This window comes from Platalea leucorodia, assembly GCF_965183815.1.
Source record: "Platalea leucorodia genome assembly, chromosome: 5".
NCBI classification, from domain to species: domain Eukaryota; kingdom Metazoa; phylum Chordata; class Aves; order Pelecaniformes; family Threskiornithidae; genus Platalea; species Platalea leucorodia.
Window position 1 is genome coordinate 25,918,096 of NC_138827.1, and position 71,160 is coordinate 25,989,255.

At 46.0% G+C, this 71,160-nt stretch overlaps 1 protein-coding gene across 1 annotated transcript; it reads left to right on the forward strand.

Moving 5' to 3' along the window:
* Positions 1 to 8,646: 8,646 nt before the first annotated feature.
* On the forward strand, positions 8,647 to 53,944 carry PLPP3 (phospholipid phosphatase 3). Its single transcript, XM_082313636.1, has 6 exons — positions 8,647 to 9,273; positions 33,352 to 33,509; positions 38,244 to 38,527; positions 39,297 to 39,354; positions 47,348 to 47,524; positions 52,653 to 53,944. Exons 1-6 carry the CDS (start codon positions 9,135 to 9,137, stop codon positions 52,776 to 52,778), a joined length of 942 nt encoding a protein of 313 aa, XP_082169762.1. The 5' UTR covers positions 8,647 to 9,134; the 3' UTR covers positions 52,779 to 53,944.
* The last annotated feature ends 17,216 nt before the right edge of the window (positions 53,945 to 71,160 follow it).

The following is a 71,160-nucleotide window of genomic DNA, read 5'->3' on the forward strand; positions in this document are numbered from 1 at the left end:
GCAGTCAAGTTGTGCTCGCTCTCCTCAGCTGGCATCAGCAAAAGGGTCTCTTGTTACAGCCTGGTGCCAAGCTATTTTAGGAAGCAAGATTCCACTTTTATAGAGTTATTTTTCATGTGAGTTTAAGTACTGCGCTCATTTGCACTTCTCTTTTTCTGTTTTGGTCTGTTCTGTCTCTTGCCTTCAGGTAGGGTGTGTAATACAGAGAACAACAGCTTCTCAACTTGTGACAGCAAGGTGCTACCTGAGTATGGAAAACATGACCAAGAATGGGTCAAGAAATAGGAAAAGACCATGTTTTCTCTTTGAGGACCATTATCAGAAGCTTTTCATCAAAGTCCAGTAGGAAGGAGTAAAATCAGGGCTGGGTTCCTCAATGCACATCGTGACCTACCAGTATTTTTTGGGCTGTTTATCAGGTGCTCATGCCCATGTGGACACAAGCACATGTGGTCGCAGAGCCACCCAGGCTGGCAGTTTCTGAAAAGAAGACGAAAACAAAACCAAATTGAAACGGTGCCTTGTCAGACTTGTGCTTTTGGTGTTGAGTTTGTTACCCCAAAAGTCACCTCACAGTTGGTATTTTGCTCCACTTTGCGAGTAGCTGGTGATACGAGGCTTCACTAAAAGCAAGAGGGCCGTAAACGTGGGTGCGTGCCTGGAGAAAGGCAGGCAGCTGAGGACAGATAAAATTAGAGCTCAAATACATCACTTTAGGGGGTCTTTTTCTTCCATTTTTGAATCTCAGCATTTCAAAACAGTCTCAGGGTTTGGAAACAGAAGGATTTTGACATTCAGTGTTTGGTGTTGGCAGTACTGGATAAAGGAGATAAAGGGGCCTGTGACGGAGCACAGGAGCTATTTGCAATCTGTTGTGCAACAACTGTCAGTGAACCTGTGTCTTTGTGTGTTTAAAGTGTATTTCCTGACATTTACTGGCAATTTTAAAGGGATTTACTCTTTGCTATTTCAAAATCCCTGGTTCAGAGCAAATTTGCAGATTTTGAAGATCAGAAGAGACCATTAATGCCATAGCCTGAGTCTCTGGATAGCTCAAGCCACCTAACTTCATCCTCTCCTGTACTGAGCCCAATACTTTGTGTTCAGCTACAGCATGTCTTCTAAAAAGGCACGATACGAAGGTGGAAAGATCAACCACTAACCCAATGGTTTGTTCCAAGATCCAATCATTATCACTATTTAAAATAAAATGGGTAACTTACTTCTCATTTTCTTTGTCTGCCTTTGGCTAGAAGAAGAATTTATACCCAAACATTCATATAAAAGCAAATATTTCTTCAGCCCTTTCAAAATAAAGCAAAAGATAGGCTACATATATATTGCAGTGAGCCTGTGTACAGAGAAAATAGAATAGCATCCTTCCAGTGGTTTGATGCTGTGGTCTGCAGGTAGCTTGCATGCATTTGTAAAGTCATTTGAGCTGTATTAAGGTCAATATCATAACTTGAACATAATTTCTTTTAGTGGCTTTTCTTCTTTATAGACATTTCTTCAGCCTTTTGAAATCCAATGTCCCAAGCAAAATTAAACTGGCACAGAAAAGTGAAGTGGGAAGGGAGGGTTGTGCACTTAAGGGAAAAAAAAAAAGGCATTTAACTGGAAATGTGTGTGACAAATGGGAGTGGGCCTGGCTTGACCCCTTCTGGCTATTAAAAGGCTATATTGCAAGATAATTTGGGAAAATATTGTAGCTAGAGAGAGGGTGTGAAGCAAATGGTTCATACCGAGTCAGTAATTTGAGTGCTGTAGTTTTGTAATGTGCTGCTGACCAAAACCATGGATCCCACCACTCCTGAATTTTTGGGCCTGGCTTTTATCACAATATCAGACAGCCTATGTGAAAATATTCAGAAGACAAACAGGGGAGAAAATCCTTTTCAGAGCTATAAAACCATCTTCTGTTGTAAGGAGCTTGATCGGTTTTGGCAAGGCTTTCAAAGAAAACAGTGTCAAGATCCTCTCGATGAATAGGGACATTAATGTATTAGGTATGTATTATGTAAATCCATACTTCAGTGGGGTGCTAGATAAGATAAATGGGAGCAAAGAGCAGGCTTTGAAGACTGTTGGTGAGATTTTTTTGTGTATGCTGTTCCCCTTGAAGGCTCAGTGTAGCGCTCATAGCCCACGGGGACGTTGAGATCCTGCAGCCCCCTCCTGCTCCTGGGCCGCTTCAGGGGCTGCTGCAGCATCACCAACTAAATTTTGTCAGCTTGTGGTACAGCCTTGCTTAGGTCACAGTACTGCAGCCTTATCACTGAAAAACCTCTTTTCACCCTCTTTTGTTGTGCGGGGTTCCTTCGCGGTTTCAGTGCAGATGGAGGAAAGCTCCTCCATGGCAGAACCAGCCCCTTTGCACCTCCTTGGACATTGCGTAGCACAGAGGGATCAAGGCATGGATGGCCAGGGTTACAGCAAACCAAATTTGTATGCTGAAGCAAATATTTGGGGAGGGTCCTGCTTGGCCCCTGCAAACACATTCAAATACTTGAGGATCACTGACAATGAATTATAAAGATAGAGACTTGAGAGCAGATAACCCCAGGGACTTGTGCATTGTATACAAATACATGGCCTAACCCTCACATCTCACATGAGGTAGCAGTGAGAGGGATGTTGGAGCTCTTCCCTGGCGTATCTCCATTTTCATGTTGTATAGTTGTGCAAGACAGGATTGATACAGGGACCCTCACACATGGGGCCATGTGCTTCACTTTTTCTTGCACTGCTTCATCTCTTGACAAGCCCCACCATTGCTCCATATATATTCTGCTTAAGTTGCCTTTCAAAAGCCTCTCCCTGCTTCCCCACTTAGGTGCCCAGACCCCTCCAGTATCAACCCATCAGAGCAGCGTCTTGGCTTGTGTTCAGAAGGTGCAAGCCCATGCACGCCACCTTCAAGGCTGCTCCTCAGCTCAGCATTGCCTTTCCTGCTGCCCCATGGTGCTGGTGACACACCTGCCCTGTCAGCACCCATGTTCATCATCAGGGGCTTCACAGTCTGAAGGTGATGCCAAAAGCTATCTGGTGGCCCATAAAATGGTTTGGTCTAGATGTGGAAAAAGATTTTTTTTTCTTTCACTTTTCATTTAGATGCTGAGCACTTTCAAACAGGTTATTGAGATAGTTTGTGACCAGAAATCAGTCCAGGCTGAAAAAATGTAGGTGTACCTGTTTACATTATAAACCACAAATGTTTGTATCCTGCAACAAACATCTGGGAAGTGTCCAGACCAGACATTACAAACGTGTTAACTACCCCGAGTTAACCGGTAATCAATTCGGGGCTAAAAACTCGAGTGTGGACCTCTCCTCTGAGACTGCTGTTTATAACGGGGCTTTCATTTAGATCCTGACCTAGCAGCATAATTAAACCATGGCACATTCTTGACTTTCAAACAAACTTCTGGGACCTTGCCAGCACAGAGCACAGACCCAGATTTTACCAGGGTTGAAATGGGGTGGCGATGTACCACCTCTTTCATTAACTGTTGTTGACAGTGAAAATGCCTGCCCGGTAGAAATTGTAAATTATACAGACAGCCCTTTAAGGCTCTGCTAATAAACACATGAAAGGATTTGAGGGAACTATATGAAAATACTGGTCTATTGAAATAATTTTTAATGCCACCAGTTGGGGAGAAAGTGTATTATTCAGGGCTGGAATTTCTAATAATTAACATGCGTCTTTTGTAATTAAGACGCTGCTTTTGATTTTTGAAGTCCAAGTTTGCTCCAATTTCTCCATCAATACTGGGCTGTATCACCAGGCAGTGGGAAACCATAGCCATGACCTGCTGGAGATGCTTTGATGAAGCTGACGGGTTTGGGTTTTCCAAGCAAATGCTAAGGAAGGGCAGTAGATGGTGCTGTTATTCTCTTTTTTGAGGGCAGAGATGGCCGACTGAAGACAGAGGCACGACTACGGTTGTACACAAGGTGCTACCAGTCCCCAGTGCCCCCAAATCATAAATCAGGCTCCTTTGAATCGTGGGATTTGGCCTTCAGAAAATCTTCAGATTAAATCAAAAGGCGTCCTTTTCTACAGCTTGTGCATTTTCATTTTTCAGATAGATTTGGAGGTCACCTTTTCAAGCTTTTTGTCGTAATCATGTCATTTGAAATTTATCTTTTTTTTTTCCTTTGTATTAATGCAAAGTGGAATCCTCTAATCATTTCAGGAGTCAGCAAGATTTAGGGGAACTAAATTAAATTAAGGAGAAACACCAGGATTGTGAAACTTGGCAGTAGTACAGAAGCTGGTTTCAAAACAGACTGGACTTGAAGGTTGTTGGCAAATCGAATGCATCTGACCCCGAGTCATTTGGGATGCCAGGAATGGGTTTGTGACCACAGAGCTTCCTACCCTGTGGGTCACCGAGGCACGTGCTTGAGGGATGACCCTCCTGGCCCACATCAATCTGGATACCCAATTTCCTGAGCAGCAGCAAATGCTGTATCAGGATGACATTTATCAGCTAATTTTTTTAAATGACCTGAAGATTGTAAGTCTTATAATAAGTCTTGATTCTCCCCAGTGGCATTGGAGAGGGCAGAATTTGCCCCGCTTTGAATTTCACTTTTATTTACCTCTCTCTGCAACGACAGGTCTAAGTCCAACCTTAACAAACATTTCTTAACAGGGCAGCGATTATTGCGCAGGTTGGACAACCCAGTGCCGGTGAAGGTGGCTGGTGTGTGAAAGCAGGCAGGGGATGTGGCAGCTCTCCTGCCCTTAAGCTCCTCCTGCCTTAGGGTGGGCTTGGCAATGCCCCCAGCTCCCTCCCCGCAACTTGCAGCCCCTCTCATGGTGTTTTCTCCAGCAGCAGCTGGTGCTAAAAATAGTATTGAACAGGGTAGTGGTGGTTCAACTTTGGACTTTCCAGAAGTTTACTGGTATTCTTGCCTCGTGACTCCAGTTGAGGCCACTTGATGTGCAGCACGTAACTTTGCTCCAATTTCCCCGTTCAGTGAGGAACAATCTCAGATAACGTACGGATAACAATCAGCAGACTGAACACAGCTCACTTTCTTATTTTAGGATTGCTATGACATGGTCATTAATGGCTCTAAGAAATACAGTAGGCAGGGCCTGGTCCTTCCCTGCTGCATGTCCCCTCTCCAGAAGAGCTGCTGCCAAATCCTGCCCATGATGGAAAAGCAAAGTTGTTCTTATATAAAACCCCGCTGTAGGTCTGAGGGAGCAGCGGTGGTTTGACGCTGGGCTGTGCATCAAAATGATGCGACCATGCACACTTCAGACATCAAACTGCTCTGCAACATCTTTCTTGTTTGCAGCACATCAGGAAGAGCAGGAGAGATTCTCTACGCTTGCAAGTGGGGCAGCCCGGAGTGCCGGGGCCGCATCCTGCGCAGCCGAGGAGCAGCTCTGGGAAAACGGGGTCCATGCCGGCGAAGGGCAGTGCTGCTTGCCAGGCTGTCACTGCACCTCAGCAGTAATGCCGGACTAATGAAACACGTCGTAGAGACTAATTAAAGTTGTACTGGGCCAAGGGGAGTGGGATGGGCTAAGTGGTGCTGTAAGGGCAGGCTACCGATCCACTCCCTGCTCTAGCAAATAGTTATTTTACATTAAATAATGTGTGGGATAAACTAATTCCATCAGCCTCAGAGCAGAAACCGGGGCTGCCTCCCTTCCCTTCTCCCTCCCCAAACCCACCCTGTGTACCAGGTAGAAACACGAGCTCTCAAAAGACTCCTCTTTCCCCAAACCAGACCTTACTGTCCTCCTCGGACACACTCTTCTATGGACAACAGAGAAAAAGTAAAACCAGGAACTATTTTCCTTTTTTTTTGTGTTTGTTTTTTGATAGAAGTGATACGCTTCGGCCTGGATCATCATGAGTGGTCATGCTGAATGAGGAAGAACTTCTCTCAATTTTAAATTATTGCCATGTAATAATCAGGTTTCCATGTAGTTATGTTCCATAGATACAAAGGTGCAAGGGGCAGCACCCAGTTCCTGCCCCTTTTCCTGTTACAGGAGTAGTCTTAAAGAGCTTATTCTCTTAAAATGGCAAGATGGAATGAATAAAACACAATTCCTGTTTTAATGGCGTTGGGTTCTGAAATATCCCAGTTAATTTTTAAATCTGGGCAAGAACAAGTGTTACTGCAAATATTTTATCTTCCCATAGATTGTATCAGTGCTGCATTCCTTGTTCACCAGGGGTCTGGTCCAGTTTAGATGGGAAAGTGGTGAAAATGTTGTGAGATCAGTTGGTCTCCAAAAACATGGGGCAAAATTCACTGATAATGTAAATGTAATTGGTTCAGTTAATTTATATGAAGAAAAAAAAAAAACTTCAGTCCATAGTGGGAATTTAGAATCTGACTGAGAGGAAAAGCAGAGCCCTAAATGGATAGCTGTTGCATGGTGTACTCAATAATTGCATTTATGAATAAACAATTAATTATTATCAATGAATCTCTTGCATATTACTGACAAAGGCACAGAAGCTGGTTTTTGGTGCTGCTGACTTACCCATTGTCAAGTGTGAACTGAGCACTTGTCCTGGCTGCTCCCTTAAGAAATTGTCCAAGATTCAGACTTATTTGTGCCCCCATGGCTTGCATCAATTAACAGTACAATCTTTTTGTTATGGAAATGCAAACATTAGTAGCCTGAGGGGTCTTGTAAATGCAAATATAAAACTATAATTTCAATTTCCCTTTAAGTGCAAGAAAGGCTCTTTTGTTTGTTTGTTTGCTGTTACAATGACAGGTCTTTTTTTTTTTTTTTTCTTTCCTCGCTTTAAACTCAAAATTGAATTTAACCCAGGGAATTTGAATGAGGATGGTTTTCAATCAGCAGATCTGGGGATGCGGGGAGGCTGAAGCCAGCTGCCGAAAGCCATGGGCTCCTCTCGCAAGGCCCAGGCTCTGAAGGGTGCAAGGAAGGGTGGATGCTTGGCCCCGCAGCGGAGGTGGTGAGCTGGGCTGGGCAGCATGCCCGCAGCTGGCGCGGGGCTGGCCCCCTTGGCTGGGGGAGAATTCCCACGTGAGGATTCTTTCCACTCGCTTCAGGCATCCGAGGAGCCTAAATTAGGCACCCGCACCTCTGCCACGGTCAGGGAAAGAGAGAGAGACCTTGAAATGTGTCCTCCAGAGGCAGCTTGGCCCCCGGGTGGGTGACCGTCATTGTGGGGCACCATTTTGGGCCAAACCTGATGGTTTTGTGCTCAGTGCTATGGGGCTATACCAGGCAAAAGCGAGCCGTCTCCTCAAAAGTAAGGTGGGAGATGGCACCTGAGTGCATGTCACGGAGGCGTAACGAAAGAATTGGAGGAAAGTCCAAGGTCTGTTTTCCCCTTTCTTTTTATACCACACATATAAAAGTAAAATATGAAAACAGCCACTTTGATTTCTTCCTCCCAGGCTGGCCCAAATATGCCCAGGTATGTGTCTAAACAGATTCCTGGAAAACCTGCCCTTGCTGAGGCACAATCTCTAGCACTCGAGTTGTAGTCTGCAGCTCTGCGAAAAGCAGCAAGGAAATGTGTCCTCGCTGGGGGTCCTACATGCCCTCCTGCCTGCCTTCCCTGCCTGCCTGCCTCTGCAGGCAGCAAAACACCAGGGACCCAGCAGGATATGCGCCTCAGCGCAGGATTTGGCCTGGCGGTGGTTTGCCAGCACACAGACAGAAGGCTGAGGTCAGATACAAGACCAAAAAAAAAAAGAAGAAAAGTGGTTAGATGCTGTCCTGAGCAGTTTCCTTTGGTACCATGCACTCGTTCCCACTGTCCGTGCCCCCAGCCGGCCTGCTCGGAGCTGCTAGCATCGCCATCCCCCCAGCCGAGGTTCCTGGGAAACCTTTTGTTTGATTCCTTGGTGATTTTTAATTTGACCAAAGGGGCAATTAACCAACAAAATAATCCCTCACCCAACTCCGAATGCTCTCGTTACACTCATTTTACGAAGGTGGTGTTACTGGTGCAGGAGGGCAAAGCTGCCTCAGCTTGGTGGTGGTAGCTGGTGGGTGGGTGGCATGGCCAAACTCATCCTTCAGCCCTGAGCAGGCAGGGCAGGATCCGGCCCTGCCAGTGTGGTCCCAGTGGGGTCTGCCAGGCGCCAGGCTCTGTGGGTACAACACACACCGCGTCCTCTCGAAAAGGGGAGAAAAGTCTGAGCCCATGGAGCAGAGCTGGAGGGCAGGAAGAAAAACCAGCAGAAAAATGTTTAAAGTTATTTGACACCAGTTTTCTCCCCTTCACACCGTTACCACCTTTCGGGAGTCCTCCAGCCTTGGATCGGCTGGTTGTTTTCCTTCCCCCTCTCCCGTTGCACTCCTCTCTGGTGTGTGAACGCTAGAGGCTCCCTCCTTCTGGTCTGCGAAAAAACTTTAGTTCCTGACTCTTTTTTTTTTTTTTTTTTTTAACTTCCCTCAGGAAAAAAATGTGGAGTTAATTATCTGTGTAAAATGTCAGATGCAGGAAAGGGGCTGTGCTTACTTGGATATCCCATCCGAGGCGAAGTGACTGATTTTTTTTCCCCTTCTTTTTTTTTTTTTTTTTTTTTTTTTTTCTTCTCTTTCCTAAGGGGTGGAAAGGACCTCGCGAAATAAAAGTGCAGAAACAAGCCGGTGGCTCCCAGAGCGGCCGGGGCGGGCGCGGCGGGAGCCCCCAACGCAGCTGCAGCGCGGAGCCGAGCGCGGAGCCGCCGCCGAGCCCACCTGCCCCCGGGAGTCAGCATCGCCCGCACCTTTTCCCGCCGCGTACTGAGATCTTGATACAGACATATATATTTTTTATCCCTCCCCCCGGCTTTTCCTCCAGGACTTTTCCACCGCCTTGGGACACCCGCAAACTTCTCCCTCGCTCCCCCTTCCCTCCCGCCCCAACTTCGCTGGTGTTTTTGTGTTTGTTTTGGTTTTGTTTTGCTATTTTTTTTTTTAATTTTTCTTTTTGTTTTGGAAGACCCGCCTGCGTTTCGCCTCCCGTGCCCCACCGGAGAGGCCGGGAGCGGCTCCGGCGGCGCGGGCAGCACCTCCCCGGCGCACGGCGTGCCAGCCCGGCGGCGCGGCGCGGCCCGGCTCGGCGCGGCCCGGCCCGGCTCGGCTCGGCACGGCACGGCTCGGGCGCTCGCCCCCGATAATGCAGAGCTACAAGTACGATAAGGCGATCCCGCCGGAGAGCAAGAATGGGGGCAGCCCGGCGCTGAACAACAACCCGGCCAAGAGCAGCAGCAAGAAAGCCCTGCTCATCTGCCTCGACTTCCTCTGCCTCGTCATGGGTGAGCAGCCGCGGGGGCTCCGCGGGGCTCCGCGCCCCTTCGCTCCGCTCCCCTCCCCTCCAAGCCCCCCCAGCCCCTCGGACTCCCACTTTGGGAAAGTTTCGCGGAGGGAGGGCGGGCAGAGCTCGGCCGTGCCCCGGCCGCGCCGCTTCCCAAACAAAAGCGGAGCGGGGCCGCCGGCCGAGGCGAACCGGGGAGCGGGCAGCGGCGGGGAGCGCGTCCCGCCGGGGTCACGGCGGGGCTGGCGGGGGGGAGAGCGGGGTGCCGGCTGTCCGCGCGGAGAGGGGGGCACGGCAACCCCCACCCCCCAGCCCATTTACTGATTATTATTATTATTTTATTTATTTATCCTGTCCCCCCACTGCCGTGTCCTGGCCCGGCGCTGCGGAGGGCGGGGGGCAGCCCCGCCGCCGGCGGTGCGCAGGGGGCACTGTGGGCCCGGGGATGCGCCCCGGCCCCGCGCCCCCGGGGGCGCCCCCCGGGCCGTGCCCCGCACCCCGCCGCCTGCCCGGACCTCGGTAGGCGCCGGGGCCAGCTCCAGGTGGAGGTAGTGCTCTACGGCTGTAACGAACCCCACAGCTTGGGTTTACTTATTTTTTTATTAATAATGCAAAAAAGAAACTCTGGCCACTCTGGTTACTTTGTGTTGCTCGGATGTCGGGTTTACCAGTGGTTCTTTCTTCCCTCTCCCCTTCTTGCACCCAGTGCAGGCATCTCGCTAAGCTAATTTCTTAAAAGGTTGCTTTGAAGTGCTTTCAGGCATCTCGTAGTCACTGGCAGAGGTCTTATTTTGCTAGCCTGCTTGGCTTTTGGAAATGGCATGGCACGTAAGGAAACTGTCAACAGCCTGTCTCAAAAAGATTTCGCATGCCAAAACATCAACCGTTCAATTGTGGCTGCAATGCTGAATATTTAATTGACAGACACAGGCAGGGGAAATCAACTGGCTTCCAACAAAGAGATTAATAACACAACAGCACGTGAGTTTAATACTCCAGACACCACAGTCTTTAAAACAATTGTTTCTGCTTAGAGCCCATTTTTTAAAGACTGTCAGTTTGATTTAATTTTTATGTAGTTTATTGATCATCTGGTGTATATTACAAGGCACTAATACATTAAGAAGAGGGGCATGGTTTTCTCTTTATATTCCCACAAGAATAGAGGCCAGTGCAGAAAGCTTCATCTTCTTGTATCTGGAAAAAATAAAAATACTTGATATCCCATATATGAAACTACTATAAGTAGAAACATAACTAGCTTGACTTACCTCACTTATTTAAACAGAAGGTTGGATTCCTAGTAAAACAGCTCCTAGGAGTCAGAACTTTAAAACTTTTATTTACGCAAGTTTTCTTAACTTCAGGTATTGCTGGCATGAGTAAGTACTATTTGAATGGGTAAAGGGTTTTCTTCCCCATCTCTACACTAAGGTCCTAACTGCAAAAGCAGTTAGTTGACGTGTTATTCTACTTGTGATAGTTTGGGTAAACACAACTTACCGAGCATCACTAGAAGGTATTGTTACTGGGGAATAATGTGATACAGCAAAAACTGCGATTGTTGCTTTGTTTCACATTACTACAGGTGGAAATCAGAAAGTAAACACCAGAGTTGGTTTGTTGTTGTGTTTTGGTTTGGGTTTGGGTTTTTTGGTTTTTTTTTTTTTTTGTGTGTGTGTGTGTGAGAGGACATTTAAAAGTAAGATCATGAATTCAGCAGCTGAAGGAAATTTTAATCTGGCTGATCACTAGCAGGTGAAGAACACAGGTGGGATGTGGTAAGGGAGGTGATTACATGATGGATAGCCCATGATGTGTGTTTGGGGATGGGTTTTTCAAATACACCCAGACCAGTAGTATTGGACCTGCTGGTGGATGACTGGGCATGAGGTGCTGTGAAAGCTAGCTGCCCCACTCGCAGGAGGCTTGGCTTGCTCTTCTCTCTGCTTTTTGCTAGGGAAGACTAAGACCTTATAGTTTCCAAGCACTTGATTCCAAACCCAATAAAATCTCACCACTTTGAAGGTGAAAAAAAAGGTGCTCTAGCTGAAGCCTGTAAGAGAAAGTTGGACAGATACAAGTTGATGGGTATTTACATGTTCAGTAAAAAAAACGGAGTCCTATGTAAGATAACAAGAAGCAGAACTGGGTGAAATGAGTTGTTTTAAGGTGGAGGTACTCAGTAGAGGTCTTCTGCTGGTGCATGTAGGCACATGGCCAATGGCCTCCAGTGCAGTTAAACTGAGTTACGCCTCTTGAGCAGCTGCCCAAAGATGTTCAGAGTAGCAGGGAAACAGAAGGCTTTTTCTCATTTGAGGACCACTTTAGGAAATATTAAAACCTGTCATTTGAATTGCAGAGGTCTGTGATGCTGCATTGGCTTCTGCTGCAGGTACTGCTGTAATTCTGACCTGAATAGGTTTTTTTGGGGGGGGGGGGGGGGGGGAGGGAAATGAAAAGAATAAACTATAGCTGAAATGTCTTTCGGAAATGACACATGTCAGCTCTCTGTGAGGTGGTAGATGTGTACAAACCCTTTGTTTACATACAAATGTAAACAAATTACCCCAAAGACAATTACCATAAACATCTAAAACTCAGAATGAGTAAAGCAGAGCTATCAGGAGCTTCCTTCAGCTTTAATTTGGTACAAGTCATTAGAAAGATCCACTTTGTCTTTCATCATTAAGTACAATGGTTATCTTGATAGTAAGTGCATAAGGGGAAGATTTGTATCTTCATTCCTTGGGGATCATGGGGAGCAAAGTTGTTGAGCCATTGGCAGAAGTGTGTTGCTGGTGGATGAAGATCTACTGAACCAGACCCCCCCATTTCTCCTGCATTTCCAAGTTGGGTTGGCAGGGAGCTGAGTATTTCCGAATGCCCTGCTCCTCTAATGAGTGCACTTTGCACTGACAAATCCCTGGTTTCTTGCATGAACAAGAGGTTTCATCACTGACACTGTGAACTTCCCAGAAATTTCATGTTGGTGCTTAACTCAGTAAAAGAGGCAGAAAAGAACTGACTGTGCATTTATTTATGCAGGTCATCCAAGGGGGGAAAATAACTTTCTCCATCTGCTTCCTCTTCTTGGGAGGGCTCTGTTTAGAGAATTAGAAGATGCTTCCTGAAATTGTTAGGGCCACAAGCAAGCCCGGTGGTGTGGAGGAGTCCCCGCTGCCCCATCCTTGTCTCACTGGTTACCGTGACACATCTGAAAATGTGATTGAGGAGCTCAGCTGGGGGGGGCTGAAGTTGCCCCTGCTAAGCTGGTGGGTGATTTCATGTTGGAGAGATGTGGGGAACTCTCTGAGCAGCAAAATAAGAGGTGTGATGGGAGGACCTCATTCTACCTTCATCTGATCATCCTCAGCCCAATTGCAGCCACATCTCTTCACCAGGATTTTCTTGCACCTTCTGCCTGGAGCACGGAGCCATTACCGGGTGGGGGGACTGGTGTGACCTTGGCTGGGTCAGGTCCCGCGGGACAGTTTTCCTTGATGCCATGGGGTTTTGGTATCCAGATGCAGGACTGCACGGAGCTGTTGCAACCAGCCACCACCTTTCTGCAGGAGACATGGGCAGGTGGGGAAAAGCCTCTTGCCCTGACCCTTGAGGTGGGATATTTTGGAGCCTAGCCCCACAGGTGTAGCATCTAGGGTTAAATTTACTCCTCTCAGACCTTCTGTTTTTTCCCCTGGCAGGGACTCACCATGTCCAGCAAACTCTGAGCAGCCACCTGTGCTCTGCTGACGGGCACTAAGTCAAGTGTTTAATTTTGGAAGAGGGGAAGGCTGTGTCAGCAAGGCCAATAGGGTACATGAAGGTCTTTGGTAGCTTGTGCTTGTGCAGCTTGCACAGGTAGAACAGCTTCCAAAATGTCCTGCTTGTGCTATAAAATAGAGGGATTTCATCTGGTGTACCTGCTTCCTAGGCGCGTGGAAATTGGGTTTATGGGAGCATATGTTTCAGGCTGGTGAGATGTAAACTGCACATAATTTACTGCCCTTCTTATTTTCTGTCTCTAATTTAATTTTGTCTCCTCTGTCAATCCCAGTTAATCTGTACAACACAAGTTTTACTGCCTTTGGGAGGTTTTGAAGCAACAGATGGATAGGCCTCTTATGACCTTAGTATCTCTTCAGCTTTCTCACAAATTTGGCATCTCCTCTTCTGTAGCAAGCTTGATGCTAAAATGAACTTTGGAAGTAAATATTTACACTAGCAGGACTTTGACATGTTTATGTAAGTGGGGGTATAATCTTATAATTTGGGCTAACAGTTTAGATTACTCTTAACTTTCCTCTTCTGTGTAGAAAATTGTGTTGTCATCCAGCTTTCAGAAGCAAAAAGTGTTTGAGCTCTGCTGGGGACCCTGTCCCTCTGTCACGAAAATCAGTGCAAACAGGCCTGGGATTGTCATTTAAGTGTAAGGAGTGGGAGGAGTTAAAGATGAGGTTAGGGTTATTTGGATGCTGTAAAGTTGAATTTGATGAGCTAAGCAACTTTGCTTTGTTTGGTTGGGTTTTTTTTTTATTATTTTTAAGACTACCCTGCCGTGCAGGGCTCGCTTGTCGTGTAGGTAACATCTTTGTATACGGTCCTGAAGAAACTGCTGACCCAACCATTTCTTATTTTCAGCAAGTGATGAGATCTGACTGTACTAAACCAGCCAGGCAGTCCCAACGCCTTGGCGTTGTCTTCTCCGTGCCGTGTCTCCTCCATGTTGGGGAGGACTAGATCTATACTGCACACAAGAAGCTGTGTGGGTGGGGAGTCGTCATTGTGTTTTGAGCATCCCTAGATGGGGTTTGGTCGTTAATGTTTGTGTATTGCTTATTTTAATACCTGTAGAATCTCTTAGCGGCAGGGAGCTCCCTGCAAGGCAGTAGGGTCTGTCTCGGGGATGGCTGGTTTGGAAGTGCTTTGGCAAAGGCAGGTTTGCAGAGGTGGCATCTCGGCATGGGGGTGTGCGGTTGTATCCCACCATCCTTTTGGAGTAAAGGAGATTATTTGAGCCTTGAAAAGCTTCTTATTAAACCAACAGTCACCATCTAAGCATGATACCCATCCTTAGTTTTGACCCTCTCTTGAAAGACCAAAGGGGCCAAAGATGACTGGAAGAAAGGACGAGAGAAAAGTATTTTGGAGGTGTTTAAAATACACTTTCTTTTGCATTGGCTTTATAAAAAAACAAAAAAACCTATCAAGAGCAGGTTATTAGTGACAATTATACTTGAGGTGTTAATTGCAGAACAAGGAAATGCTGTACCTATGGCAGACCAAGTCCTTGGGGGTATAAATCTCCAGGCTTTCCCGAGTCAGTGGAATTTGGCCAGCCTGAAGATGTGTCTCCAGGAAAGCAGAATTATGTGCAACTGCTTCATGGCCAGAAGTGCTTTGAATCCTGTGTACCTGCTGCTGAGACAGGCAGGAGATGGGATCATAATTACAGTGGATGACACTTTTTTTTTTAATTGTCTGTTTGTAGTGAGCATAGAAAATAATATAAACATCACTCCCAGATCAAAGAGATTGCTTTTATACCCTTTAAAATCTCAATTTAATATGCATGCCTTTCTTAGGCTGTTTTGGTCTGACTTTGTCTAGATACAGGCTGATGGTATATCCTCCAGATGCATGTGCCTCCGTATACCGCCCAAAGATGGTTTGCATACCACAGCTGGGGAACCCGCGCTGCGCGGGCACCGTCTTGCAAACAAGGGTGCCTGCATCTGAGATAGGAAGGGTGTTTACATGCCTCCATCTCTGCCTAAAATGACTTAAAAGAGGGGAAAAAAAGCCCCAGCTCTGCTCTCTGTAGCTTGCTCTGGTGGAGCAGACTCCATCCTCTCCATTTCGTTCATACAATGCTCCCGCTTCATCCATGGTAATCCAGAAGGGACCGTTGTGGTTGCCCAGTCTGCCTGCGCCTTGAACAAGGGCATGCCTGTTGAAGGCAGCGTGAGGAAAGGCAGCAGCCTTCAAACCCTCCTATTCCAGTGTCAGCACAGTCGGTGCTGAGAACGGCAGCTTCCCCCAGCCCTGCGCATCCCTGGGGGACTGTGTCCCAGGGGCTGGCAGCAGGGAAACCCCCTCCCCGGATGCGGCTTTCCCTCCTGCACAGCAGGATGCCAGCTGGGGTTTTAGTATGAGTGCTGTCACTTTTTTTCCTTTCTTTTTGTTCTGTCTTAGGGCCCTGGCTCCTGCAGTTGTGTTGGTTTGTTTGGTTTTTTTTTTTGATAGGTCAGGTTTCATATTTCAAAAAAAAAAAAACAGACTTGTAAATGAGAATCAAGTGAATGATAAAGCCTCAAAAAAAAAGGTAAATTAAAATAATCCAGTGTTTATTCTGTAATGATAAAGTCCAAAGTCAGTTTTCTGAATATGTTCTTTTTTTTTTTTTTTTTTTCCACTGACTGGTGTGGCAGAGCTGTGGGATCCCTGGTACAGCAGAGGCTAAAGCAGCCCTCTGTGCTTCCCCCCTTGCTAACACGGTGCCACAGGCTGCACCACTGCATGTGCGAGGGTCCTGCCTGCGCCCAGCCTTCGGTCTGGCTTTGCAGATACCTCAGCTGGGGGGGGGTCTTGCCAGGAGCTGGGAAGAGGCTACCCTGTCCATCACATCTCCTCATGGATCAGCATGGCCCCTTTCTCAGAAGGGCATTCATATCCCTTTCAAAGCCACCCCATCTATCCCTGTTTTGCTCTCTCCCATGACATCTACCTTGGAGAATCACTACCTGCTCCACAATTTTAGCAGGTGGAAAGCTCCTCAGTGCAGATCGGGTGTCTGAGTACAGGGTTGTGTTGGAGCAGCTGTTGGGAAGTTATGCTTGAGAACCTGTTCTTGCTTTTAGCTGCACGCAATGGCTTAGTTGTAATGGTGGGATCATGATCAGCAGAAGCTGCTCCTCAAGTTAGATCTGAGGAGGCAGAACATCACCAAAAAAAGGGGAATTTCAAGTATCTTCATATAGCTTTTGATACAAACCATTGGAAAACTTGGCTTAAGCATGTTTGTTACTAAGACAATGTATGAAACAGTTGGAAAACTAGGTTTGTCCTGGTGGGTTTCTAAGTATCAGAAATTCCTATAAACTCTGTCCTTTCAGGTTGGTCACGTAAGTGGGCTTGTTTTTCACATGCGTTGGATGTTTTGAAGACACAGGGTTGAAAATTGACTCTCTGGATCAAGTAGATGTTATTACCAGAACGTGTAATTTAACTCTAGAGCTTCTGATGCTCTGAAAATGCCTGTGCTCTTTATGCTGTGTGTTCTTGTTCCAGCGTTGCCTGTAGCTCGCACACATATATGAGCTTATCTTATCTGAGCATATGGTGCTCTCAGTCAGGAGCTCCAGGGCTAGGCTGGGGCTGCTAGCCAGAGCTCAAATGAAGCTGCCGTTGGTCTGACAATGCTGGTGACACTGAATCAGCGGAGAGTGTTCATAATCCTCTAGTACTTTCCCATAATTTTTCATCCCTTGCCCAAAAAGACATGAAAGCTGTGTTGACCATAGCACAGAGAAGCTTGGGAGATACCTCCAGCCTTTCTGATAAAACATATCAGTAGGTTTAGCTTACGGTGCCTGAGAGACACAGAAAACTGTGGCTGGATTCGCATTGCTGGGCTAACCCAGACCTTGCCCTGAACACCAAAGGTAGCTGTGGCATGGAGGTGTCCTTCACTCCTTTGGGAATTTGCAGATGGCAGGCTAGACCTCTTGGAGCCCCTTCACCTTTGCTGGTTGGAGGAGCTGAGAACAGTGTGGTTCTTCCTTCCATGGGTTTAAACAGAAAAAGTGAAAGTTACTGGTTAGTGGTTTTGGGCAGCCATCCCTCTTGAAATAAATGATGCTCCCTCTGAGAGCTTGCTTCTCCTAGCAGTGTCAGGGTTGTAGCCTGTCATTGCACAAAGGAAGCGACAAGCTACATGGCATCCTGTAATTAGCTTTCACCTGGTTTTACTGTAAATTAGTGAGAATGGCAGCCATTTTTGAAAGCTTTTACAGCAGTGCCCGTGTGTCAGGTCATGCATGTACTGGAGACAGGCACTGCACGCAGATATTATTGCATTGCAGTTAATTCAGCATGTGCTTATGCAAAGCTGAGACATCATCGCATGCCTCAAAATGTCCAGCCACTGAATTTGAAAGCCAATGTGCCAAATGGGGTCTGGGCTTCTTGTCTTCTTGACGGTCGGCAAGTTATTTATGACCTCCATTTTAAGGTGGTGTGATGGGCCTTTCTTTAAGCCTAACTGCAAGTCTCAGCTTGAGGCTGGTTGGAGCGAGCAGCCAGCCCAGCCCTGGTTATCATTCCCACTGATGTTGACAGCGAGGTCAAAGTAGCAGCACAGTGGCTGTGGCAATGGGTCCTGCACCTGAAGCATTTTGAGGGCTTCCGAGGCTTTTCTGCAAAGCCCACCACTCTTTAAAGTGTTTGTTTCCAAAGGGAGAGTCGAAAATAGCATGGCAAACCACTGGTAAGCAAGTCTGGTCAGTGAACGCTGGGTGCATTTATGTTCTGAGTGATACTCACAGAGTAATTTTGGATAGATGGTAAGCTGATGGCAGACAGCAAAACTCCTTTGAAGTTGATAGCTGTGAATCAGTTTGGTGTTAGCAGGTTTCTGAAGCTGCTCTTTGATCACTGATCAGATGGCCCGTGCTTTTTGGGGAGCTGCTTCTGCCTTTGATTCCTGGGTTGCAGCCCACCCAAGGACCCAGAGGAGGTCCTCTAATTCCTAAGAATTTCAGTGAAGCCACAAACTTCAATGTTCCTGCCAGGCCATCACCTGCCTCCCAAGGTATCTTTTGAAATCAGATCCTCAGCAACGTGCGACTGTGGAAAAAGTGTGCAGCTCCCAGGGCTCGGGCTGAAATGTGTCTCTAGGACATGTGTGCACCTGTCCCGGAGCTTCCCACCTTGATTCCTGTGAAAGCTTCCCTGGGTAGCTCCGTTCCCATGCTCCCGTGTTCTGCAGAAAAGAGAAATGACCTCGCATCACCCATTGCAGTGGGAACTGGCTCATCTGTTCCCAAATAAGAGCTGAAGTTTTTCTGGTTAAGGATATGGAGGGAAAGGTGTACTGAGTCATCTGCCAGTTGATAATACGTAACACAAATGGCTAATTTTCAAAGGAAGGGCTTGGAGGGGCCTTTAGCCTACTCATACTTGCCAAGCTAAGAAAAAAATCCCCCTTGCTGCTTGACCACAAGAGGCTGTGTTTTCAGTAGAGGCCTCAGGTTTTGTGTTTTTTTTCTTGTTTATTCTTATCAAAGTTTGCAGCATCAGTGACTATCTCATCAAATAATTCCATATTTTTTCCCATAATCTGGGATGGATATTTTTCTATCTAACACTCCTCGTTTCTTGACCACCCCTGCAGCTTTAGCATGCAGCCGTCATTCTGCTGCAGCTCCCACAAAGCGGCTGAAAACCAAGGTAACAGCAACATTTTGAGTGAAGGGGATGAAATGTGGAATAGGTTCAGCGTATTTCTTTGTCATTGTTGGAGTCCTATTCAGTCTGGAGCTGAATAGGAGGCTGATTAGCATGTGGAAGCATTTCTAAAGCATTGGGCTGTGAGGGTTGGGTGGTTTTTTGGTTTTTTTTTTTTTCCTTAAAGGAGAAGTTTTGTGGCATTTATTTTTCTGACTGAGCTGGCATGAGTCTTTGTCAAATGCAAAACCCATGGAAAAGTCAAATAGTGCTTTAGAGAAAGCCTGTTTTGATAAATCACTGTGTGCATGGGCACAAAGAAGGTTTCCAGTGCCTCAAGCTCTAAGAGTGTGTTTAAAACAGCCAGACAAGTGCGATAGAGCTTGGGACGCATCTGGATTGTGGATGCAACATAAGGGACTTTGCTTTTGCTCTCACTGAGGTTGTCTGCAAAACTGGGTATTGCTTTACAAACACAGGATTGGGTCCACAGTCTGAAAATCCACCTGCTTAAATGCTCAGCGTTTTGCTTTCACAGAGAAAGATATAACGCTGAGGTAGATTAAAAAGTTAACTGCAAGTGAAAAACAACTTTTCCCCAATGAAATTGCTTCAAGTCCTGGGCCTGAGGCTGGTTTTGGAGAAGAGGGTTGATTTTCCTTTTGGTGTTGGGGCGAGGTGTGGGGCTGACATTCCCGTTACAGTCTCTTACTGCAAGATCGGTTGTGTTTTGCTCTGAGTGGTGACCGAAATTGTTGCCTTGGTGCTATTTGTGGGTCTCACGTGGGTCTGTGCTAGACCAGAGGTCCTGCCATGGGAGTACCATATCTCCTCCCCTTTGCGGGATTGTGGGATTTTGGGGTGCTTGCAAACCTCAAGGGAGATGGGGGATCCTGTTGCATGCCAGGGGCTGTATGGATGTAGCACACTTGTGCCCCTGAGCTTGCAGGCAGAGTGGGCAGTGCAGGAAAATGCATTTAATTACTGGGTGCAATGAGTGGTGGACTTGAGGTTGCGTGGAGAGCTCATGGCAGCAATTGGCGTCGAACCCTCTTGATGATGCATGTATGGACCAGACCCCATGCCTGGGTTTCTCCAATGCCTTGTCTAGTTTTCTTTCAATTATTCCAGTTTAAGAGAGGAAAAAAGTCCTTCTCCAGCTCACTGATGTGCCTTAACGTAGCCTTTTGAAGGCTGATTAAAGCTATTGCTTAATTAAGGAGAACTTAGCTCCTCTGTTCGCAATTCACGATTAAAGAATCGTTTGAAGTAATTCTGCAATACTTCCCCCCCCCCCCCCCCCCCTTAACGTGAAGAAAATTCCTAGCACTGTACATGCCCCAGCAGCGAGGTTTTGAGCGCTATTACAGGACCACAAACCTGCTGGCGAATCTGGCTGCTGCCAAAGGCATCTGAACATTAAAAAGCCCTGCAGAGGGGTGGGAGGGAGTTCAATCTCAGGATACGCTGATTTGGAAAGGGAATCCAAACAAAGAGGCTTTTCAGCAGAGGCTGAGGCTTGGCTTCTCTCAAGGGCAGTTTGGGCTTGGGGAAGCATCCGGGAGGCGGCGAGCGGAGCAGGAGTACATGAGCTGGATGCCGCGTGGTGTAAGGTTTCCCAGCACAGCGTGGTTTTGTGTTACAGGCTGGGGAACTGGCTGTAAGCGCTCCTCTCTTTTCTTTTTTCTTTTTCTTTTTTTTTCCCCCCAGTCCTTTTATTTCTGTTGGACACAAAGGAGAGGTTTAGGCTTTCTTTTTTTTTTTTTTTAATAAAGGAAAAATAAAGGTTCCCATCCCCTGCCTCTTGCTGTTGATGATGGAGGGGGACCTGTCAGTGTCTCCAACCTGGAGAAACCCTTTGCTGGGTCACATGGTGGCCCTGTAGGGGCATTTTACTTTGCTCAGAAAGCACAACCCGCTCACAGGCTCACCGAGCGTACCCTCGCAGGAGCCCAAGGTGCTAGGGGGACAGACACCTCCTAAAGAAGGGTCTGGCTCAGATAAGGAGAAGTGAAATGAGGCGGATGCTGGAGCACCTTCTTCACAGCAGGAGGGATGCAAAGTGGGGTGTGCATCCGCTGGGCCCCCTGTTCCCACAGCAGCCCTGTCCCTCATGGTGGCAACTCCCAAGTGCCACCACACTCTCAAGAAGTGCCAGGAAGAGCCGAGCAGGGAGGAGGTGCTACCAACCATCCCAACCAACCAGTTGGGTTTTTTTATAGGCACCAGATGGTTTTAATAGAGGAAAGCTGAACTTCTTATGACCCTTCCCCACAGACGTTGTTTGTTGTTTTGTAATTGTGGCCAGGACAAAACCATGTCCCAGAACCTGCAGTGAGTGTGAGAGCTTGGTGCCTGGTGCCTTCTTCTCCCACTCCACCGTGAGCCCCCCCCACTGCCCCCATGTTCTCCTGGCTTCCCTGCCTCCAAATTATCTGGGGGAAGCTGCTGGGCATGAAAGACTTGAGACTTTCCACTGATCCCCAGTTAAAGAGATTAGCAAGAGTACAAATTGGAGAAAACCGAAACATCTGAAAGCAAAGCGCAAGGAAGCAATAAAATGTCAGGCCATGTTTTCCCTTCTAGTTGATTAAAAATTCTCCTGATAAGCAAGAAAGCTTTCATGGCTGGACAGGACCTGTATTGTGTCAAATGCAGTGAAAGGTTTATTAGAAGGATAAAGTGGTGTGAGTGTGGGGTTGTGCTTGCAGCCCTTCTGGTGCTGAGTTATTCTCCAGGGCTGAAGGCATTTTGCAATGGTATGGGAGCAAGAATCGTGATGGAGAAACCGCTTCTCCTATGGAGGGAGGAAAATGTATGGAAATGGGGGTATCTGGAGGGGTGAGTGGGAGACACGAGTTTCTGTGTGCTGAACAACTGTCAGAAAAATTAACATAGCTGAAACTGGCTGTTGGGGAAAGCTGAATGACAGAGGTAAAGGAAGAAGAGCAAAAGCCATCAAATTACTGCTAATTAGGGTCTCTGGGTGTTATACGTATATCCATAATGCATCCAAACCGATGATTGACTGCATAGTTGTCCTGTGGCTGGTATGTTTGGGAGCAGTGTTACATCAAGGCTGACCATTTCTGTGAATTCCCTCTTGCTGCCCCTGTTTACAGTCTTATTTTTGCCCAGGAGCAATCAAACCTCCAGTAAATCTGAAATTATGCCCACCTCATGTGCCATTTGTTTTGTGGTGGCTCTGGGGACAGGAGGCCACTGAGATGCTGCAGACTGGGGGGAGAAGTTCAGTGGACTTGCCTTGGCTTTTAGAAAGTCAAGTAGAAGAAGGAAATGAGGGCTGGGTCTCCTGCTCTCCATGGGAAAGCCAATGGTGGTAGCAAACCACCCTGCTTGGAGATCTGCTCCAATTCAGCGCTGAGATGCTCCACTCGGCCCATGGTTCCCTCTTAGCTTGAGATATCGGTGCCTGTGTTTCTGTTTGGGGATCAAACACAACATAAGAATGAAAAAAGCGGGAAAACAAAAGGTTTGTTTCTGTGCTGTTGTGTTTGACTTCCCAAGGTTTTAATTGCCAAGGGCTGCATTGGCAGCCAGCTGGCTGCAAAGGGATGCAGATCTTAAGGAAGAGAAGGGCTTTTTTTTTTTTTTTTTTTTTTTTGTCTGAGGATCCAATAGCTGCTATATTTTCCTGCAGGAGATGCAGCTTTGTGTACATTTTACCCCCCAAAGGTGAATTATTATTTTTAGGTACCTGCTTCCTCAGCTTCTCCAGCTGCTGTTAAAGCTCCTGTTGTTACTGTTTTACTACCTATAGGAGTAAGAGGGTACAAGCAGCAGGAATGGCAAGTATGGAGTCCAAATTGTACCTCAGTTTTAGAGTTTTTCTCCTTGGAGCCAAAAAGTGTGCTTTATATAAAGGGAAAATACTGTAGGTGGCTCAACTTGTAAGCCCTTGGCCTATGCACTAAGGGATGCACGTGTCCCTGTAGATGCTGGTGTGCAAAGACAGCAGGATCAGGCCCACCAGTGTACAGGCTGGGAACAGGCTGGACAATCTGAATCTTGCTACCAAAACCTTATTTGTACAGTAACTTGAAAAGAGGAAAAAAAAAGGCCAGCTTAAAAAAATAAATAAATAAAGCATGTGATACTTGGCACACCGGTTGTATAAATCTCGACATTAGCTACCTGTGAATCATCCAGCAGCATGTTAATTGGTACCCCTTGGTAGATGAGGATTTGGCATCAGGTCTGCATGTAATTACAAGCCACACACAGAAGGACACAGGCAGCTAATGAACTCCTGCCAAACTCCAGCTCCACTTCTGCGGCTTTTGAAGTTTGCTGGTCTTTCAGCATTTTGTATAGTAAGCACTGAAAGGCATCAAATCACTCCTTTGACAGCGTTTAGAAAGGGTTGGTTTGTTGAATAACCGAGTCCCTCCAAATTCCCATCTGAGAACTAGAGCATCTATAGGCGCCTTTCTCAACGGAGCAGTAAATAGGCTGGAAATAGAGGACACCCCCTATGAGCTGCTGAGCTCCTGCCTTGCTGACCGGAGCCAGTGGGCTCTGGTTGCCATGATAGACTGCAAGAAAAGAAACTATTTCCATTTAAAAATCCTTCAAAACAACCCTACTAATGGTACAGGCTTTTTCCCAAGCATCAAATGGCTTAAAACGGAGGCTGTGCAAAGTGGGTTGCAGCATGTTGCACGTGTCTGCGGTTGCATTGGTGTTACGAGAGAGTTGGTAAAAGGGTTTTTGAAGGATTTCTGCCCTGTTGGGAGGGCAAGTTTTCGTGATGCTGGATTTGGAGGGTCATGGGTGCTTTTCCACGGATGTTTTTTTGCTGGGATTGGATTTGAGCCCAAGCCCTTTTCCTCCTCTTTTTATGTCTGAGGTGACAAAGAGAGTTGTTGTTGAGATAAAAACAATTTCCATGAAAACCTGCAATTTTCAGGCAAACATACCAGGCGGGTTTCATGGCAGTACCATGGTGAAGAGGAATAATGCAACTTGGCACGAAGCCCTTCCAAAAAAAAAAAAAAAGGGGGGGGGGGGGAGCGGAACAGAAGAGCCTTTGTCAAAATTAACCGCAGTAAAGAAAAAGGGACTGCTATTCCCTTGGGCTTCTTTAACCTTTTTTTGCCCAATTTATTCACACGTTCCTTGACAGCAGGGCATGGCATTGTTACAGGGGGGCTGGAAAGGGAAATTGGGAGTCATCCATTTTTGGTGTTAAAGAGCACAGTACATGTTGTGTCCCTTGAGTCAGTGTGAACGGAGATTTGGCCGCTGCCTGTGCCGACCCGATTTATACCATCCCCTAAGGAAACAGGGCTATGAAATGTCACCTGTCTGCAAAACACAGCCGTCGTGGTGAGGTCTGGGCTGTGCCTGGGAAAGGGGCTGTTGTGACACTGGGTGTGACAAGGTGGATGTGCTCGCAGTGGCTCGTCCCTGTGCCAGTGGTGGCCCTGTGCTTGCAGAAGAGGGTGGTGAAATTTTAGGTGTTGCTATGACACTGCTGCATCACCTGGATTTACAGACTACGCAGTTTCTTAGGGGGATAAAAAGCATCCAGAAGTCTGAGGTGGTGTGCAGCATGGAACCATGCTGTCCCGAAAAATCTCCATTTAGCTTTAAGGGACCCAAACAATTCATAGGGTCTCATCCAGGGGCAGATGGGTCAGGGTATCCTGTCCTTGCGAGCAGCACAGGGTGGGCACCTCTGTCACTGCGGGTGACTGCTTGCCACCGCAGTATCCCATTCCCAGCTACTTTTCACCAAAGGAACTCAAACTTTTGCAGGCAGTGCAGTGGCAGCACAGCCAAGGCAGCAGCCATCACACATCTGCCTTCCCCTGAAAAGTCTGCCCTCCCCATAATACGAAGCTATTTTAATTAGGAGCATGATTTTTTTTTTATGTTACCTGGGTACAAGTGCAATCTCAGTTATATCATGTATTGTTATATATTAGGATGCCACTGTATGCAGTTAACTGCAGTCAAAATACAAATGAGGGAGAAAGATAATTTTACACCTTTGTAACACATAGGTGAATAGGCAAAGCCTTACTGAGCTCTGCTCTAGGGACCACTGAGATCAGACCCCCATTGCTTGAAAGACCTTTGGATCATTTCCACCCATGCTCATGTTTTTTTGCCTTTCTTTCAGCACTCTGTACCATGCATTATATCCTGGAAACTACCAAATCTCAACTACTGAGGGGGAAAAGTTTCATTTCCAGTTAATCAAGGGAATTGTGTAATACCATTTTCTCCTGGGGAACTTACAGAAAAAAGAAAGGAGGAGGGGGAGAGAGAAGGAAAAAGGGGGGGTATTATATAAAGCAAGTATATTAAGAGGAAATAAATTATGAATTAAAAGTGATTAGTGAACTTTTAAGGAAGAGGTCAGAAGTGCCTTTTGGACTACAAACTTTTTAAGCTTTCAGTGCTTGTATTTGGTTACAGAGTTATAACCCAGCCTTATTTGTGCAGGTGGCTGCTGCTTCAAATCCGAAGAAGGATTTTGCATTTACAATAGGTACATTGACAGAACTGGGTCAGAAAGTTACTCACGGCAGGCTTCAGCGCTGTGGACGCAGGCTTTGCCTCATCCTGCACAGGGGCAGTTGTTCCTAAAAACGTGCTTAATTACAGCTTCAGTGCCTGGCCGGGATGCTCTGGGAAGTGGGAAAGGAAGCCTGGGAAGCTCAGCAGATTAATTTTTTTTAAGGGACCTGATGTTGACCAGGTGAACTGGCTTTATTTTTTGCTTCAAATGCTTTGTGCCTTTATTGATTTAAAAATAATCAAGAGATTTTTGTCAAATGCATTGCATTGGCTGCAGTTTTATGTTTCCACTCTGTCTTGTTGGAGTTCGGCGTGGCTGTGGAAAGAGAAGGTGTCAGGGCCACGTGGTGGTGTTTGGGGGCAGTAAGCTGAGATAAGGAGTCTCTGCTTGATATTTTCTGTATTAAAACAACACCTACAGCCCACTAAACTTTCCTCTTGAATAGAGGTTGATGGAGTGGAGCAGATTTGTTGTTATATGGGGAAATACTAGGGTTCATGCAGCCAGTGTGTGCCAGTGGGATGACGTGGATGAAGGGGAGCAAGCAGCTCTGCTCACCCTTATATCAGCTTGGAAGAAAGCTCCTAGATTTCCCCCAAAGAAATGGGGTGTCATGCCCCTTTCTTGCAGCGTGAGCGTTGCTGGTGCTGGGCAGTGGTCCAAGCCCTTCCTCGAAGGCAGAGCCCAGAGGAGTCGTGGCAAGGCAGGGCTTGTTCCAAACCCCGCTGACCGGCAGAGTAAACCATGTTCACTTCATTTGTAATTGAAAACATAATAGTCGCTGTAGTGTATTTTTCACATGATCCATTTGCCCTGAGTCTTGCAGAGGTCACAGACATATTTTTAGGTGTTTTTTCCTCCTTCTATTCAAGCTGGGTCATCCTAGGTCAGACTTCTCATATCTGTGAGACCTTCCAAAGCACTTGGATGTATAGAGGTGCCTCAAAAGATGCTGACGCATTGGCGTTTTCATGATGTATCACATTTTATTCCTTGCTCTAGACAATGTGAAGTGATGGCTTTGTTTCCATTATGTTTGACTGGAGCTGGCTCTGGATTCCTGTTGATAATGTCTCTTATATTCACCTTTTCCAACTTTTACTGGTCGTCCAGTCTGGCTTAAATCTGTTTTACCCCACAAATGCAGAATTTTATATGTATCTAGGTATTGTGGCTTGGATAAGACCTTTTGTTCTTATTAATGCATTTTTTAGGTATTAAAAATATACATGCACTTTAATATAAAGCTCTTTTAATACATCAGCTCATGCCAAACTCCCAGGAGGAACAACTTAACACACTTCTTAGAATTCCCTTCTCCTCTTTCTTCCTTTGTATGTGGTGTTTACCTCTGGAAATAGGTAACAGGTACTCTCTGAAAGAGCAGTACTTCTCCCAGCAAAACCAATGGCAGCCCTCCCATTCACCTGGAGCTCTTGGGAGCATGGGGCTGACACATTGTGCTCCAGCCGCAGGAGGAAGCGTTTCGAATTCAGAGGAATTTGCAGTGCATGAGAATAATTTGATGTTTGTTTTGAAGTATTTGTTATAAAGAGCTTTTCTATAATATTCTCCCAAGGTGGTTGGGTCAAAAAGCATGTGCCAAGTTGTACAGGGCTGTATTTACTGCAAAGGATGGGTATGTCTCTGGATGATGGGTTTGGGCAGCAGGTAGAGATATCTGTCATTCCTGCCACCACTGCTGGTTCCTTTTAGAGGCACTTCTCAAATAGCTCTGCAGCTTGGGGTCATCAGTGTTATAGGGTTGTCCATATAGAAAATGAATATTCTTGGCTTTCTTCTTGTTTGCTATTGCACTAGCAGGCATGAGAAGACATTTTGCCCAGTGTTCCTGAATAACCAGTTCTTATTAAAAAACAAAACAAAAACACCCAAAAAAAACCCCCAAAAGTAAGAATGCAGACAATATCATCATCTAGGTCAAAATGAACCTGTCTGCTCGCTAGGAAGTCTCATGGACTCTGTAGCATCTGGTGGACCTGAAAATGGTGAGGTTTACGTTGACATTCCTATGATCTGGCTGAAATATAACTAATAATAATAAAGTGGACTGAAGTGTCGCCCTCTTGATAGGAAGGACACCAGACAGATTGACATAGGTAGATGCAAAGGTTAGTGGGAGTTACATGGGAGAACCTACAGCAAGCAGAAAATGAACAAATATCTTTTTTTTTGTAGAAATAAACCTGTTGTGTCCTAGGACTTTTCCAAACAGGTCAAGTCAGAGAAATGCAATATATGCTGATCCTTGTTTATAGGTTCTTTGGGACTCTAAAGCAGGTACCTGTTCTACAGTAAAGTCTAGGGTTTGTTTGTGTGTTTAGAGACTTGCCTATCCTTACCTGTCTGTGTAGCTAAGAGTAGTGGAACTGTAATAGAGTTGAATGGGAATCTGTTTTGCAAACAGAGATATTAGATGTGTTTCCAAAATACAGGCAGATGCACAGAGCAGCCTTCTGGGCTGCTGGAACCAAGGTGAAGAACAATTAAGACTGAGCAGGTAATAAAATAGAGTTGAAGATACTCTGTATTTCTGATGTTAGCCTAGTTGTCTCTTGAGAGTATATGGACATCAAGTACCCAGATTCAGTCAAAAACCATTGGGAAGGAGGCACATCACTGATGCTTTCAAGACTCTTGAAAATCCCAACATAACGGCCCAACCCAGCTTGCAGCAGGATCCTTCCTTTGGCTAGCTCTGGGCTGTCGATCAGGTCCCTTGAGATTATTTTTTGGTTGACCAAGGTCCTACCCCTCCTTCCCCCACCCATTTTCTTGCTGCTGGTGTAGAATCAGGCCCTATTGTGATTGTCAGCATATGCCTGATATGATGGAAATATGGAAATAATTCTGTTCTTCATGTTACTAAATTTTATCTGTGTGTGTGTATATGTACACACATACATACACAATGTCAACTGGCTTCAAGAGTTGCTCACTTTTGTAGCAGTTGCCAAGGCTGATCTGCAGTGCTGCAATTCCTTCTCTAAAAGTTGGGAAGCCCACTTTTAAAGCCCCAATAAAAGCCTACTGTAGGCTAATCTAGTTTTTATGCATTTTAAAACATGTACAAATGTTGTAAGCCAAATAAGGTTTATATGTACCCAAGATCAGCCACTAAGTACTTCAAATAGAAAGCCCGCCACTTGTAGGTACCCAAATATTTACAGAGTGTGTCTTAAATGAGGAATTAGATGCCCTGCTCAGCCCTGCCAAATTATTTAATGATCTTTTTCACTTGTTAAGATAAATGTATAATCTACCGAAACCTTAAAAACACGCCCAGAGCCTGGACACTGGCAACCAAATGCATCACAGAGTGCTTGTTAGCAATTACCATTGCTTTGTTGAGATAGCCAGCAACATCCCACTGACCTGCAGGGTTGAAAGAAGGAAAAAAACCAACCTCTGTTAAAACCAAACATAAAAAAAAAAAAAAAAGACTGTGATGGTGTTTAATTTAGTGCAAAGGTGAAGGTTGGGCTGGGAAGATGAGCTGCATGGGTGGGTCACTGCAGAAATGCCTCTTCCCCTCCTGCTCCCTCTGCAGCTTTTCTGATGGGTGGCCAATGAAAGCTTATCCCGTTTAAAACTTTTTCCCCTGCTAAATCTGCATAAGTGTTAACTTCTCAAAGACTCTCAGATTCAAAGTGCTGTACCCAACACAGAGCCCTTTTTTCTTCTGCCTTTGATTTTTATGCACACTTCAAGCTGGTCAGAGAGTGCATGGGGGTTTTGCAAGGCTTTTTGTTTAGGCTTGGTGGTGGGGTTTTAGCTTTCATGCTGCCAGCCTTCCGAGGATTATTGCCTATTAATTGCCTGTTAATAAAGGTGCTAACCAAGGAAAGGAATATTTTTACCTTGGTGCTAGATTTCCAAACTTGATTGGCTTTATTAAATGGAAAGAAAAATAAATTTAAACCCTGCACTGAGATATCTTAGTGTAGGACACCAGCGGTTAGAGGTCACCAAATCACTTGGATTTCCTCCCAGCAAAAGCAGCATCATTTTTCAATGTCCAGCCCCATGGTGTCCTGCGGTGCCTTGTACAATTAGTTAGTGTCCACACCTGCTCTGTGCTGCTCGGAGCAGGGCTGAGCCACTTTCCACACCATGGACCCCATGGCAAAACTCCTGTGGGTTTGGATGGGGCAGGATCAGCCCCCAAGAGATTTCTATTATGCTCATGGTTTGGAGCCCTGTTTGATCTTGTGCAGCGCAGTAAGATAAAAGCATGTGGTTGGGATTTCCTTGTTCTGTTATTAAAGCAAAAAATCCCCTTTATATAAGGAAAAAAAAAGCTTTCCTTCACCTTGTGAAGCATGTTACAATTCGGAAGGTAATCTCTGCTCCATTTACCTTTTTTGCATTGGAATAAGCAAATCCCTTTGTTCCGTGCTTTAGTTTCCTCTGTCTGTGAAATGGGGATAACAGTACTTCTCTGGTTGCACAGTCCTATATGGATGTGCCAGGGTTGCCTCTGCGCCTTAGGGTATGGTCCACAGGCTGCTGTGTAATTTCTCAACATGAGGATACCAGTATTAAGGAAGATGTGAGACCCTTCTACAGTGTTACTAAAGATTTTGCAGTAGGTCTGTACACATAGGTGAGTTGTAGCCACAGACAGAACAGCCAAATAGGACTGCTTTTGGAGAAGAGTGACCATCCCCAAAATCCCTGTAATTTTTTGCCTGCCATGTATGTCTATTGCTCACTTCAATGCAAGTCACCATTCATTACTGTTTTCTGAAATACACATCTTGTATTCTCAATAGTTTTGTACCATGGGTAGGGATGGGAAGTGGTGGAGGTTGAAAACTTAGCACCTTTGCAGGGTTCAGCTGTTGAATTTGTAGATGCAAATCACTGCAGCCAGGGATGCATAATCTGAATTTTCTATTAAAACACTGAAGCAGAGAGGTAGGCTGCGGCAGAAGAGGTGATGAGGCCAGATGTACCATCTTCATGGTACAACCCTATACTGCTTGTCTTCCATTTCCAAGGGCATGTGGGTTGTAGCTCCACTTCTGGATACCTTTGCCTCTGGCAGATCTCCTAGTGTGAATAATGTTTCTGTGGTGTTTTGCTGAGGGATCCCAAAGGCATCTCTCTCCGCATTTAATTTTCTGTCTTCTTCCAGACTTCCCTCTGTAGTGTTTTTCTGCAAAATCCATTCTCTGGCTGCCTTTTGGCACCGCTACAGGCTTCTCTGTGCTGGAACCTCCTTGCCAAAAAAAGTGTGGGTGGTGACCTAGTGATTTAGACAACCCATTCTCCAAGAAATAACCTTGTGGAAGAAGAGCCATCATGAACACTATTTACTGTTCACCATGGGCCGGGGTCTTTTCTTCCTTGGGTAATTACAGCTGAAAGAACAGCCTCTCACCCAGCCCTTGAAATCAAAGGCATGTTATGTCTTCTAAGTAATATCCGTTCAGCTATGGAGAGTATGTTTATGTTTCTCATGTTTAAAAAAAAAAGGGGAGGGGGGAGAAGGGGAGGAAAAAAAGGGAATCTGAGGTTACTGTTTTGCTGGAAAAATGTCAAGACTTGATTGGCAATATCCCGCTAAACCACAAGTTTGTAGGAGAGAAAACAAAACCATTGGATTTTCTAAACTATGCCTATGCGCACTTTAAGAAAATGTGTACCATATAGGTCAGTTATGCTCTTATTATAGCTGTGGCAAACGTACATATAATTGAAATACGGAAATACTACCCCATGCTGTTCAATGAATGAAGGGAAAACAAATCTTTATTATTCCTGGGTTCACATAATATATAGGAACACTATTGTCTTTTTTTTTTTTTTAAAGCTAGTTTTAGCTTTCAGATGTATTTTATTGTCTGTGGGAACATGTGTTTTACAGACCTGTCATGTGAAAGCTATTAACAAGAGGAACTGGAGAAATAACAATAAGCCACGTAACCGTGGCATGTCTACTCCCCGAGTTCAACTGTTACGCCGCTGCTTCAAGTGCATATGAAATTGGATCGTGCCAAGTGACGTTAGCTCTTCTGCAATTTTTCATTGGGAAACTAAGGATTTTTTAAGCGGCCTATTAATATTGGATTGCTGGCATCAGAGGCACATTTTGGGGCCAAGCTGGCTAGGCATCAAAACAGTTAAATAGTGGCATGACGATCAACTGGATTCACACAAGATGTCCAATTTTATTTACCAAATCTGAACTGGGCAGGCGGTTCTGAAACCTTTGCTTGCCGGTTCACACATGCAGTGGAAACCATGCTGCCCTGCCAAGTGCCGTGGGGCCCAGCGCTTGTGATTAGCCCATTTCCAGAGTTTTTAGAGAGGATCTGAAAGGGGTCCTGAGCGGTGGCGCTGGCTGCTCTTGGGTACCTGAGAGGCTGCAGGTCTGTATGTGGTTGTCCCTGCTCCCATGGAGCAGATGATGGGGACTTTCCCTTTTCTTAAGACTAACAAAACCCTCTAATAATCCTGGATTAGGCAAACATTAACAAGTAGGAAAAGGAGCCAAAATAGATTGTGCAAAGTGAAATACAGAAAGTGGTTCGCGTGGAGATGAGGAACATTGTTTTGATGACGCTTTTTAACTCCTTGGATGGTACCTTTGCTAATCACATCTAGCAGACCACGATCACTGAAAATGTCCTGTGGGCAAATTTCACTGAAACCCAACAGCACTTCATTTTATATATATATATATAGATATATTTTATTTTAGAATTTTAGAAGGAGAAAACCCTCTGATGTCTTGGACTTCTTGCTGTGTAAACAAAGCCACAGATACTTAAGCAAGTTAGTGGTTTAACAAATATTCCCTAGTGCTTTCCATAGGATCTGGGTGTGAGACCTGTTGTCTTGGCCCAAGGACAGTTTGAACCACTCTGTGTTTGTTTTCCCCTTACCTAGGTTTCACTCTGCAAGTGGGAGGAGAGTTTCCTGTACCTTGTGGTTTGTGATTTACTCTGAACACTGGTTTCAATGAATTTGGGCCTTATTTTGGTGGGGATGTACTGCTCCTCTCCGTGATGGGCTTGATAGCAAAGATGGATGGGGAAACTGAGGCGAAGGGAAGGAGGGTGCCCTGCCCAAGGTAATGTCATGGCTGGGATATACCCCAGGGCTCTCCTTCCAGGTTTGAGGCAATGCTGTGTTTCTCTGAAAGACTTAGAAGAATATGGGGTTACAGACATAGAGCAATTTCGAGGTGTCCTCTCCATAGTGTGTGTCGTAACCCATCACCTCATGTTTTTGAGCACATCTGCTCCACGGCTGGTGCAAAGGTCTAGCTGAGCTGTGCAGATGCAAGTCTCCTGCACGGGGGCTCACGAACAGCATATAAAAACAGATTTCACATGGCTCTAATGTGATTGAAGGTGAACGGGCTCCGATGGGAGTTCAGCAGCTCTTGTGGATGGGCTGGCTGGTTGCATGCTCAGGTGCCCCTTGCACGATGGGCCAAGGATGGGTGTCCCACAGCTACTCAAAGCACGTAGTCTTATGGCATTAGTAGGTACAAACATACATATAACCTGTAAATACAGAGAGGAGGGAGCTGAGGAAGGCTTCAGAGGCATACAAATAATGGGGATGAAGTGTAGCTGGGCTGACCAGGTAGGAGAAGCTGTGCTGATACTCGATCCTCCAGTGTTTGTTTGCACAGCTCCGGGCTGCCCTGCCACGGGGCCCTCAGCAAAGCATTGGGCCCTCCCCGGAGAAAAGAGCCAGATTCATTTTCATGGCTTTTTGCAGAGGGATTGCTTTAGGGGTCCATTCCTGTAAGTTAATATTTGCAGTGCACAAGGCTTAACTGAAACCAGGCAGTGCAGACATCTGATAACCATAACAGAGGAGATGCTTTTCCCCTGCAAGAGCAACTTGGAAAAACAAATCCCAATGGTATTCCCTTTGGAAAGATAGCAATATGAAAAGAAAAGCATCAGGAATGGTGCTGCATGGTTTGCAAGGGGTTTTCTAGTGGGGTCTTTTGTTGTTGTTGTTGTTGTTGCGAGTTGCTTTTGTTTGTCTGTGTTGCTGATGGGTTTGCTTATTGTCTCCCCTTCTTTCTAGCTGGGTTGCCCTTCCTCATCATTGAAACGAGCACAATCCAACCCTACCAGCGGGGCTTCTACTGTGATGATGACAGCATCAGGTACCCGCTGAAGACGATGGAGACAATCAACGACGCAGTGCTGTGTGCTGCGGGCATCCTCATTGCCATTCTTGCCGTAAGTACCACCTCTGAAACCTCCTCTCCTGTCCCTTGGGCATCCTTGATGGCTTTTTGTCACCTCTTTAGCTGATGGCACCAATGGCCAGTCAGTGTTGGGGGTTTAACTCTGTCTTGATGCTATGTCCGTACTATCTACCAAGGTGCACATCTCCTCTACGATTATCTGACTTCCGCATGAGCAGTAAACATTTGCAAATGAAAGCTTGTAATGGGGAGGAATGAGACTCTTGAAGCCCGTAAACAGGCCCAAAGCTGTTTGGGCAAGTCTGTGAGCTGCGCAAGAGCTTTTTCACCCTCCGGTATGAGTTCAGAGTAGAAGCAAAAAGACTTGAGTGTCAATAAGGACTTGGCATGGTTTGTCCCTATTCAAATAACTCTTGGTATTTGCCTATTTTATAAGGTTTTAAAAAAAAAAAAAAAAGAAAGGATACATCTTTTCAGCTAACCAGTGCCTGGAAAACTTTCACAGGCTAGTATTAGATTTTTAAAGAGATTGTATATTACAGCCCTATTAAAAAGACAATTAAAACCTTCCACGGGGAGCATATTCCCAGAGTCCTCACTGTAATAAGTAGTTAATGCATCACCTTCCCAATGTCTCCTCATCTCTCTTTTCCTGCCAGGTTTCCTAGAGCTGTGCTAGGAGATGATTGCATGGTGAGAGCTTTGTGTCTGCCAAAAAGCTGAATTCAGCCCATGGAGCTGAGCATCCTCATGCCAGCATGTGTCTGGTGCTGGGGCAGAAGGCAAGAGCTGTCTCCTGGTTGTTGGTTAAACGCTTCCAGCTGAAGGTGAAATTCCCCTATGAAAAGTACCTATGTTTTCCTTCTCACCTGCTGCCAGCCCAACTCAGGTGCTTTCCCAGAGGTGCTGCCTTCCTCTTGGCCCTTCAGCTGTGGAGGAATGGAGATGGAGAGGTCAGGAGCCCTTGTTCCCCTCCTAGCTTTCATCTTTCCTCATAGGAGCAATGTCACGGGCAATAGGTATTTTAGCATGGCATGGTGCCTGCTTTGGTAATATCCTGTCCTCAGCCTTGCTGCTTTGTGCTGTGAATATCTCCATCATTTCCTGATCCTCTTCGTCGTTTCCTGACCACATATGCTCACTTAGCAAAGTAGGTCCCTAAAACTGCCTTGTTCCTATGCCCCCTCCCTCCACAAAACAAGCCCAAAAGGTGCCAGACCCACTATTCTATAAACACGGCAGATTTTACCCTGCAGGTGAATTACCCCTGAGTGTGGAAAAGCCATAAAAATGAAATGAAAAAGCCTCTCATTTTCACATTACTGCCTGAGCTATCGGCACGCTGGCTCCATGTGGAGTGTGCTTCTGATCAGTAATGAGGCAGTGGCAAATACAGGAGTTGGAACAGAAACTGGAAACATAATCAGCTGCCTATGTGATCCATCAGCTTTCTACCACGAAATAGCAGGTCAATTAAAAGAGAAAGAAAATCCCCAAAGAATTAGATGTTTCTGACCTGGTTTTACTGTGCCCACAACAAATGTAACTTAATAAGGTAAATTCAAAAGCTTGGTTATTTGCTGTTGAGTGATACAAATGGCTAACGAGGAATTGAAGCAACAGATTTCTTTGCTATGGCACCGCGCATGGAAAATTCAAGTCAGCCTGACCTCTTTTTTCAGATGTAACCCAGATACCAGAATTACTGTAGCATAATAAGAATTCCTTCCAAATCCACAAAGCACTGACTCCACTCCTTTCACTCACAAAGTTTGCCTTCACAAGGCAGGACAGCAGTTATGAGGACTTCCAGGGAGCTGGCGTTTTGGATGGCACAGCCAAAATTTCATGCCCTTGCTTTATGTGGCGTTATGGGCAGTCTAGCCCAGGGTAAAAGGTCCAGGTCATGTTTTAAATGGCTTGAGGACACCCAGAGTGTTCATTAAGTAAATGGCAGAGTCGAAGACCTTTGCTTTGATCAGGATGTGAGAGGATATGCATTTGGTTTTAATACCTATATGTTTACTGACTTTAGGCAAACTTCCATGCAGATGACCCTGGAGGCTTGTGTCCCTGGACTGTGCGCTCTCGCATCTCTCCTGACTGCTCTTCCTGCTTGAAGATGGTTAATTTAATCATCTTGGGCACAGAAGAAGCATGTTGAAGGTCCCCTGGATGGCCAGGGGAAGGTGAAGTTTTCTTCTTCGTGAGCCTCATATGGGTACTGCTGCTGAGCCACCCTGTATCCCCAGACCCAACAGGTCTTGAAAGCCTGTGAAAAATACCTAAGAAAATTTCCTAGATGATCTAAGTTACACAGCCAGATTAGCTGATTGTTTTACAGTTGAAGGTGATACACTTCAATGTGATTAGACACAGAGAGTGATACACCAGAGACATAGAAAAAGCTCTAAAAGTAATTACAGGCTAATTGCATTGCTGGTGATACCTTATGATAACGATAAAATGGGCATGAGAACCAAATGTCTGCAAAAGGCATTAACAGACAGAAAAGTTTGGTATTAACTTCTCTGTAGTGACTGTCTTTCCTAAATGTGTGTGACAGTCCCCTGGGAGCTGTGCCCGTCACATAGGCATGGCATATGTCCCATGCGGCTGGCTCGCCAGAAGTGCAAAGCATAAGAAGAGCTTCATATCTTTGACTTTTTTTTTTTTCAGGATGTCCTTTCAGTTTGTGCACATCTGTGCTGCATTAGTTTTTCACCGTCCTGCTTTATCTGGGACGGCACTGCCAAAAAAACAAGTTTACCTAATTTTTAGCTTCTCATTAAAGTTGAGCCATGGCTTTAACTAAGTGGGGAGGATTCATGGCTGCCCAGCAGCGTGTTAGCGAGGGAATGAAGTCTCCAATTTACAATCTGCTACATGTGTGCAATTGCCCAGACCACCAGTGGTGAGAGAAAAATATTAATCCCCAGACTTTTGTTGGTCACATGCCTTTCCCAGGCCAAGAGCCTTGGGTTTACGTGGATCCGTTTGTGAGTGTGGAGTAAGGGCACATCCGCTGGTATCAGACATCATCCTTAATTCAGCTCATTTCCCCTCTGCAAAATCCATGAGTTTTGAGCCTTGTGGCTCCCCTTCTTGCGACTTTAGGCTTTTGGGAGGCTGCAGGTGGTGGCTGTGCCCTTGTGCAGGAGCATCCATGTCCATCCAGGACACCCTGGAGTTGCCTTCTGGCAGAGGAGCAGGAGACGCTCCAACCTTCCTCTGTGGTTCTCATGCCAGTAGATTTTCTGGCTGCCAGCTTGTGCTAGAAGGTGGTCCAAAATGGAGATAAACCGTGGTCTTTGGAGTCTGAAAGGATTAAAACGATGCTGGAGCTGGTTAGCTGCAGCTCCTCAGACAACTCTTGGTCACGACCAGATTTCCAAGAGTAAATCTCAGTCGTGACAGGTAAACCCCGCATGATGGTGCAGCCACACAAAGGATTTCTGTGCATGGTAGCAGAGTGCTGTAGCTTGGCCTTTATTTTTTATTATTGTAATTGTATCTCTCTTTGATAAAGCCTGCCTAGCTGCAGTTTTAGCTGCCTTAGGTCAACCTTAGTTTTTTCAGGCCATGGTATGAGTGAGTTCAAACAATGATACAGCTTCATCTTCTCTCAGTCTAATTGCCATACTTTTCCAGTTTATTAGTTTCCAAAGGTTGTGCCAAGCTTTTAAAAAAGGTAGGCAGGGGAGCCTTGTCTCCTGCATGCCACTGGCAGGCTGCCAGGCCGGGAGGAATATTGCTGGCTGCTCCAGAAAGGGATTAACTTGAAGGCATTTTTCCTGACAGTTAATTTTTACATATCACAGTCCTTGTGACTACAGAGGGGCAGGGATGAGGGGGCGGCCGAAAAAAAACCCCGCCTCGATTTATTACTCAGGTATAAAAACATTTAAAGTAATGAATAAAATCCTAAAGCTGTAAATCTGGAGCTCAAAAACTAGGTGTATAACATGATGGAGAACAATTTAAGCCTTTGCCTCTTTGGGAGAGGTGAGACATTTGGACTTAAATTTCACAGCCTGATTTTCATTAACCTGCCTTTTAAGAGTTGGAATTATGAGAAGTCAGGTCGTCTGCTCACTGACTGTGATTTACGGTGATACTGTCAAACACCAGCACCCCTGTCACAAGAAATACGTCATTTGCTGCCACGCAATGGCAAGACCCCTTGAAATGCCCAGAAATAGTTGGTGTTTATGAAGGCTTTGAGCACCTTGAAGTGGGACTGGTGGCGGTAAATTTTGGGCGAGAATCTGAAAAGTTTTAGGCTTTCTGAATCTTCCACTGTTGTGTCCATGGTTTTCAGAGAGGAAGATATGCAGGTTGTTCATTTATTTCCTCCAAAATCAGTTTGATAAGAGGGTAGTAGATCTGGCCTCTCCTTCCCAAACACACGCTAATTCTTTATCTGGTTTATGTTAAATTTTTTTTTTCTACTATGCTGGTATAGATCTGAGGTGCTATTTCACTTCTGTAAAGATATGCCAATGTGCTAAGCCAAAATCTAGCTTTTTTTCTTGTTTATCAAATTTTTCCATAAACAACATTTCAAGCAGTGCAATCTCTTCTTGAGAGGGAGGAGGATGGAGAGATGCTGGGCTATGGGCTCTTCTTCCTCGCTATGTAAGCAGATTCCTGGTTTGAGATGCTCGGAGCACGAAGAGCTGTCTTGGCCCTGCATTTGCCACCCGTGGCTGGTTTTACACAGCATCTTTCCTGCTCTCTGACCTCTCTTGCATTTCCCCCACAGATTATAACGGGAGAGCTCTATCGCATCCACTACCTGAAGGAGAAGTCGCGCTCCTTTATCCAGAACCCCTACGTGGCAGCGCTCTACAAGCAGGTGGGCTGCTTCGTTTTTGGCTGTGCCATCAGCCAGTCCTTCACAGACATTGCCAAAGTGTCCGTCGGGCGCTTGCGGCCACATTTCCTGGAAGTTTGCGATTTGGATTTCTCCACCATCAACTGCGCTAAGGGAGTTTACATCCAAAATTACACCTGCAGGGGAAGCGACAGCAAGGTCCAGGAAGCCAGGTGAGAGCTCGCGGCATCAAAATACTGGGTTGCTGCCACCAAAATGCTGTCTTACGCTAAATACATCTTGGGGTTTCTCTGCCAGTAATAGATGATTCAAACGCTACTTTTTCTGCGAAGGCTGTAAGTCTGTCTGCTAGTGGTAGGCAGTTTCCTTGGGAGTTGCGGGACTCAGCTGAATAATATTTCTTTTCCTTTCTCTTTACTCCTACACTATTGTTTCCCTGAGTGGTTGCTCAATGTGGGAATTCACTGTAAGAGCTGAGCTCACGGTGAGCAGCTCAAGCTGTCACATGTGGCAGAGCAGAGGGCTTCTCCACCAAGGAGGCTCCATGCAGGCAGGGCTGCCAGCACCTCCCCTTCGAGCTCTCTATCAAATCCATCAGATGCTCAATTTTGATGTTTCCAGGGGTGGATTTCACATGCTGCAATTAAGCAACCGGAGAAGTTGCTCACTTCTTTTTTCTTTATGGTTTCCTGGTTATTTGAGGCGAGACGATGAGTTATCGGGCTCTCCTGGAAATAACTGCTGTCCCATGAGTAGACCAGGAAGGGATGAACAATGCGAGCATCCTGTCCATCCGTTCGCTTTCTGCCTTGCAAGCGAGTGGGGCGGATAACGGGGGTTTTAAACTTGAAAGATTGGGGGTTGTGGGTCCCTCTGCTTTGGCACCCTCTTGGTAGCAGCAGACACATCACCATATTACATGTAAAATTATAATATCAAAGATTATAGTGGCTGATTCTAAGCACCTGCTTTGTTTTGCAGGAAATCCTTCTTCTCTGGGCACGCGTCTTTCTCCCTCTACACCATGCTGTATTTGGTGGTAAGTAAATTCAGCCTTGCTTGAGATTGAGCTGATTTATCCCCTGTCCCCTTTCCGGAGGCGCTCACCTGCGTTCAGTAGCAATATAGGCATGATGAGCGTTGGAGATAAAGGGCTGGTTGAAAGAAAGAGCCTGAACAAGCCAGTGGTGGAAAGACCCACTCTCAAACCCTGTGGTGTTATTTGGGATGGAGGCTCCTGGGGTGATAGCTGAGCTGTGCAGCTTTGGGATGTAGCAAAGGCTGCAATTAAATCCATATCCTACTAAATCTGTGGACGACCTGTGCAATTTTGTTCACCCCATGTTGTGGTTTCCACTGGGGAGAGTTTGGGGCAAGCCAAAATGTTGCATCGATGGAGGGGGAAGCTTTGCCGTTGCAGCTCTGTCGGGGAGTGAAGGCCGGTTCCCAAATGTGCCAGCAGAGCAGGTGGAGCAGCCTCTGCCCGCCTGGATCTGGAGCGGAGGGGCTGGGACTTGTTTTTCTTTGTCAGTGAGAAATGGCTCTACCCTTCCTGTGCTGGGGCTGGGGCCGGGGCGGCTGCCAAGGTGCTTCCTGCCGGGGCTGCGGGACGCACGCTGCCCACACCCCCCAAGGGGCTGGACCCGCACGCAGCACTTTGGCAGGATCTGGATAGTGATTTGTGTTTGCTTTTCTTTTTTTAATTATTTATTTTTTAGAAAATCGGGAAAAAGGTTTTGGATTCCTTTCAAGATTTGTACCCCCTCCATCTTCTGTAAGCTCAGACTAGCAAAGAAACAGCATAACACTGTAAAAACATTAAACACGAGCTTTTATCTATGAGCAGTGCTTCCCCCCATCTCTTTACCCTCTGAAAAGATAAGTGATCTCTGGTTCCCTCCTGCCCTTTCAGCCCTGGATCCCCCCTCCCTGTGAGCAATTTCTGTAATTTAATTACTCAACTTTCCAGGCTGTTGGGGGTGGCGTATTAAACTCTTTCCTCATTTTCCCCCTTTTTTTGTTCTTGGAAAACTTTTTAATTTCTTCAGTAAACATTTTGGCTGTTTCCTCCCAGTTGCGTTACAATGCAGAGTCATTCCGGCGATGCTTCGCAGGAGGCTCAGCCCTCTGTTGCTGCCATCGCAAAACTTTTTGAGTTGAGTTTGGAAACCATCACTCACACCAGCATTTATTTATTTCCAAGGAGCTCTGTGGACAGTCAGATAAGTCAGCCCCAAGATGCTTTCAAGCCTGGCATCTGGAAACAGTGAGGACTGCCACTCCCTATTAAGTCAGTTTCTCTCCAAATACTCAGTAAGATTTGGGTTCTTCCAGGTGTTTTTTAGGAGATGCTGCTCCCGGGCCTTTTTGGAAGCAAGCCCAATGTTTTACCTTTTGCACAGGATCATGCCCTGCAGCATCCTTCAGGGTAGGGGACAAACCGGGGGGGCTGTGCCCAGCTGGGCAAGCACTCACCGCCTCCCTGCGTTTCCCCCCTGCTCACTTCAGCAGTGGCTGCCCAAAGTCGCCAGGGCTTGACCCTGTTTCCACAGGGTGTGCTGTACAGACCATGTTGCTTTGCCAGGTTTTTTTCCATGTTTTCTGAAAAGCCAGTGGTTACAGAGCAAGCAAGAAACGAAATGGCCTGTGGCAGCACAGCAGGAACAGTGGTCCAGGGGACCACTGGCAGGAGGTGCACTGGAGACCCCAAAACTACTTTGCACCAATGCCTGCTGCCTGATTTTCTTTTTAACTTTGCAGCAGGCTTCAAAAGTGGCGTTTAGCTCCTGCGTAACACTTCAGAGCAGAAAGCTGTCTCTGATCTCTCTTTGCTGCCTTTCTTCATCCCCATATGGGAGCACTCGGGCTATCAGCAGCCTCTGCCCTTCTCCCTGCCTGATCCAGGACAGCAGGCTGATCCACTTATCCCTCTTCATGGAGGGGTTTTGACACCCACTCCCTTAAGAATTATTTTGTTTTATTTTTTCCTTGTCCCAAAAACTGGGATCAGCAGGTTCCACCTGACCAGCTGTTCAGTTGCCTTGTGCCTTAAAAAGTCAGGGGAAAAAATTACACCAAGTGCTCTGTCATAAATTGAAAGGAGAAAAAGGCAACTTGAGACAAGCCAGTGTGATACGGTGTATACTGGAGGCAAGGAAATGATGATCTTAAGGGTCTTTTCCAACCTAAATGATTCTATGATTCTAACTTGTCTCTCAGCACTCTGCTCTCCATCACTCCGGCTCCCCTGCCAGAGCCTGAATGAGAAATCTCATAGAAAAAGGGAGGCAGAGAATCTGTCACATCGGAGAGGCTGGTAATACCCCAAAATAATTAAAACAAAAATTAAAAAATTAGGTTATAACAACCCAGAGGGATTTTATTTAATGCAAAATAAACCCTGCTCTCTTGCCCAGCTCAGTGATCGAGTGAGTGTTTGGAAGCCTGGTTAGAAACATGGCATCCCCCATGCCAGCACCTGCAGGAGGTGGGTTTGATAGATTTAATCAGGGAATCATCTCAATCAAAACAAAATGGTTGTTCTCTGGTTCCTGGGAAGCGAGGGCTGTGCCACAGCAGGTTGCTGCTAGCACTTTGGGTACCAGGAGTTTGCTGGGACCCTTTGCGGAGTGGGAGTATTTGTGGGGCTGAGTGAGTGCTACAGAGGCTTGGCTGATCAGCCATGTCCTAAGTGCATTCCCTATCGAACAATACTTCATATTTCAAGGATAAGTCACTTCCCGTCTTTCCTGGCATTCCCTGGCTTCACTCTTAGAGCCCATTCTTGAATTATAATGTTTTCAAGTTTGCCTCACCTGATGGAGATGGGTGCCAGAAACCTTTAGTTGATCTATTAAAAGATACCCATATTCCCACACATCCCATGGGGCTTTGCCTGCACTGTGGGGCTGGATTTGCCCAGATGTTTGGTGGCCAGTGGATTGGTGACCACAGTTTCCCCATCGCCTGGCACAGCAACAGTACCCTGCAGTATCCATCAGGGAGAAAGCAGTTTGGCCCTAGGCTCCCCGTAGGAAAACAAGGATAGATGGCAAGCCCCGGAGGGCTTTGAGCGAAAAGTCCCAGGGAAAGGCACTTGCAACACAGTAAAACCTCCTGGGATTTAGTTCTAAACACTGAGACTTCGGGGTTAAGTTTCTCACAGCCTTCTTGTCACCAAGAATACCCAATTAACATCAGGCCTTTGTATAAAAAATTTAAAAGGGGAAATTACACTTGGATAATCCTCTTTGTCTTAATTTTCCTTGCTTTGTTACTCGTTGGCTGCGCGAGCCCATAATACATATTTATAGCAGGCTGAGGAAAGAGGAGGTATGCAACAGCTTATTCCATGCAGCCCCCTGGACCTGACCCACACCTCTCAGTTTTGTTTTGCTGGATGTCGGGAGTCTTTGCAGAGAGCGATGGGGGCTTTCCACTCCCCTCAAGCACGTGAGACTATAATGCTAATTATTCTTTTTTTTACGGCATCAGGTTGTCTGAAACTACACAGAGGATGCAGAAAAACAAAATTAATGTCAGAAAAGTTTAAATATGTCTCAGCAACGCTGGGGGAGTAAAACAGGGTAGCTTGCGTATTTAATGTGCATTGGTGGATGAGGTTGAAGACTTCAGATCAGAATGGGGTTTAGTGTGTTCTACTCATTTATATGAAAAATTAGAGATGTTGCTGGTTTTGTGTATCTGAGTGAGCGTGAAGCTTTGCACTGGGGTTTCTTGCTGAAAAGTGGAGAAGGTCCCAGTGCCCTCGTGCTGCTGAGCAATGATGTACCCATGTGAAGGAAACTCTGTGGTGGCTGTAGACTTGGAGTCAAGTCTAGTGGTGACCTGAGTAAGCGAATAAACTGGAATTACATCAGAGGCCAGGGCCGAGGTGTGAACTGTGTTGCTGAACTGATGGGGATATTCCCGATGGGGTGGGAGGATGCTGTACATCCAGCAAAGGCAAGGAAGAGGCAAACAACACATCCCTTTGGTGCTGGGAGGTCTTTGCTCTTCTCCTGTCCTTGTCCCCTGGCCATCTTGGGTGCTAAAAGCCGAATTCTGCAGTTCCCCTTCCTCCAGCTGGGTTTGCCCAGCCAGGGCAGTGCGTTACGCCAGGGTGAGTTTGGGTTTGAGAGGTTTTGGCCCCATACCACTTTGGGTACCGCTCTGTTTGCAGGTGGGGCTGGAGATGGAGGTAACTTCAGGTCAGACAGTCAGAAACAAGACCAGCCATTTCTCAGAAGGAAACCTTAGCTGTGACTAAGGGACGTGGTTAATCGAGTTCAGCCTTGCAGTGGGGAGAGCGTGAACAGGACAGGATTTCTGGATGACAGAAAGCCCCGGGAGGCTGGAGGTGATGCTTTTAGCCCATGTCCCCTGCCAGCTCCTCCTCGATGTATTTGCTCAGGGGTTGCGTGTGGCCACAGGCTGTCCCCAGCAACACTGTGGAAGTCCCCTGGCAGAAGAGCAATGTGACGTCCTTCAAGCCATCTGCTTTGTGGTAACTCAGCCTCTGCCAGGAGACAGTGGATGGGAGCTCCAAATAACTCCTGCTCTGTGTGATCCCATTTCATTTCATCCATACTTGCTCCTGTTGATGCTCCTCCTGACTTTTGCTGCCCTGTGATGGTCTGTGGTGGAAATAACCCTGGTTGTGGTGTTACTCCTCCATCGCCTCCCAGGAAGGGCTCCATCCAGCTGTTCCCATCCAAATCTGGCAGTCCTTAGCAGGCAGCACTTCAGATTTGCTCCCAGGTTTTAAAAAAAAAAAAGTCAAAAGCAGGTTTTCAGATAAATTGCCAGGAACTTCCCATTTCTTAGCAATAGCACTAATTCCTGTTTAAGGGAAATTCCGATCCTTTCAGCCCCCAAGCCCCACTTTTGCTTTTTGACCTTCTCTTGTTAACTAGGTTTTTCTTTCATACTGAGGGCAGAGGCAAAGTTTGGAGCACCCTGAGGCTCACCTCTAAAGTACTTAAGGGATCCTCAGCACCCTGGTGTTTGAGCACAGTTTTCAACGTACTGCATGTTCATAATATACCTGTGGAATATGAAAAGTGCTGTTATCCTCTTTTTTTTTTTTTTTTTTTTAATTCTTTATGAATGGGGAACTAAAGAGCAATTTTCCCAAGACTTTTATTGCGGCAGTAAAAGGAGCTCAGTCAAGATCCTTACACTGATAGTGCGGTGTCTGAGATGCATCTATTCGAGTGGGTTTTACTCCTCCAAGATATGCAGGTGTGGGTGTGAGTTGGGTGCTGGGGACTCAGGTGGCACCCAGCACAACCCCATACAGTGCCACACTGCTTTTGTGTGCCTTTTCCAGGGCTAAAGTGTGTAGATTAGGCACATAGTTCAGAGCTGTGCTTTGGAAGGAGCAAGTCAGTATACAAACGTGTTTATTTTTTAATCACTTCAGCTCCAAAAGCATTTGCTTTTATTGTGTGTTATTTATTTAAACTCAGGGTTAGCTTTTTATTCTTAATTTTTAATTGATACTTTGCTTCCTCACATACAGATGACCTATTTAGTCCAAGCTTATGGGATGGAATGCTTTGAGGTCAAAGCTGTGCAAAAGGGACAAATGTCAGATTATCCAGCACCAAATTTCTTAAGGGGTTTGACATGACAGAGCCTCCAGACTGAAGTAAGACGTTAGGTTTCAAGTCTTCCTGGTAGAACTAAGAGTAATAGTTTATAAGATATAATACTTGGAGCTAATTTTGCTCTGCAACAGCATACTGGAACCTGAGTTTTGCACTGTCACCTGGGCTGGGCTGAGACTCTTGAACATAAAAGTAATCCTGAGCCTAAACCATGGCAATAGAAGCGTACTTTTATATCTTCTGTGTGCTTTAAAAATACTACTCTCCACAGATGTTCTCTTTAAAAGGGACATTGTCTCTACACTGAGAAGTTGTATTTAAAGATATCAGGACCCTCAGCTCTCTCTATCACCACCTTCCCTGAATGCTTCCCAGGAGTATCCTGCACTGGGTGCACAAATACCATGGCAGTGAAAATTCAGCCAGCCTAAGCATTGCAAACTAAAAATGCAGTTCCCTGCTAATGAACCACATAGATATTTGCTTGCAGGATGAAGTGCCTGCTGTTAAATCACTGCAAATGACTGTGCAGGATCGCAGTGTGCTATTTTAGAGCTCCAGCTTTCCAGTTCAATGGTGGCTGCATTTTACGTGGAGGAAAAGCACCTCCTCATTGGTGGTGGGTTTTTTGGTTGTGGTTTTTTTGGTTTGTTTTTTTTTTTTTTTTGATCTTTATGGGCAGAACATGCCTCCTAATTTTGATACGTTGATTGTTGACTCGTCTTTCTTCCGAGCATAGAAATTATCACCACAATCTAGAGAACCAGCCCTGTGGTCCATTCCTTGGGCTACATCAGCATGGGTTTGCTGTGGGTATCTAGAGGGCTGTAACTCGTCCCGTAGCATCACGTGAGCAAGTTTGCATGGTGTGGGGTGTGTGCCATGGTGACGTGGCTCCATTCCCAGACTCAGGCTGGTTTGCAGATATATTCTCCAGAATCATAACGTGCATTAGCCAGCACCGAGCTGTTTTGGTACAGCTCTCTTCCATGTTAATTGGCTAACAATTTGGATAATTTGGAGCATCTGCTCCATTCAAATGACATGATGTTTCATTTCCTCTAAAGAGCCAAGTGTGTGTTCTTTCCAAAAAGGGGTAAATATATTTATGCAACAGCCAAGCATACCAAATTGGCCAAAATGATGCTTTCCCCTTATCAGCTTTCCAATTAAGTTAGCTTTTATAGGTAAATGGTGTCATTAAGTTATTTGTGGTTTCAGGGAACCCAGCAAGAGCTTCATTCCTTTTATATCAAGGCAGTGTAAACTGCTCTGGGTGTGTAAAAGGGATCGTAAATGTGTATTAAACCCCTTTCCAGCCCTCTGATGTTGCAGAGTCCCATGAAGCATGCTGGGTCTGATGCAGCACTTCATTTAGGTTCAGGCAGAAAACACCCGCTGTGGCTGAGCCCATGGGCAGCAGGTCCAAGCTGCAGGAGCCGAGCAGCATTTTTTTCCAGGCACTTTTACATTCTCCAAGCCATTGAATGCCTCTCTCCTCCCCAAGCCCGAAGTTTGCTGCAGCGTCCCTCCCTTCCCGCAGCCTTCCTCCCTGTGCTGAGCCCGGCCCTGCTCATCTGTGGGCAGCGGGTTGCCGTTTTCCTGTCCTCTCTTCCCGACCAGCTTCCCGGTTCCCACAGGAACCATCCGTACCCGCCGGCCAAAACGGAAATGGGCCCAAGATAGTCGCGGGGGGCGGACAATGTCCATTTGACGTCATATCAGCTTCGTCTTTTCGGGTCGAGCCAGGACCTTGCTTTTCCCTCGCTGGGCAAGAGCGACTTACCATGTCATGCAACAGGGCGGCTGCTCACTTATGTCCCTGCAAACACCAGGGCTTGGGCTGGGAAACATGATGGCAATGTTAGAGGGTTGCATTTTGCATCCATGTCGTCAGTGTTTGTGGCTGTGTCTGGAAATCCTTTGGGCTGGCCCCGGAGGTGTGGCATGCTGTGTTGATTCTTGTTTTTCCTCTGAGAGATGCTGTGGGTCCTGTGTGCCCCAAATTTGGGACCTTGCTTCTGTTTCACTAAATAGCGGTGGGGAGGAATTTGCAGGATGTTGTATGTGACCTTGATGGACTTGGAGGCTGAAGGAGGGCTGGGGTGAGCCAGGATGCGGGCGGTCCCAAGCTCCTGACCCTGGCTTACCAAGGGAGGGCTGTACCCATCTGCATCTGCCTGTATCCCCTCCATGTGTTAAAATCCCTCCAGCTCCATTCCTCTCTGCATGATGGAGGCCACATGTTTGCAAGGAGTATCCTTCTTTGACAGCTCCCCCCTCCTTGAGTCACAGGGGTGCAGGTGCCCCATGGCCAGCCCCGTGGAGTGGGTGCTGCCATGCGTGCACATTTTGGGTACAGCTTCTCCTTTGCTGCCCTCGAATTAATGCAACCTTTTTGTTTTCCTCTCTTCCCAACAGTTTTATCTGCAGGCCAGATTCACGTGGAAGGGAGCCCGCCTGCTCCGTCCCCTCCTCCAGTTCACCCTCATCATGATGGCGTTTTACACCGGCCTGTCCCGTGTGTCGGACCACAAGCATCACCCCACCGACGTGCTGGCAGGCTTTGCACAGGGAGCCCTGGTGGCTTACTGCGTGGTGAGTACAGCAAACTGTGCAAAGAACAGCAGCAGGGATGCTGGTGGGGGTCCCGGGGGAATAGTGGGTGCCTCCCCAGCCCGTGCTGCTGTGAGCTCACGTAATCCCCCATTACAGCTGGGGATGTGGCAGTAGGCAGCGTGCTCCAGGGGCTCAGTCCAGTGTCATCCCCGTGTGACAGTGTGTGTAAACCTTGTTTGCAGATAGAGTGTGGCTCAAGAGCGGAGCACCCTACCAACCCAATAATGGGTGCCCTGATGGGCACCCAGCAAAGAAGGGTGCACCTGCCAGTGCTTTACCCTCCTCACAAGCAAATGCCGCTGCCGTGCTGGAGGTGTAAAGCAATTCCTCTTGTCCGCCACTAGACAAACTGCATATTCAGCAAAAAATGCAACATTTAGGGTTTTTCTCCGTCAGCCTTGAGCTCCTGGAGGCTCCTGGGCAAAGGGCCCCTTTGCCCAGGCAGCTTGGGGCACTGAAAAGGCGTTCAGACAGGGGAGAGTGTTTCCTTCTTGCCCAGCAGCATTCACTTCTCCAGCTGCTCTCGGTAATGAGCACCAGCTCATTCGCAAGGCTCTCCGCCAGGACCCAAGTGGGGAGTTTGGGGTTGCTGGGATTATGGCTCTTCCCTGCACAATCCAGCCAGAAGCTGTCTCCTGGGAGCGGGACCTGGTGTCTGCCCAGTGAGGGGAGGCAGGGTGCCTCATTTGGTGGTGGGTTTTTAATGTACCGAAAGGGCTCGTGAGAAAACTGCAAACAAAGCCGTGCCCGTTTGTCTTTGGCTGCTGGGCTTGTTCTCATGCAATTTGCTTTCCAAAGAGTGACCTGATTGTGCAGCCCTGTAACTCGAAGTGACATATGTAGATGTTTAAAGTAGGCAGGGTGGGGGGCACCGGGTCAGGTGGCTGCCTCCCATAAAAACAAAGGGGCTGGGGGTTATGGTTGTTCTGTGTCTGTACAAACTCCTGAAAGCAAGATTTTAACAGCTTACTGCTTTCTTGGTTTTGTTGGGTTTTTTTGTGTTGTGTTTTTTTTTTTTTTTTTTAAACTGATCTAAAACTAAAGCAGCCCTGAAGGCAAGGAATTAAGTTCACTAATGTTATACTTTGCAAGGAGAGAAAATAGGTTATTTATGTACTTTCCACTCATTGATAATATTCCAAAGCCAAGACAAAAATGTCATTGTCGGGAATTTTGGATGAAGTATTATTAACTCTCTGAGCAGTAGCTGTTGGGTTTTGCCGTTGCCTGATGCCAGTGTCCCATGCAGGGCTGGCAAATTCAGAGGGGGAAACCAGAGAAGTGTGTGTGTGTGCACAGATGTGTGCTGCTGCTGAAACGCCTGCTCGCAGCAACAGCATTGCAGGCCCTCTGTCCTTCACTCCAATGTTGTCGGGGTGTTCCTCCAAGTCCTGGTAAGCTTTTCCTATCCCAGCAGTCAGCTGTAGCACTGTGATGGCAGTGTTGGCAGCCCTGGGGAGAAAAGGCCCTGGGCCGCACAGGAAGCAATGAAGCAGCTTGCCTCGGTCCAGGTGCCTGAATTTGTATTGTGTGGGTTTGTTGAGACACCAAGTGCACATCACCGTGTGGTTTTACAAGGGGGTGTTTACCTCTCCATGTGCCTTTCTGCTTGAGAAGTGGGATAACAGCAATATATAGGGGGAGTAGGGACCAGGCAATCCATCCCTGGATCCCAGCAGTGGTTTCAGAAAGACAATAGCTCTCCGGATGCTTGGGATGAGCGTCAGGATGCTTCCTGGCCAGGACGAGTGGCAGGGCTGGCCGTCGCCTCCTGGCCCTCCAGCAGCTGGAAGCTGTGCTGGGAAGGGGAGGCTGCAGCAGCACTGGGCTGGTTTTCCTGTGTCGAGGTAAACCAGCATAGGAAGCAGCTGCCTGGAGTTTCACAGGCAGGCTCGGGTTTGCCTGCAAGCCCGGGGCAACCTGCACTGCTCTTCCTAGCTGGCTCACAGAGGGGGCAGTTGTCTCTGCACCCTTTGCAGGCATGGCTTGGCGGCTGGCGACGTCTCAGGCAGCAGCTTAGGACCTGGGCAAGGTTTAAACCCAACCCTTGTCCCATTTCATCAGCTGGCGAAGAACCAGCAATATGCCCTTGTTCTCCCAAATCCAGCTTTGCTGGTGTGAGCCGTTGCCCAGGAAGGGCTGGCAGGCTTTCCTCCCTTTTCGGAGGTGGCAGCAAAGGGACAAGGGCAAGAGCCTCCCTGAGACTCCCTAGAGTTTACACTAAATGTAGAGTTTAGCAGCTTTTTGCTAAAATTACTGGTATATCAGAGCAATTACTGGTATATCTTGGGGGTCCTTGCCCAGCTCTGAGATCTAGCTATTGTGCACGGGATGCTCTGAAGCAGAGGGAGAGAGGGAGGGACCTGGAGACTCATCACCTCCAACCATGCTCCCAGACACTCCTTCCCCCAGCAAAGCCTTCAAGAGTCTGCCCTGATGATAGTCAAGGGCCGTTAAAATACCATAGTTATCAGGCTGTAATTTGCAATAGAAACCAATTGTGGGTTTCATCTCTGAGGGCTGCCAGAGCTTAAATCCAGGTTGTGCTGCAGCAACCACGTTTGTCCTTTAGTGCCTGAAATAACAAGCAGAAGATGTTAGTGTCAAGCACTTCCAGCTGATGAAACATTCGGACTCGGATCCAGAGTGAAATACGATGAGGATTTCTTAAATGGAAATAGTTTTTATGCACGTTGTAGGCAGCCGGCTATGTGTCATGTAGTTTGTCTCATCTGATGGAGAGCAAAAAGGGGAGGTGTCAGGAGGACATGTTCCTTCTGCGGTTGTTCTGGTTAGCTCAGATGAGTTGTTTTAATCTCTCTGTATGTGATTAAGGATTTCTTCAATATAATGAAAAGGAATAGGAATTCTTAAGTGGCGATATAAGATATTGGCTCACTTTGTATAATACACGCCCAGTCTTCTGCCATCTAGTTTTCTTTATGGGTGGAGAGCACCTTCTACAGGAAATGGAGCTAATCCAAGTGAAAAAACTTTGCATGTTTATTAGTCCTTTTTTTGTGTTAAACAGTTCAAGCATTAGGAGGATTTAACACACTGTTTTAACCCCCAAAGATCACCTTTCATGATTCCTATAAGTGTTTATATAACCTCCAGCCATGTTAAAGTGAAATACAGTTTAAAGAGAAATGAAACCTCTTACCCAGTCTCTGAATTAAACCCTGAAAAGCAGCAAGCAGCACAGCAAAAGCTAAAATACCTAGGATGACACTCCACCGTAACTCATTCCTGTCCAAAATAAGGACCAGACTCTGTGTAATCCCCATATGCTTCTTGCACTCAGCAGTCTCCTCCCATAAATTGATTTGTCATGGCTATCTTGGTGCAGAAATTGGACATCTTTTTGATTGAATCCAGCTCTCCAAGGTGGGCAAGTGAGCAAGATGGCATCAGAAATGCGCCGAGCCAGCCGAATGGGGGTTTTACAGTTATTAACGACCCGAAAGAAAACCATCGCCGAAGCAGTTCAACATGCTTTTACACTGCCATGCTGCAGCAAGAGGCCAGACTCCAGCTTGCGATTCTTGGCAGTTTCAGCCAGATCCTGTTATTTAACCAAAGGCACAAACGCTGCCACTTGGATTCCCTGTCAACAACTTTATCAGCTCCGTTATACAACTAGGCAGCCAGACACCAACACATACACCAAAAAAAAGCTGTTTTATATGTCAGCTCCTTCCCTGCTTTTCCATGAGGCAATAAAAGCCGAGCAACAACAGCTCAGCTTCCTGCATCCCCAGTTACAATTGTAGGAGTAAATTGCTACTTACAGCAGGTTCACTGTCTGTTCAGCTCAGCTCCTTATCTGCCCATGCTGATAGTGACTTGCAAAAGTTGTTTCCAAGGATGACTAGACCTGCTGTGTAGGGCTCTGGGTAGCTAGAAAATATGGAGATGCAGAGGGGAAAACCTTTGCTCCCTCCCCGTGTTACCCAGCCTGGATGTGCTAATCTAATATTATTCCTTTGAGCACCTTGGACTTCTTTTTTTCCCCCTGATTTATCTTGTTGCTTAAATGTTGCATCGAGTACTGTGGGAGAAAACTCAACTGTGCTGCTAATTCTTACGGCCACGTGCTGCTCCTACTGAGGCCTTGGCTCAGCAAACCCACAGCTCTGTCTGAATTATTGGTGCTTAAGGATGTCTGAGATGAGCCAGCAAATTTGGGCCAGCAGAGGCAGTTGGCAGCAGGACTGAAGTTTGGGGCTGTGGTGCCAGCTAACAAAGTGATGAGTCCTTGTCACTTTTTAGCCTGTCCAGAGGATCCACGCTGTCTGATTCTTTTCCATTCTGGCGCAGGGCTGAGTTTTGGCAAGGGAGAAAGTGCCCCGGTCCTGGAGGACCGATAAGCTTTGTGCAGCGGCTGCCAAGGGAGGATGTGGAAGTTTCCTCCCAGCACTTTTGTTTCTTATTGTGTTGCTACCTCCTGAAATTGCCAAGCACTGGCTTTTTCACATCCGGGAGAGGGGTTACATCACAGGATATTTAGGAAAAAGTAGTCAGGAATAGCTCCTCCTCTCCTTAGGCTTTGGCTTCAGGACCAGACCCCAGTTCTGCACTGGTGCCTTGGTGGGGCATGAGGAGAGCATCACTCACTGTTGACTCATTGCTGATAACTTTTAATACAACTTTGATTTGAAAGCTTTTAATTGCGTACCTGATGTCTGGCTGAATGAATTGTTTCACACCAACTCCATCCCTAAAACCACTCACCATGAGTCAGGCCAGCCCTTTGGAGACCTTTGTTATTTTATTGGAGTGTGGGCTGTGTATCTGTTTCCTGGCTTTTCAACCCATTCAGCAGAGGTTTGGGTATTGCGCTCTGTGGTTATTCAGTGAGAAATGAAATTGTTCTGTAATGTTGTTACTCTGTGTTTTGTGAGGTACGAGCCTTTTTCTGTATTGTACAGAAAGGTGGTAGCATGCGCTTGGGATTTCACATCTGTCAGTGTTACGGGCAGGCATTCAATAGCACAAAAAGTGCTATTTTTGCAGCTTAAAGATATGTATATATTCTATAAACCAATTTTTGAACAAAGCATCACCCAGTGTGGCTAAGTGTGCCTTTTTCCACTTATTCCTACAGGTGTTTTACGTCTCAGATCTCTTCAAGCCCAAGACAAAGACTTGCCTGCCTCCACCTCCTATCCGGAAGGAGATCCTTTCACCTGTGGACATCATTGAGCGGAATAACCATCACAACATGGTGTAGACCTTCAAGAAATCGGATGGGTGTTGTATTTTATTTTAAATTTTTTTTTTTTTTTTTTTTTTTTTTTTTGCAAAAAATGACTGCTGACAGCAACTACCTGCTGCTCTCAAATCTCATCAGACAGTAGAATGTAGGGAGAGACTTTTTTGCCCGACCAGTAAAGTCTTACTCTGTGGTCTTTTCAACTTGCGACATTTGGATGAAAGGGGTGGTGGTCAACTAAGTCAAAAACGACAACGAGAAAGGAAAAAAAAAAAAAAGAAAACCCACAAAATACAAAAGCCGAACAAACAAAGAGAGGTGCCGGAGTTCTGGATGTGCAATTGGTTTGAGTGTTCATGTTGTAGTGAACGCCAAATTGTTCATAGTCTAATGAACACTAAGGGATTTTTGGAAAGCTGGCCATCTTACGTTTTTTTACTATGAAGATTTCCAATGCCTGCGAGGAAAAAAAAAAACAACTCACGACTAAATTGTGTAGCACTATATATGAGAAACAGCACTGAGTCAAGATCTGGGATTGGTTTGTAAGAGTTGCTTTTTTTCTCTTTTTGATACTAGTTTATTTTTGCCTCCTCTATTCCATACTGTGACTTAGTTTAGAAGAAGCTTGCCCAGTCAAAGATCTCCAAAGGGTCTCTGTTCACACTACATGCCTTTAAGCAGTCCTGAGATGCACAGTGAGGCTGAATAACTCCATCCTCTGTGCAGAGAAGCTACATTTCTTCCTCTCCACTCGCTCCCTGGCGAGGGTTCGTCCTGCCTGAGCCCCCAGGCGTGCACAGCACCCACAAATGGCCCTTCATGAAAAGAGCATCCTCTGCTTCCCGGCCATCCCCCCAAAAAATCACAGCAGACTTTCTGCACACCCGCGGGAGCTGGTGGTTTGCAAGTGCTGAAAACGCGTTCGCACTACGACCTCGGGGCTGAGTCCTGGGGAAACTTTTTATTCTGCAGTTTTGGGACGGGCTGCTGGGCGGCACGTCCCAGCCTGGGTGTCAGTCCGTTTGTGCATCCCCCTCACCCCTCCTTCTCCCTTGGGCACCCTGGTGCACACCACGGCAGGTACCAGGTCCTGTGCTCCGCTCAGTGACACCAGTGGTAAATCAGTTGTGCCTATATCAAGTGTGATTCTTTTTTTCTTTTTTTTTTTTTTTTTTTTTTTTCCTCCTGGAAACCACAGTTTCTTGGTTTGCAGCCCTTTCACAGAGCGTGTTTGCAAAGGGATCCCGCAAAGCATGCAGAATGGCCATTTGCACATCCTTCTTACAGAATCCGTCCTATCATTTCAACTATAGCAAGCTATGATTTTTTTATATATAAATATTATATAAATAATGTATAAAACCTTAAAAATTAACTATGTAAAGTATTATTTCTGAAACAATTTTAGATATATCCACTATGACTATAAACTGTGTCCTGACCTGTGTTATTTACTTTTTGCTGCTTAAAAAAGCATTGAATTAATTTTTTTATAGTCGACTAAAATATTGTAGTTCTGTGGTAGTAATATTTTAATGAAAATAACTACAATTAGAGACATTTGTATAAAAAATCATATTAAATTGTCTGTATTTTTGTAATGTTCCATTTTGTAAAGAGAAGAATATTCAGAGACTTTTGTAGAATACAAAATTGAAGTTTGTATCTGCGAAATTATTGCTGTATAAATGTGCTTTTTAAATAAAAGCTCATAACACAACTAAACATCCCAGTGCAAGTAGTGTTCTGCCTTTGGGTTGACCTTCCCCTGCTAGAGAAATAGGGCCCTTGCCCAGCAGGCCCATTGGAGGTGAGCCTTTGGGATTCGATGATAAATGAGGGCATCTGGACAAAAAGGACCCGATGCCACTTTCAACGGGCGTGCGACAATGTCCCACCAGCTCCTTGCTGGGGAGGGTGTGATGGGGGCACTCACTGCATTGAACTGCTCTTGACTAAGCCCAGTCTTTGAGCAAATCCCTTTTTATTCAGGGCATCCCTTTTTCTTTAGCAATATTATAAGCTTTAAAGAAATATTGTTGAAATAAAAGAGTGTGAAGAGCCACAGCCTGACTGCTGGGTGTTCTGGACAGCCCCTGCCTAGGAGGGCTCAGAACTATGTTCTGCACCAACACCTTTTCCATGAAGAACAGACGCTTTGCAGCTGAACAAAAAACTTGCAGCTTGCTGGGGTGCAAAGATGTGGGTGGAAGGGCAAAATTAGGAAAAAAAAAAAAAAAAAGCCCACAACAACAATGTGCTCAGATACACACATGTGCACAGCATACAGTTACAAGGCAGCCTTGATTTTTTTTTTTTTTTTTCCCCCTCCTCCTCCTCCAGAAGAAAATGAACTTCTTGGTGGTGACACGTGGTCAGAGTTGCGTTTCGGCCACTCCTTGGGTGAACCGCATCAGCAAGATAATGCAGCACAGAAATAATTTGCAAGAATGCATGACAGGAAGCGAGTACCACATCAAACTGCAAATAAATAGCAGGTGGAAATTAAGCAAGCAGAACTCAGCTAGCACTTGCTATTATTATCCTAATTAGTAGTAATATTTTAGTACGCATGGAAAAACTTTGTAAACCCGCACCTGTCCTAAACGCAAAGGGAGTTTTCATGGTGCCATGTGTGATTTGAAAGCATTTGGGGGTTGAGTGTTGTAGAGGCGAGATTTTAGCTTCAGGGCAATGGCTGTGAGGACAGACTCTTAATCCCCAGTTTATCTCCAAAATATGCTGCCTGGGTCTAAGTAACCCAGGTGGGAGGAGGAAACAGTGCCACATCTGCCTGCGCCTGGCAGGAGCTTGACCCCGTGGGCCCACTTCACGTGCAGGGCTGGCTCGGGTGCAGCAAGCACTGGGCTGAGAAAGTGCTTGCTTGCATCTCAACCCCCAGCTACTTGGAAGAAAACAGGAATACAGATGTCTAGGTGAAAGAGGAGGGCTTGGAGAAGTGTCAGAGGGGAAATGGCACAGGAGGCGAAAAAAGCTGGGGCAGAGCCGGTGGCTGTGGGGCTGGCGAGTTGCTGGACCTTGCTCCACGATGTGTGGGTCAGGTGGGGGAGAGGGAGAAAAGGCCATGGATAAATTTGTGGAAGACAACAGGCTTGAATTTTACAGTGCAGGGCTGAGCATCAGCAGCGCCAAGTCCTGTTTCTGGGTGAGTGATGATTTTATCGCCATTGTTTCTTCCTCCACTTCCCGCTCACCTCCCCTGTGCTGTCCGGTCCCATCCATGCCCTCAGGTTGGGAGGATAAGGGCAGCTTTGCACGGCAGCCTGTGCCCATGGGGGAGCAGCTTTGCTGGGGCTCACCCCTGCCAACTGCTTGGGAAATAATTAAAGCGGAGTGATAATTGCCGAAGGCATTGATGGGAGAAAGCGATACATGGTGGCATGGTCCGCAGAGACCTTTCTAGGTTAGCAGAGTGTAGAGGAATGGGCACTGGTATTAAATGAGCATTTCAATGAAACCCCATAGAAAAGTGAAAGCATTTGGTGGGCTGGCAGAAGGAGCAGAGGTGTGGGTATCGCAAACTGTGAGCGTGGTGATGGGGCATATCTCTTACCATCGCTTCCTGCGGGGCAGGAAGGAAGTGAAAGAGAAATGGGTGAAATGGAAAAAAACCAAACCCAAACCCATATGAGCACTAGGATCCCAAGGCAACCGCTTCTGTGGGCAGTCCCCGAGCAGCATCTGCATGTGCAGCTGGAGCTGGCACCTTGCACCGCTGCAATGTTTGGTCCTTCATGCAAACACCCATCAGCAGGGATGCTGGACAGCCAGGAGACTTTGGGGCTGGCGGTTTTCATGCTGCTCCACACACTGCAGCTCTCTGCAGCTATCCCATTGAGGGAGACAGATGAACAAACTCAGATGCATTCATGCAAACAAGACGCGTTGCTGGAGCCTGAGGCTGGATGCTGGTTGTGGCCTTTAGTACTGCAAAATCTGGGCTCTGCTCATGCCGGTGCTAATTGGAACCTGTGGAGCACCCAGCGCAGACATCAGCCTTTGATGCTCGGGCTTGGCTGGCAGATCCTTTCTGCACAAGGGGCCATTCTGGTCAAACCTGTCTTTTTTTGCACAGAGACTGGTTCAGCGTGTTTTCACAGGCAGGGATTCGTGCGTGCACCTGACTGCCATGGGAGCAGGTCTTTTGTTCAGGGTAAGAAAGGTTTACGCAAGCCCCAGGTTCGGCCGTGTTTCCGTGTACCTAAACAGCTTCACTCAGCAAGAATGCTTGGCAGCCTTCAGAGGCTGAAGCTGTTGTACTTCTGCTCAATGATTTTTGGATATGATGTTCTCAATCAAGGGAGGGGGAGGGAGGAGATTGGTCCTGCAAGCAGAGACCTGTTTTTCTCATGCTCCAAGCCTGCCTTGTTTTGGGTGTCCGAAGTTTTCATCCAGCTGTTTGCAAAGATAAAACTAGCATTCAGCCGTGGAGCCAGAGGACATCTTGGGCTAAGGTCCTGCAGCACCAGAAGGCTGATGTCAAGCCCACGTCCATGGTTTGGGCGCAGCACGGCCGTTCCTGGAGCCAGCAGCCCATGTCGGCTGCATTTCTCCCCACCATCTCCCCTTAGTTTTGATACACCCTCTACCTTCATCCACCATTCTCCTCCCAAAAGGCAAGTGGTTCCTACCTTGTGTTTATCTTTTCCTCTGGAGACCAAATCAATCAGAGGTTCAGATTTTATGAATGAAGTGAATCCCTTGTCTCCTGGCTTCTGTAAACATGGTCCATATACCTGCCCCCAGACATGAGCTACTGCCCGTCTCCTCCACACTTTCCTACCCTTGTTCCCTGGGTGCCAGGCAATGGTCCTGGCACAACCCCAATGGCCAACTGCTTGTCTTACCAAGCTACATCAAGGTTGAACAGAAGCTGTTGCCTTCACCAAAGGAAGCAGGAGGTAGAAAACAACCTGCTGTTGACTCAGCATGGGGAAAAAAAACACTCAAACAAACCCCAAAACCCAGCAACTTTCAATTATCACCTTTGCACACCACCCCCACTGGCACCAGCCGGCGCGAGAGTGCCTGCGTTAGCTTGTCTTGAGTTATAATTTCCTCGGGGCACAGACTACACCTATGTATGTGTTTGGGTAGTACTGATCAGACTGGTTGTGATGCATCCCCACCCCGTCCTATCTGTAGCTAGAAGGGAGCGAAGTCACCAGGAAAATCTCCCGGTTTCCTTAGAAAGTCTCGTTCTGCAAGTTCCTGCCCTGCTTGAGAGCTGCCAACTGCCACCGCGGCGGTAGCTCGCAGGCAACGCTGCTTTTAATATATAGTGGCGCAGCCTCGCGTAGCATTTAATTTTTGCCTTTAACCCAGAAAATAAACGTCTTGGCTTTTTGTTACAATCTCTCATCAGGTGACTCTCAGCGCTGTGTTTCAGGACACGTGAAGTGCGAGGCTGCCAGCTAATTCACTGCTGGTGGCAAAGGCATCTGCATCTGCGGGGTTTAAAGGCATGAACTCTACAGGATTTGATCTCCCTTTATGCTAAGAGTTCATAACCAGCAGGAACAACGGGCTATTATTTAAGAAAAACACCTTTTAGTGTTTCCACGTGTCAGCAGAAAGTTGAGAAAAAGAACGACCAAAACACCAAAATATGTGTACACACACATCTACACATGGGATAAATGGGAATTGAGGGGAATTCAGCCTGCTCCTGAAGTCTTTGAAGTGATTAAAATTATACCAAAACTTGAAATAATGTGACTTCTCTTTCCCACCTGAAAAATTAATCAAATGAAAGAAAGCCATCACTTAGTTTGTACGGGAACTGGTGTGAAAAGCTTGGCTTTCCAGCCGCACTTTGACATCTCCGTTTCCAGGTGTGTGGTGTGAGTGCATGCTAGCTGAGGTCAGCCTGAGATATAAATTAAATAAAGGAGCATTTAATTTGTGCTGGGCTGACCTTTCCCCTCAAGAAACATCATGAATGGAACAGGAAGAACTGTGCTGTTTTATTAAGGAACTCAGAAATATGATAAAATCTAAAAAATAAAATAAAATAAAATCTAAAAAAGAAAAGAAACCCTCTTTTTATCCGACGGCGGAAGGCAGCCAGATCTCCCGTGAGCACCAGCATTTCAAAGGGACCTGCCTTCTGCACAAGTGCATAATTTGCTTATTTTCAAAGAAATTTTAGTGCTGTTGAAGGCAAATGAATAACATTGCTCCAGCCTCCCAGGGCTTGTCTGAACAAGAAAAGTCGTTAATGTTTAATATGAGGTAAAATTTTAATCCATTTCATTAAACTGTGTAGATATTCTTAGTTCAATTTTAAGCAGGATTAGTCCTGTTTACCTCAAGTCAAGTAAGCACAAGTATAACTTCAACTGATATAAGCCTTGATAAATTAAAGGAATAATCGCTACCAAGGCTTAGGTGTGGAAAAAAAGCCCACTGAAGCTTTTCTAAAAAACAAAAATTGGGGTTTGCTTTGATTTTTTTCTTTACAAAGTATTTCTTTCCATGGGAAAATAATAAAAACTAGAAAAAGTCTATGGAAGTTTTGCTTGTAAATGATGAGACGATTGCAGCTGAAAAAACACTACTTAATTCAAGAGAGGTAATTCTTTTCAGCAGAGCCAGCCTAAGCATCCCCTTGAATGGATGCAGTGCGAGCCTGGGCCGGCACTTTCAACTCACCCATTTCTAAGAGTCACCAACACTGATCATAAACAAATGAATCGATGCCAAGGCCAGCAGGATGTTCATCCCTCGCTCAGAAATCATCCAGCAGCTCTTGTGTTTAACCTGGTAGCCCATGACTAAGGTACTGAAAGACTTGATCCAGGCTTGATGTAAAGGTGCCAGATTATATCGGATTTACCGTATCCCTTGGCCAGCTGTCCCATCAGCTCATCGGCCTCACTGTTAAAAGTGTGTTGTTAATACTTCCCTTGTTCTTCATTTCTAACTGCTTCTGTGTTGCCATGCCCCATATCCCTTTGCTTTTATTAACAAAAAAAGCTCACTCTTATTAAATCATGCCATTTTCCCGTAGATGAATCCCCTGGTTAACTTTTCATGGGATTTGCTCATAAAATTTAAAGCTTGCTCACTTTTTGCTCAGGTTTTTTCTTCCCCTACAAGAACATAAGGCTGCAAGGTAACACAAAATCAGCAGGCAAGGGACTAGCTGGGGACCAGTTTTTCTTTTTACAAGCAATTATATAGAAGCACCTTCTGCTTGTAGGTCAGATTTAATCTGACACTCCAAGAGGAGAGATTCCTTATCAGGTCTTAACCCCTCTGCCTTCCAGGCCCTGGGAGAATAGTGGCTTGATAGCATTCGCACTCCTTCATGCCCTCTTCAGTCAGGCACCTTATCTGCTGGACTTCAGGGTACTTCTGAAAAACAGATAACCCTCTCTCGTGGGGTTGTCCAAAGCTGCAGAAGAGGCCTCTTTTCAAGAGAAACGTTAATGACTTCCGTGCCAACATGTAAGATGCATTTCTTCAAGCAACACTGATAGGTGGGCAGCATTTCCGGTCTTGGAGGGTAAGTCACGTCTTTCTTACTTTATTCTTGGTATAAATCAGGTATGATGCTGTTGTTAGGCATGTGAACTGGGCCACCATGAGCTAAGGTACATATGGCAAAAGTCTTAGAGGTTTGGAGATGACTCCTTGGGGTGATGTGAAGCTGGAGGGTTAAGCAGTCTTGGAAAGATGATTTTGTCATGGATTGACATGTACCTTAAAATTCACCCAGCACAACTATCTATAATCATTTCAGCTTTCCAAAGGAGCTACAAAGGAACTAGAAGTTACCTCTATGCTAAATTCTTGCACTGCAGCTGACATACCAGTAGAGCCAGAGCAAAGCTGAATGTAGATTTGACCTTGCCGTAAGCAAACAGCAGCACACTGGGTTGATAACGGATAACTGCACAGACACCAGTGAACGTGCGCTGAACAAAAGGCTACAGAAGACTTTCTACCCACCGTATGCTAATAGGCCGGAGGGGTAAGGTGAGGGATGCTAGGCAGAGGGTTACATCTTCAGTCTTATTTATTAAGGACAAAATATTCAAATAACTGTGTGCCTGCTCCTTGTCTGAACTGGCACTGAAAATAGGAAGGCAATTGGCTTTCTAAGCTCTTCCAGGAAGATTTGAATAAAGAAGGCAAGCTTACTGGAGGCATTAAGCCATGCATGTCTTATCTTGCAATTGAAGGGAGCAGTTCCCTGAGGAAGTGAGCCAGGCTAGGCACTGAGCAGGTGGATTAACTGTTCAGAGGACAGAGCATGGAAAGCAGTTTTCTTGCAGAGCAGGTCTCCATACAAATAAGTACGAGGCTTCACGGGTTAGTGCTTAAGTTAATGAACCACCCATCAGACCTCTTTGGGAGAAGATATTAGCATGTAGCAGTACAGCTTTTGACAAGCTGGCATGTCTGCAAGGAGCCAGAGGGTTCAGCAGAGAACAGGCTGCCTGTAGCCAGTCTCCCAAAATACACATTGTGCTTTATTGGAAACGTAATACAAACATTTCCAGCACAGGACCTGTAATGAGCTTCCAGTTTGCCTCAGGACGTTTTCCCCCAACTTGGTTATATTTATGAGCAGCTATTTTTGCTTAAGTACAGAAGGGAAAAAGGTGCATGGATTGAGCTCCATTTTCCCCTGCACCCACCACTGTAATGGGGAAGGGGAGACCTTTTGGGGCGGTTCACATCCATATATCGGCTGCTGCACTTTTATCTTTCATTATGGGGGAAAATATATACATTTTTGCAGGTAAAAGCCAGGCAATCAAGAGGTTTATTAAACAGAAAATGAGCTTAACAACATAGGAGAAGCAAAAACAGTTGTTTGGTGCCAAGGTGGACAGGAGTGGGGTGAGGCTGGGGCATGGGGATGGGGTTGGCTTTAAAGCAATCACCCTTCTCTGCTCATGGAAAACCTTTCATGGTTGGGTTTAGGTACTCCAGGAAACCAGGGCGGGTGTCAGGAGTCAGAAGGGAAGTGTATCCTCAAGGGACATCCATATGGTATTTCCCTCTATCTACACTATCAGCCAAGGTAGGTAACCTTATGCAGAGGAAGCCTATCTGCTGGTATTTCTAGTCACCAAAAATGTTTGTGATTTCTTCTAGTCATTGCTCGCTTTATTAAGGCAGCTTTGAGTTTGGGGTTTCCCTTGAGAAATTCCAATATTTTACTGTGTATTTTCCTTCTAAATTGAGACAGAAAATCAAAATATTAACTTTTTTTCATGGAATGGGAAATTCCAATGAAAATTGGAATATTAGGAAATATTAAACATTTTTGTGCAAATCTATTTTCCCATCTACAGTACAGCCCCACATAGTTGCAGGCACTAAGGACAAAAGAAGTGTCCTTGACTCCAGCATCTCTTACAATCTCAAAGCATCCAAGGAGTATATATTTCTTTTCTTTAGTACTTCAAGACATGGTACAAGCAGCAAAAGAAGATTCATTGTTTTTAAGTAAGTGCAGTGGCAAGGCTTGCTCTTGGCCAGCCCACCATCTAGGGTAGAAGGAGAAGTGTGGTGAGCTAAGTCCGTGTTCACTGAGGCAGCATCTGTGCAAGTACATTTGCTTACCAACCTGTGAGATATTGCCTGGAGCCTTGCTCCTGAGCTCAGTAAAACTTGGTCCTCCTGGCATAGCTGCCGGATTCCTTAGCAGAGCTTACCTGTCCTTTCCCCTTGAGCTGTGCAGGCACCCTGAGCTAATTGCACCTAAGGGCTTAGCGGATGCCAGAAATGATGCAGCCATCCCTGTGCTAAAACCTCTGGGGAAGGTGATATTTGTTGTAATGACCCATTTCCTCTCCCTAGAGCAGTGCAGGGAGATAAAGTGAGAGTTAATATGCCAATGATAACGAAGTGATGGGGATTAAAATGACTTTGTGATACAAGTCACCCAGCTCTGTTTTCCTGTGCAGTTTGTTGTGTGGCACCTGCCAAGCACCTACAGGTCTCTGCGAATCTTAGTGTTGCTCTGTGAGGTTATTTAGGTGCTCTGCTCCTGCAGATTTTAACAGGAGCTGGTGTTAACTGTGAGCAGGTCTAAATAACCTTTTATATAAGGCCCCAAGTCCTGAGCATGAGCCGTGCATGCCGCACACACTCTCTGCTACCAACACATCATGCCTGCCATAAATAGCATTAGTCATATAATGCTTAATCTGCATAAGCTCATCATAATTAGATAAAAGTCAAGCGAAACATCCTTCGCCTTCTGTAAATAACTCAGGCCAGAGTCAAAATAAGTGCCAGCAGAGAGAGCATGTTCTTACAGCAATGGGATTTCCAGGAATGCTGCTTTCCTTACCGAAATATCTCTGTTGTCCGAATGCACTTGGCATTTGAGCAAACAGGGGCTAAGCCGAAGTGAGAACTAACTGCCGGGGCTTGGCAGCACATGTTTCACATTAAGGAGCTGTTTGAGGGGCCTATGTGGCTTAGTGGATAAATCATCAGGTTTTTCCCCTTGCAGCTCACAAGTCCAGAATAGCCTGTGGTCCTAAAAGAGAAAAAACTCAGCCTAAGCTCAATAGTTTCCATCACAGAGGTTGTGCTCTGGTGTGAAACAGCCAGTGCACAGGCAAGGTCTGCAGGCTGGACCCATGGGAAGCCCCAGCCACACCTTACGTGGGGCATTGGGAGCTGTTGTAGGATGAGACAGTCCCAGCCCTGCCACACACAGTCCATACGTGGGTCTCCTCCTCTATCCACAACCTCGGGAGCAAGCACTGTCTGCTGCTGAAACATGGGAAAAGCAATGAAAACAGTGATGAAACACAAGCCCGAGGATCTAGCACACAAATAGCAAAGGAAGGAGAGATAAATACTACGATAGTCTTTAAATATCCGTGGAGGAAACCAGCCAGGAGCCAGTTTGGCTACAGGGGGACGGGCTGGAAGCTAATGACAGATGATCCTGATATTACTGAGAGACTAAGTGGATTTCTAACCACCGTTTTCACAAAAAGAAGCCGAATGTCACATCCTAGAGATCGGGTTCATTTGCTTGGGAGGAAGAGGATGGTTGAAAGCCTTTAATAGCTCCTATTCAGGCAATCGTGATTATAAGGAGCTGGGAGGAAGCTGGGCTTGATGTATGAGATGCCAAAGACTTGAACGTGGTAAACAAGGGTAAGGGAATATTTGTTTTGACAGCACGCTTGGTACACAGGAAACATCAAGCAATAAGATGGACAACTCTGCACAGGAGTTCCCAGTCCTATATTTAAGAGCAAATCAAACTAAGGGAGGACCCTGCAAATTATAGACATCTACAAATAACCCCAGACCTTTTGTCTCAGCTGTGGGAAGATCCTGAGGACAGCGATAACAGAGACTGCATTGCACAACACTGGGAAACAGGGGGCCTGGTGGTGTGTCCACTCTGCCCAGGATCTTGGCTCTAATTCTCGCTACAGGCTGCAGGGGAAGGTGGAGAGAGCCCAGGAGAGGATAATTATGGAATAACCTGTTGATGGAGGAAGTGGCTTCCCAACCTCTCTTTACTTAGGGTTTGAGTTCTGCTCAAAAGCAGGAAGATTTATAGCCCTCCCCATGGTTGTGTTGTTTTCTCCTTCTGGCCAGATTAGTTTAATAAATGACAGGTAGGAAAAAACTGCCGAAAAGCAAAGCCCCTAGAGCGATGCTGTGTCACATCATTAAATAAGGGGACTTTTTACTTAAGAGGAGTTGTTTGACCCATAATTACACATAAACTCCCATTTGGAAAATGGCTTTCAGTCTATAGGGGCTTTTCCTGTAATTTTAACAGGATGCGGCATTCAAATCCTCACCCTCTATTTTTGAGGCAGCATAAATTGATTATATAATATTAAATAGCAGCTGTTTTTCAGGCTGGAAGGGGGTCTTCATTGCTGTGTGATTCTGCTATACACAAAGGCTCTTTCTGAAATTAAATACTCTCTGTAAATGTCAACTAGTATGTGGTTCTCATTCCTGAGGTCTGCACACAATTCATTGTAGCAAAACATAGGCTGAAAACTAACCTGACTTGTATGACAGAATGAGTATCGACTGGGAATTTCCAAATCCCAGCATCACTGGTGCAGCTGGAGCTCAGAAGATTATCAAAGGTAAAGATATTGCAGTGTCCTGAAATATAGGTTTACCACACTTGCAATATGTACTGTCCTCCAAGAGTGGATTGGGTATACTGAGAATGTGATGGCATGTTTAAACATGTTGCCTCATCGCCATTTCGATCTAAACCAATTATGAATCTATAAACCAGCTCCGAGGTCATCAGGCAGCTTCTTTGGTGATAATAATAATTACATTCCTTGCATTTACACTGTGTTTTTCATTTGTAGATCACAGGAGACTTCATCAAAGCAGGCAGTAATCATCACTTCCCATTATTACCAGCAGGAAAAATGAGATGCAGGAAGGTAAACACCTTGTTTGTCCCAAAGTAGGGGTCAGGAGAGAGGGGTGGCAGGAATTAGGAGCCCCATGGGACCTTATTCCAACGACAAGCCATAGCTACTGACCTACTCTCCCAAATGGATTAGCACGAGATTGCCTAAAACCTAATGGTGAGGAGATGGCTGGCAAGTTTTAGATGAAACACTTCTGCTTTGTTTTTTATTTTTTCTTCATTTGCTTCAAAAAGAAACATTTCATGGGAACTAGCTCTTTCTAACAAAGCTCTCCTGAAGAAAGGTTTCTTGACATCATAAGGTACTTTGTGCTCAGAAAATCTGTGTATGTGAGGGCTACAAAGGCCCTCGACGGAGATGTGGGAACCCCAGACCTCTGTCAGACCTTCATGGCCAAATCTCCCCATCCCTGATGAGCTTCTGATCATGGTCTCATTGGCATGGTGCAGCTGGTTCAGGTTGCTCACAAATGCATGGTTCATCCAGACAAAAAACATAGCACCTAGACATCTTGCATGCCAGCAGACTGCTGCTTTAACTATTTCTCCAAAAAGTATTTAAAATGCTTATATCTCACAATGTCTGGATTGAGGCCACCTGTGGGACAAGACACAAGCTGTCTTCCTATCTGAAAGTTTTGAAAGGTGTTGGTATCACATACACTTCCTGGCGAGCAGGGCTAAGTTTTGACGTCTCAGCAAATTTTTCTGCCCGTCCTCATGTGGAAAATTTCCTGCCCATGTTTAAGCCTTGCACAAGCTCTTTCTGCTGTCAATCCCTCTAACAAGAGAGTTGCAAAAAAAGAGAGCAAAACCAAAAAAGACGAGGCTGTAAAAATGTCCTCTGCCATATCCTCTTAAGAAAGACATTAATACTGCATTATCCAATTGTACATTTTCATTTCACATCACTTTTAATCAGACTCCAGTTTCATTCCAAAATTGAAGTCTGGGAAAAAGAGCAATTTTTTTTAATAAGAAATGTTGCCTTCTTGAAAAAAAAAAAACCAAACCAAAAAAAACCTTTCCTCTTGATTCTTTCTGAGCAGTTGTTCAAGACTTAAGCTGGAGTGTTTTATAATGCATAAAGTAATTTGTGTTTTACATTCAGCAATGCTTTGGGCTTTTGCCTGTAGTTGTGCAAAGTTTCAGCATAAATAACCCAGTGAGGGTTATTTCAGTTTTTGATTCACATTTTGGTGTCAGAAAAGCACTGAGATCTCAAAGATGGAATTTTGCAAGTCTACACTTCATTTAACAGTTGTTTGAATCAACTCCATGAAAGCTTTTATTGCTATTATTGTCCTGGCCTCCTTCACTAGAACAGGCGTATTCCCTAAAAAATAAGTTTGCAAATTAGGGGCAAAAGAAAGACTGGCATTCGGGGTTCTTTTAAATACGAAGGTGCACTTTGCAACTTTAATTTTTTTAGATTGGTTTCTGTTCATTCAATTTTGCATTTGAAGAGAGGCAGTTTCACAACAAAAGCCAAATTATCAGCTCTGTTGATCTCTGTGCTTTGCACTGGTTTGATTTTCTTTTTTCCCCCCAAAACAGCTGGCCTACTGCAAAGGCAAACGGTTGCAGACTCACAAACTCAAAACAAAATCCTGAACTGGAGGCTAAAACCCCTCATGTCCTGCAGAAGCAACAGAGCATTTTATTGCAAGGCGTAACAACGGTTATTTGGAGAGGCCAGTGCTGGGCTTGCTGGCAGCTCCAAGGACAGATTTGTGTCTCTACCGAGTTTTGTGCAAGACTTGCCAAGTTTCGTGTCCCCAGTGAACCTGAAATGTGTGTTGTTTTCTGTTTTGCACAGCTCCCAAGGGCAGAGAGAGGAATTAAATTCCATCCCAAGTGAGGCCACTCGTGCTCAGTGAAGGAGGATCCGGCATGGAGGTGCTAATGTGCCTGATAAAACCATCACGGCGGGAAGGTGTCAGGAGTCTCTTTTCCGATGGAGCCCATCTAAATACCAGTCCTCCATGACAGCACATGTTCAGGCTATAAAAAACTAGCAAAGAAAAGGATCTCTGCATTTACTTCACTTCCCAAATGAATCTCCTCCATGGCCGACCTCTGAGATGGCTCAGGAGTCAGGGTGGGAGCATCAACAGCTGCCCAGGGAGCCAGCACCAGAGCCGGAGGCGAGCACACTGTCATGCAAAGCAACCGTCAAGTACTTTAGGATCTGATATGGAGACAGAAAATGCAAAAGGAGCCAGATTTCCTCAGGAGATAGGGCCAGCAGGTCTGGGAGGCGAAGGCTTTCTGACCTGGCAGGTGATTGCTATCCCCAGAGGATGCTGCAAAGCGAAGCCCCCGATAGCCGCCTGCCGTCGAGCAGCACCGCAAACCCTCCTCGGCTTCCAAGTAGATAAAACCAGTCTGTGGACATTGTACGTTTAAGCTGACTTAGATACAGCTGGCGTGCTGGGAGCTGAAGGTAATTTATTTCTTTTGGCTGATGACCTGCTCCCTTTGAGGGCTGCATTTTCCAAGCTCTCTCTGCTTGGCCTCAACATTTGTACCTCTGACAATTATTGCTATTTTAATATTAGGCTAAGGGCTAATGTATTAGGCTAATACATTAAGCTGGTAGCCTGTAGACTCTTTAGTGAGTCTGTTTGGGTGACACGTGAAGGAGATTTTATAGATAGGCTGTTCAAACCCAGCTCAACCCTAGTCTGGCATTTAACTGCGGCTTGCAGAATATAATGGCTGAATGCATTTAGCCCATGCCCACAATAACTCTCTTTGACTGCAGAAGAAGTTCCAATAAACATGTCATTCAAATGTGAATGTATTCCAGTAAAAATTAGTGAGCTGATGCTATGAATAACCTGCAGAGCTATAGTGTAGTTTCTATTGCCCTCCCATCAGACAGGACTGAGATGATTAACACCAGATCAGCCATGATATTTATATTGCTCGGATCATGGTGTGTCATAAGCAAATGCAAAATTGCATACTGTATTGTAACAGCAGGGATGGGAAGAGCCACGTAATGAGCTGGTTTTATAGCAAGAAACAAATGGGATTGTAACACAACCCTGGAAACAAGGGTGTACTTCCAAGCGGGGCGAGAGAACAGGACAGCTGTGTGTGAGAGCAGTGCTGAGAATGACTTTTGGGTTAAATCAAGTAATTTACATAAACAGAGGTGTTGGGTGGGTTTTTTTTTCTTTTTTTCTTGCAGCAGCTTTGTATGATATAGCATTGAACAAATGCTGTGAACAATACTGGAACTGGCCAGCTTGGGAGAACATTTTGTGAAGTTAATTATTTTTGTTTGTTTGTGCTAAAATTAACCACTGCTAGTTTTACTGTTACCCTCTCTCTGTCTCCCCTATTTTATTAATAACGGGGTTCCCTCCTGTGAATCTGTCCCTCTAACCAGCGTGTCCCTCCCCCACCTGCGGCCCCTTTCCACCGAGTGCTATTTTGTAAGATCTCTTGTCACCAGGGCTCTGCGAAGACTTAGACGTGTAATGGGAAACATGTGTCTTTCCCTGGCGCTTGCAATCTTACCCCGAGGAGCTCCAGCGAGGGCTGAAATGGGAGTGCTCTCTGCGGAGTCAGGGAGCTGACGGGGAAAAGCATGGAGCCAGAGACGGCAACTTGGGTGTTTTTTGTTTGCTCTCAGAAGTGCAGGATCTCACACAATAACGATAGCAGCAAACGGCAGTTTCTGCTGCAGGGGGGACATTGGGCAATAGCACTCGTGACAAGCAGCCTAGACAAAAGGGAGCAAGGGGGAAATAAATGGTTTTTAGAAGATGGCAAAAGCAAATGATGGGAAAACAACACCCAGATTGGAGCCTCAGCCTGCCACAGTATTACGCATTTTCCTGAGCAAGAGAAAAAAGAGGTGGAAGCTGGAGAAGATGCAGAGAAGCTGGGGAATCAGTGGTTTTTTTAAATTATTTTTCATGGATCATCACCATCAAAAAGAAAATTAGGCATCATAATACTGCATGCATGATGTATGATATATAATAGATATGGGATAACGGGCCTCATTCCTCATTGTTATTCCTTCTGGATGTTTTAATCTGTAGTCTTCTGGACAAAGGAGATACTGCAAAGAAATCAGTGCACTGCACAAGGGCACCAGGCCCAGAGTAAGGGTGAGGTTTACTCCAGCGATAAAACCTGCCTATCACCTTGTCCACCTCCTTACATTTTCTGGGGTACCAGGTGGTCAGAGCTTCTCGAGCTGCTGACCAGACAGAAATACTGTCCGGAGCAATGAGGACCCAGGTCCAACTGCCATGTCTAATATCTGAGTGTCACTTGGCCCCCTCTGGGATTAAACACTGGAATAGCAAAGCACACAGGATCTGGCTGGTGTCTGACAGCCAGTGCTTCTGGATTTCCAACAGCCAACTTCATTCTGACCAAAAAAAAAAAAAAAATTAAAAAAATCAGGCTAAGGCTGAGGCACTTTGTTGTTTCCTTGCGAGTTCACTTGCAAAGGTCACTGGTCCTCTCTCCCCACTCCAGTATGTCTCTCTCTGCAACTTTTTTGTATGTGCAAGACTTCAGGAATGAAAACCTCATTTCAAGGGTTATGAGTAGACCACAGCAGCGATACATTGCACCGATTATCAGCAGCAGGCGAGCTTTTCCCCATCAGCTCTTTAGCCGCAGTAATGTGCAAGATCTATATGGCTTACACTGATTTTTCTTGCCTGTAATTTTCTTTGTCTAGCTAACAGGGACTCCATTACATTAGCGGAACAGACTTATCATGATAAATTATATAGGATTATATTGTTACAGGGAACTGCCATCACCTCAGCCGTAATAGAAAGAAAAGAAAAAAAAGATAACTAGATAAATAACTGCAAGATAGCTGGGAGTGCAGTGAGAAGAGAAATGGCCCTGGTAGGGAAGCAGACAGATGTCTTCCTCAGGTGAAAAGATTCATTTACAGAGACAGAACTCTGGGAAATCTTTGTATGAAAGAACCAAGCTATAGGAAAGTAATTGTCTTTATGGAAAAGGTGGGGGTTTAGGAGTTCCTAGGGGTTTAAGCTTTCTAGATCTGGAGTTCATTTGTCAGTGCAATGATGGGAACACTACTTTCAGAAGTGAACAGCAATTTTAAGTGGCCTAATTTCTGGGTAGATAGATGGAGAAACCTTGGAAGATGCCAGATTTCCCAGAGGCAGCTGGTACCTCCCCTGGGAAAGTCAGGCTTCTTGTAGCAGGACCCTTGAAAACTGAGGAAGCCCCGAATCACTCAGTGCTTTTGCAAACAGGCACATCATTGATTAAAGGCCTGGCAGGAATGTTATCTTTCCTGGCCTCTTGCATAACAGAGGCTAGATAATTAAATTTTATAATCTTTGCATCAAGCCTGTAATTCCCTGATTGCGTTAGAGTATGTCTTTGAGAAAAAGCCCCAACCTAAATGCTCAGAGAAGCACCTTGCCTCCCTGAGCAGTCTTGACAGTCAACCATTAGAAAGGGTTGCGACCAAAAATGGTTTAACATTTCCACCACCCATTCAGCCTGATCTGATCTGGGTTGAGCTTCCAGCCCTGGCATTGTTTCTGCTGGTTCAGTGAAAAACTGATTTGCCATCAGCAACCATTTCCCTGCTGTGGGGACTGGCCAGCTGTGATGGAGCCACCTCTTGCCCTCCTCCTTGGGAAGCCTAATGGGTCAAACTCCTGAGATGCTCCCTGTGCAGCCAGGTTTTCAAGTGTCATTTTTCAGGCATGCTTTCCTAAACCCTCAATAATTCACTGACATCCTCGCCAAAGTCCATCCTCCACACCAAACCTGACCCAGGCATGTTCCCAGCAGTGCTACACACAGTAGCAGTGACACTTGCCCGCTTGTAATGCCAGCTTCTGCCTCTCTTTTATTTACCTATATCATTATGTTGATGTAATAAATATGCAAAGGAGCTCCAGGCACTGGCCATTTCCTTTGTTTGAAATGTTCTACCACGTTTTC

What these genes read in the sequence shown, in the direction of transcription:
- PLPP3 (XM_082313636.1), top strand. Translation starts at nt 9,135, where the DNA reads ATGCAGAGCTACAAGTACGATAAGGCGATCCCGCCGGAGAGCAAGAAT. An exon ending in TCCTCATTGCCATTCTTGCC is followed by an intron (nt 33,510 to 38,243) that starts GTAAGTACCACC and finishes TTTCCCCCACAG; the next exon opens with ATTATAACGGGAGAGCTCTA. An exon ending in AGCAAGGTCCAGGAAGCCAG is followed by an intron (nt 38,528 to 39,296) that starts GTGAGAGCTCGC and finishes TTTGTTTTGCAG; the next exon opens with GAAATCCTTCTTCTCTGGGC.